Source organism: Camelus bactrianus, chromosome 19, assembly GCF_048773025.1.
Source record: "Camelus bactrianus isolate YW-2024 breed Bactrian camel chromosome 19, ASM4877302v1, whole genome shotgun sequence".
In the NCBI taxonomy this organism is placed as follows: domain Eukaryota; kingdom Metazoa; phylum Chordata; class Mammalia; order Artiodactyla; family Camelidae; genus Camelus; species Camelus bactrianus.
In genome coordinates this window covers 45,949,910-46,021,998 of record NC_133557.1, presented here as the reverse complement: position 1 = coordinate 46,021,998, position 72,089 = coordinate 45,949,910, and positions in this window count along the sequence as shown.

Below are 72,089 nucleotides of genomic sequence, written 5' to 3'. Positions count from 1 at the left end.
TACATATATATGGTGAGGCACTAGCACCAACTCGTTTTTACAGTGAAAACTGCAGGAACTTCAAACCGGCACTACGAAGCAGAGTGAGAAACCAGAGTAACAGTTTCCCCTGCAACCCGTTCCCTTAGTGATAGATGAACGAAAGTCTCTCCACATGCTCAGATCTGAGAGATAAGTGTGTGTGAAATCCGTCATTCACCTAGCTTGTTAGGAACAAAAAGATTCTTTCCAGTTGTAAACTACAATCCATACATATATATGGGAAGGTTCTACCTCCAACTCTGTTTTACATTGAAAACTGCAGGAAATTCAAACAAGCAGTAGCAAAAAGACTGAGAAACCAGAGTAAATTTTCTCCGGCAAACCGTTCCGTTTGTGCTAGATGAACGAAAGTCTCTCCACATGATCTGTTCTGAGAGATAATTGTGTTTGAAAGCCGTCATTCACCTAGCTAGTTGGGAACACATAGATTCTTTTCAGTTGCAAACTACAATCCATAAATATATATGGGTTGGTACTAGCTCCAACTCGGTTTTACTGTGAAAACTGCAGGTACTTGAAACCGGATGTAGGAAGCCGACTGAGAATCCAGAGTAAAAGTTTCTCATGCAACCCGTTCCCTTTGTGCAAGATGAACGAGCGTCTCCTCACATGCTCAGTTCTGAGAGATATGTGTGTGAGAAAGCCGACCTTCAACTAGATTGTTTGGAACCCAAAGTTTCTTTTCAGTTGCAAACTACACTCCATACATATATATGGGGAGGCACTATCACCAACAAGATTTTACAGTGAATACTGCAGAAACTTCAAACCTGCACTACGAAGCAGAGTGAGAAACCAGAGTAACAGTTTCCCCTGCAACCCGTTCCCTTAGTGATAGATGAACGAAAGTCTCTCCACATGCTCAGATCTGAAAGATAATTGTGTGTGAAATCTGTCCTTCGCCTCGCTTGTTGGGAACACAAAGTTTCTTGTAATTTGCAAACTACACTCCATACATATATATCGGAAGGTTCAACCTCCAACTCTGTTTTACAGTGAAAACTGCAGGAAATTCAAACCGGCAGTGTGAAACAGACAGAGAAACCAGAGCAAATTTTCTCCTGCAACCCGTTCTCTTTGTTCTAGATGAACGAACGTCTCTACACATGCTCAGTTCTGAGAGATAATTGTGTGTGAAAGCCTTCATTCACCTGGCTTTTTGGGAACACATAGATACTTTTCAGTTGCAAACTACAATCCATAAATATATATGGGTTGGTACTAGCTTCAACTCGGTTTTACAGTGAAAACTGCAGGAACTTCAAACCGTCACTAGAGAAGCCGAATGAGAAACCAGAGTAAAATTTCTCCTGCAACCCGTTAACTTTGTGCTAGATGAACGAACGTCTGTCCACATGCTCTGATTTGAGGGATAAGTGTGAGTGAAAGCAGTCCTTCACCTTGCTTGTTGGGAACACACAGTTTCTATTACGTGAAAAAATTCACTCCATATATATATTTAGGGAAGTACTAGTTCCAACTCTGTTTTACAGTGAAAACTGCAGGAAATTCGAACCGGCAATAAGAAACAGCCTTCTACCCCAGAGTATAAGTTCAACTTGCCACCGTTCACTTTGTGCTTGTTGAACGAACGTCTCTCTACATGCTCAGTTCTGAGAGATAAGTGTGTGTGAAAGAAGTCCTTCACCTAGCTTGTTGGGAACACAAAGTATCTTTTCAGATGCAAACTACAATCCATACATATATATGGGTTGGTACTAGCTCCAACTCTGTTTTACAGTGATAACTGCAGGAATTTTAAACCGGCCCTAGGAATCAGACTGAGAAACCAGAGTAAAAGTTTCTCCTGCAACCCGTTCCCTTTCTGCTAGATGAATGAACGTCTCTCCACATGCTCAGTTTAGAGACATAAGTGTGTGTGAAATTCGTCCTGAACCTAGTTGTTGGGAACAAAAAGTTTCTTTTCAGTTGCAATCTACACTCCATACATATATATGGGGAGGTACCAGCTCCAATTATGTTTTACAGATAAAAAAACAGGAACATCAAACCAGCACTAGGAAGCCGACTGAAAAACCAGAGTAAAAGTTTCTCCTGTAACTCGTTCCCTTTGTGCTAGATGAAAGAAAGTCTCTCCTCATGCTCATTTCTGAGAGATAAGTGTGTGTGAAAGACGTTCTTCACCTTGCTTGTTGGGAACACACAGTTTCTATTAAGTAACAATCTTCAATACATACATATATATGGGGAGGTTCTAGCTCCAACTGTGCTTTACAGTGAATATTGCTGGAACTTCAAACCGGCACTACGAAGCAGAGTGAGAAACCAGAGTAAAAGTGTCTCCTGCAACCCGCTCCCTTTGTGCTAGATGAATGAACGTCTATCGACATGCTCAGTTCTGAGATATAAGTGTGTGTGAAAGCCGTCCTTCACCTAGCTTGTTGGGAACAAATTGTTTCTTTTAAGTTGCAAACTACACTCCATACATATATATGGGTTGGTACAAGCTCCAACTCTGTTTTAGTGTGGAAACTGCAGGAACTTCAATCCGGCACTGAAAAACATACTGAGAAACCAAAGTAAAAGTTTCTCCTGCAACCCGTTCCCTTTTTGCTAGATGAACGAACCTCTTCCCCCATGCTCAGTAGTGAAAGCCTTCCTTCAGCTAGCTTTTTGGGAGCCCATAATTTCTTTTCAGTTGCAAAATACAATCCATACATATATATGGGTTGGTACTAGCTCTAACTCTGTTTTACTGTGAATACAGCAGGAACATCAATCAGGCAGTAGGAAACAGCCTGAGAAACCAGAGTAAAAGTGACTCCTGCAACCCGTTCCCTTTGTTCTAGATGAACGAACGTCTCTCCACATGCTCATTTCTGAGAGATAATTGTGTGTGATTGCCTTCTGTCATCTAGCTTGTTGGGAACCCAAAGTTTCTTTTCAGTTTCAAACTACAATCTATACATATATATTGGGAGGTGCTAGCTCCAAATCTGTTTTACAGTGAAAACTGCAAGAAATTCCAACCGGCAATAGGAAACAGACTGCTACCCCACAGTATAAGTTCATTCTACAAATTTTCCCTTTGTGCTAGATGAACGAACGTCTCTACAAATGCTCAGTTCTGAGAGATAAGTGTGTGTGAAAGCCGTACTTCACAAAGCTTGTTGGGAACACAAAGTTTCTTTTCAGTTGGAAACTACACTCCACACATATATATGGGGAGGTACTAAATCCAACTGTGTTTTACAGTGAAACCTGCAGGAACTTCAAACCGGCAGTAGGAAACAGACTGAGAAACCAGAGTAAATTTTCTACGGCAACCCATTCCCTTTGTGCTAGATGAACGAACGTCTCTCCACATGCTCAGTTCTGAGAAATAACTGTGTGTGAAAGCCGTCCTTCACCTTACTTGTAGGGAAAACACAGTTTCTATTAAGTTAAAAATTTCACTCCTTACTTATATATAGGGAAGTACTAGTTCCAACTCTGTTTTACAGTGAAAACTGCAGGAAATTTAAACCTGCAATAGGAAACAGACTTCTACCAAAGAGTATAAGTTCATCTTGCCACCGTTCCCTTTGTGCTTGATGAACGAACGTCTCTCCACATGCTCAGTTCAGAGTGATAAGTGTGTGTGAAATTCGTCCTGCACCTAGCTTTTTGGGAACACAAAGTTTCTTTTCAGTTGCTATCTACACTCCATACATATATATGGGGAGTTACCACCTCCAATTAAATTTTACAGATAAAACAACAGGAACATCAAACCGGCACTAGGAATCCGACTGAGAGACCAGAGTAAAAGTTTCTCCTGCAACACTTTCCCTTTGTGCTAGATGAACGAACGTCTCCTCACATGCTCAGTTCTGAGAGATAAGTGTGTGTGAAAGCCGTCCATCACCTACCTTGTTGGGAAACCAAAGTTTCCTTTCAGTTGCAAACTACACTCCATACATATATATGGGGAGGCACTAGCTAAAAACTCGTTTTTACAGTGAACACTGCAGGAACTTCAAACCGGCACTACGAAGCAGAGTGAGAAACCAGAGTAACAGTTTCCCATGCAAAACTTTCCCTTTGTGATAGATGAACGAAAGTCTCTCCAAATGCTCAGAACTGAGAGATAAGTGTGTGCGAAAGCCGTCATCCACCTAGCTTGTTGGGAACACATAGATTCTTTCAGTTGCAAACTACAATCCATAAATATATATGGGTTGTTACTAGCTCCAACTCGGTTTTAGAGTGAAAACTGCAGGAAATTGAAACGTGCACTAGAAAGTAGAATGAGATACCAGAGTAAAAGTTTCTCCTGCAACCCGTTCTATTTGTGCTAGATGAACGAAAGTCTCTCCACATGTTCAGTTCAGAGAGATAATTGTGTGTGAAAGCCTTCCTTCACCTAGCTTGTTGGGAACACATTTTTTCTTTTCAGTTGCAAACTACTCTCCAGAAATATATATGGGGAAGTACTAGCTCCTATTCGTTTTTACAGTGAAAACTGTAGGAATTTCAAACCGGAACTAGGAAACAGTCTGAGAAACCAGAGTAAAACTTTCTCCTGTAACTCGTTCCATTTGTGCTATATGAAAGAAAGTCTCTCCTCATGCTCATTTCTGAGAGATAAGTGTGTGTGAAAGCCGTTCTTCACCTTGCTTGTTGGGAACACACAGTTTCTATTAAGTAACAAACTTCACTCCATACATATATATGGGGAGGTTCTAGCTCCAACTGTGCTTTACAGTGAATATTGCAGGAACTTCAAACCGGCACTACGAAGCAGAGTGCGAAACCAGAGTAAAAGTGCATCCTGCAACACGCTCCCTTTGTGCTAGATGAATGAACGTCTATCGACATGCTCAGTTCTGAGATATAAGTGTGTGTGAAAGCCGTCCTTAAACTAGCTTGTTGGGAACAAATAGTTTCTTTTAAGTTGCAAACTACATTCCATACATATATATGGGTTGGTACAAGCTCCAACTCGGTTTTAGTGTGAAAACTGCAGGAACTTCAATCCGGCACTAATAAACATACTGAGAAACCAAAGTAAAAGTTCCTCCTGCAACCCGTTCCCTTTTTGCTAGATGAACGAACCTCTCCCCCCATGCTCAGTAGTGAAAGCCCTCCTTCAGCTAGCTTTTTGGGAACCCATAATTTCTTTTCAGTTGCAAAATACAATCCATACATATATATGGGTTGGTACTAGCTTTAACTCTGTTTTACTGTGAAAACAGCAGGAACATCAATCAGGCAGTAGGAAACAGCCTGAGAAGCCAGAGTAAAAGTGACTCCTGCAACCCGTTCCCTTTGTTCTAGATGAACGAACGTCTCTCCACATGCTCATTTCTGAGAGATAATTGTGTGTGATTGCCTTCTGTCATCTAGCTTGTTGGGAACCCAAAGTTTCTTTTCAGTTTCAAACTACAATCTATACATATATATTGGGAGGTGCTAGCTCCAAATCTGTTTTACAGTGAAAACTGCAAGAAATTCCAACCGGCAATAGGAAACAGACTGCTACCCCACAGTATAAGTTCATTCTACAAGTTTTCCCTTTGTGCTAGATGAACGAACGTCTCTACACATGCTCAGTTCTGAGAGATAAGTGTGTGTGAAAGCCGTCATTCACAAAGCTTGTTGGGAACACAAAGTTTCTTTTCAGTTGGAAACTACACTCCATACATATATATGGGGAGGTACTAAATCCAACTGTGTTTTACATTGCAAACTGCAGGAACTTCAAAACGGCAGTAGGAAACAGACTGAGAAACCAGGGTAAATTTTCCCCTGCAACCAGATCCCTTTGTGCTAGATGAACGAAAGTCTCTCCACATGCTGAGTTCTGAGAGATAACTGTGTGTGAAAGCCGTACTTCACCTTGCTTGTTGGGTAAAAACAGTTTCTATTAAATTAAAAACTTCACTCCTTACATATATATAGGGAAGTAATAATTCCAACTCAGTTTTACAGTGAAAACTGCAGGAAATTCCAACCGGCAATAAGAAACAGCCTTATACCCCAGAGTATAAGTTCAACTTGCCACCGTTCCCTTTGTGCTTGATGAACGAACGTCTCTCCACATGCTCAGTTCTGAGAGGAGAGTGTGTGTGAAAGCCGTTCTTCACCTAACTTGTTGGGAACACAAAGTTTCTTTTCAGTTGCAAACTACGGTCCATACATATATATGGGTTGGTAATAGCTCCAACTCTGTTTTACAGTGATAACTGCAGGAACTTTAAACCGGCACTAGGAATCAGACTTAGAAACCAGAGTAAAAGTTTCTCCTGCAACCCGTTCCATTTGTGCTAGATGAATGAACGTCTCTCCACCTGCTCATTTCAGAGAGATAAGTGTGAGTGAAATTCTTCCTGCACCTAGTTGTTGGGAACAAAAAGTTTCTTTTCAGTTGCAATCTACACTCCATACATATATATGGGGAGGTACCAGCTCCAATTATGTTTTACAGATAAAAAAACAGGAACATCAAACAGGCACTAGGAAGCCGACTGAGAAACCACAGTAAAAGTTTCACCTACAACCTGTTCCCTTTGTGCTAGATGAAAGAACGTCTCCTCACATGCTCAGTTCTTAGATAAGTGTGTGTGAAAGTCTTCCTTCACCTACCTTTTTGGGAAGCCAAAGGTTCTTTTCAGTTGCAAAGTACACTCCATACATATATATGGGGAGGCACTAGCTCCAACTCGTTTTTACAGTGAATACTGCAGGAACTTCAAACCGGCACTACTAAACAGAGTGAGAAAGCAGAGTAAGAGTTTCCCCTGCAACAAGATCCCTTTGTGATAGATGAACGAAAGTCTCTCCAAATGCTCAGATCTGAGAGATAAGTGTGTATGAAAGCCGTCCTTCACCTAGCTTGTTGGGAACACAAAGTTTCTATTCAGTTGCAAACTACACCCCATACATATGTATGGGAAGGTTCTACCTCCAAATCTGTTTTACAGTGAAAACTGCAGGAACTTCAAACCGGCAGTATGAAACAGACAGAAAAACCAGAGCATATTTTCTCTTGCAACCGGTTCCATTTGTGCTAGATGAACGAATTTCTCTCCACATGATCAGTTCTTAGAGATAATTGTGTGCGAAAGCCGTCATCCACCTAGCTTGTTGGGAACACATAGATTCCTTTAGTTGCAAACTACAATCCATAAATATATATGGGTTGGTACTAGCTCCAACTCGGTTTTAGAGTGAAAACTGCAGGAACTTGAAACCGGCAGTAGGAAGTAGAATGAGAAACCAGAGTAAAAGTTTCTAATGCAACCCGTTCCCTTTGTGCTAGATGAACGAAAGTCTCTCCACATGCTCTGTTCTGGGGGATAAGTGTGTGTGAAAGCCGTTCTTCACCTTGCTTGTTGGGAACACACAGTTTATATTAAGTGACAAACTTCACTCCATAAATATATATGGGGAAATACTAGTTCCAACTCTGTTTTACAGGGAAAACTACAGGAAATTCCAACGGGCATAAGGAAAAATAATGCTACCACAGAGTATAAGTTCATCCTGCCACCGTTCCCTTTGTCCTAGATGAACGAATTTCTCTCCACATGCTCAGTTCAGAGAGATAGGTGTGTGTGAAAGCCGTCCTTCACCTATCTTGTTGGGATCACAAAGTTTTTCTTTTCAGTTACAAAATACACTCCATACATATATATGGGGAGTTACTAGCTCCAACTCGATTTTACAGTGAAAACTGCAGGAACATCATACCGGCAGTAGGAAACAGACTGAGAGACCAGAGTAAAAGTTTCCCCTGCAACTCGTTCCCTTTGTGCTATATGAACGAAAGTCTCTCCACATGCTCAGTTCTGAGAGATAAGTGTGTCTGAAAGCCGTCCTACACCTAGCTTGTTGGGAACACAAGGTTTCTTTTCAGTTGCCATCTACACTCCATACCTATATATGGGGAGGTACCAGTTCCAATTATGTTTTACAGATAAAACAACAGGAACATCAAACTGGAACTAGGAAGCCGACTGAGAAACCAGAGAAAAAGTTTCTCCTGCAACCCGTTCCCTTTGTGCTAGATGAACCAAAGTCTCCTCACATTCTGAGTTCTGAGAGGTAAGTGTCAGTGAAAGCCGTACTTCACAAAGCTTGTTGGGAACACAAAGTTTCTTTTCAGTTGGAAACTACACTCCACACATATATATGGGGAGGTACTAAATCCAACTGTGTTTTACAGTGAAAACTGCAGGAACTTCAAACCGGCAGTAGGAAACAGACTGAGAAACCAGAGTAAATTTTCTACGGCAACCCATTCCCTTTGTGCTAGATGAACGAACGTCTCTCCACATGCTCAGTTCTGAGAGATAACTGTGTGTGAAAGCCGTCCTTCACTTTACATGTAGGGAAAACACAGTTTCTATTAAGTTAAAAATTTCACACCTTACATATATATAGGGAAGTACTAGTTCCAACTCTGTTTTACAGTGAAAACTGCAGGAAATTAAAACCTGCAAAAGGAAACAGACTTCTACCAAAGAGTATAAGTTCATCTTGCCACCGTTCCCTTTGTGCTTGATGAACGAACGTCTCCTCACATGCTCAGTACTGAGAGATAAGTGTGTGTGAAAGCAGTCCTTCACCTAGCTTGTTGGGAACACAAAGATTCTTTTCAGTTGCAAACTACACTCCATAAATATATATGGGGTTGCACTAGCTAAAAACTCGTTTTTACAGTGAACTCTGCAGGAACTTCAAACCGGCACTACGAAGCAGAGTGAGAAACCAGAGTAACAGTTTCCCCTGCAACCCTATCCCTTTGTGATAGATGGACGAAAGTCTCTCCACATGCTCAGATCTGAGAGATATGTGTGTGTAAAAGCCGTCATTCACCTAGCTTGTAGAGAACACAAAGTTTCTTTTCAGTTGCAAACTACAATCCATACATATATATGGGAAGGTTCTACCTCCAACTCTAATTACAGTGAAAACTGCAGGAATTTCAAACAGGCAGTAGGAAAGAGACTGAGAAACCAGAGTAAATTTTCTCCTGCAAACCGTTCCCTTTTTGTTAGATGAATGAAAGTCTCTCCACATGATCTGTTCTGAGAGATAATTGTGATTGAAAGCCGTCATTCAACTAGCTTGTTGGGAACACATAGATTCTTTTCAGTTGCAAACTACAATCCATAAATATACATGGCTTGTTACTAGCTCCAACTCGGTTTTACAGTGAAAACTGCAGGAACTTGAATCTGGCACTAGGAAGCCGAATGAGAAACCAGAGTAAAAGTTGCTCCTGCAACCCGTTCCCTTTTTGCTAGAAGAACGAAAGACTCTCCAAATGCTCTGTTCTGAGGGATAAGTGTGAGTGAATGCCTTCCATCACCTACCTTGTTGGGAACCCAAAGTTTCTTTTTAATTGCAAACTACACTCTATACATATATATTGGTAGGTACTAGATCCATATCTGTTTTACAGTGAAAACTGCAAGAAATTCCAACCGGCAATAGGAAACATACTGCTACCCCAGAGTATAAGTTCATTCTGCCAACTTTCCCTTTGTGATAGATGAATGAATGTCTCTACACATGCTCAGTTCTGAGAGATAAGTGTGTGTGAAAGCCGTCATTCACAAAGCTTGTTGGGAACACAAAGTTTCTTTTAAGTTGGAAACTACACTCCATACATATATATGGGGAGGTACTAACTCCAACATTGTTTTACAGTGAAAACTGCAGGAACTTCAAAACGGCATTAGGAAACAGACTGAGAAACCAGAGTAAATTTTCTCCTGCAACCCGTTCCCTTTGTGCTAGATGAACGAACGTCTCTCCACATGCTGAGTTCTGAGAAATAACTGTGTGTGAAAGCCGTACTTCACCTTGCTTGTTGGGTAAAAACAGTTTCTATTAAGTTAAATACTTCACTCCTTACATATATATAGGGAAGTAATACTTCCAACTCAGTTTTAAAGTGAAAACTGAAGGAAATTCCAACCGGCAATAAGAAACAGCCTTGTACCCCAGAGTATAAGTTCAACTTGCCACCGTTCCCTTTGTGCTTGATGAACGAACGTCTCTCCACATGCTCAGTTCTGAGAGATAAGTGTGTGTGAAATTCGTCCTGCACCAAGTTGAAGGGAACAAAAACTTTCTTTTCAGTTGCAATCTACACTCCATACATATATATGGGGAGGTACCAGCTCCAAATATGTTTTACAGTTAATAAAACAGGAACATCAAACAGGCACTAGGAAGCCTAATGAGAAAACAGAGTAAGTTTCTACTACAACCCGTTCCCTTTGTGCTAGATGAACGAACGTCTCCTCACATGCTGAGATCTGAGAGATAATTGTGTGTGAATGTCTTCCTTCACCTAGCTTTTTGGGAAGCCAAAGATTCTTTTCAGTTGCAAAGTACACTCCATACATATATATGGGGAGGCACTAGCTCCAACTCGGTTTTACAGTGAATACTGCAGGAACTTCAAACCAGCACTACGAAACAGAGTGAGAAAACAGAGTAACAGTTTCCCCCGCAACAAGATCCCTTTGTGATAGTTGAACGAAAGTCTCTCCACATGCTCATATCTGAGAGATAAGTGTGTGTGAAAGCCGTCCTTCACCTAGCTTGTTGGGAACACAAAGTTTCTTTTCAGTTGCAAACTACACTCCATATATATGTATGGGAATGTTCTACCTGAAACTCTGTTTTACAGTGAAAACTGCAGGAACTTCAAACAGGCAGTATGAAACAGACAGAAAAACCAGAGCAAATTTTCTCTTGCAACCCGTTCCTTTCGTGCTAGATGAACGAATTTCTCTCCACATGATCAGTTCTGAGAGATAATTGTGTGCGAAAGCCGTCATCCACCTATCTTGTTGGGAACACATAGATTCTTTCAGTTGCAAACTACAATCCATAAATATATATGGGTTGGTACTAGCTCCAACTCGGTTTTAGAGTGAAAACTGCAGGAACTTGAAACCGGCAGTAGCAAGTAGAAAGAGAAACCAGAGTAAAAGTTTCTCCTGCAACCCGTTCCCTTTGTGCTAGAAGAACGAACGTCTCTCCACATGCTTTTTTCTGGGGGATAAGTGTGTGTGAAAGCCTTTCTTCACCTTGCTTGTAGGGAACACACAGTTTCTATTAAGTGACAAACTTCACTCCATACATATATATGGGGAAGTACTAGTTCCAACTCTGATTCACAGTGAAAACTGCAGGAAATTCCAACCGGCAATAGGAAACAGACTTCTACACCAGAGAATATGTTCAACTTGCCACCGTTCCCTTTGTGCTAGATGAACGAACGTCTCTCCACATGCTTAGTTCTGAGAGATATCTGTGTGTGAAAGACGTCCTTCACCTAGCTTGTTGTGAAAATAATGTTTCTTTGCAGTTGCAATCTACACTCCATACATATATATGGGTTGGTACTAGCCCCAAATCTGCTTTACAGTGGAAACTGCAGGGACTTAAAACCGGCACTAGGAAACAGACTGAGAAATCAGAGTAAAAGTTTCTCCTGCAAACCGTTCCCCTTTTGCTAGATGAACGAACGTCTCTCCACATGCTCTGTTCTGAGAGATAAGAGTGTGTGAATGCCGTCCTTCACCTAGCTTGTTGGGAGCACACAGTTACTATTAAGTGACTAAATTCACTCCATACATATATATGGGTAAGTACTAATTCCAACTCTGTTTTCCAGTGAAAACTGCAGGAAATTCCAACGGACATAAGAAAACATACCGCTACCACTGTGTATATGTTCATCCTGCCACATTTCCTTTTGTGCTAGATGAACGAAATTCTCTCCACATGCTCAGTTCTGAGAGATAATTGTGTGTGAAAGCCGTCCTTCACCTAGCTTTTTATGAACACAAAGTTTCTTTTCAGTTGCAAACTACACTCCATACATATATATGGGGAGGTACTAGCTCCACATCGAATTTACAGTGAATAGTGCAGGAACATCAAACCGGCACTACGAAGCAGAGTGAGAAACCAGATTAAAATATTCTCCTGCATCCTGCTCACTTTGTGCTAAATAAACGAACGTCTCTCCACATGCTCAATTCTGAGAAATAGTTGTTTGTGAAAGCCAACCTTCACCTAGCTTGTTGGGAACAAATAGTTTGTTTTCAGTTGAAAACTACAATCCATACATATATATCGGTTGGTACTAGCTCCAACTCGGTTTTACAGTGAAAACTGCAGGAACATCAATCCGGCACTAGGAAACAGACAGAGAAACCAGAGTAAAATTTTCTCCTGCAAACCGTTCCCTTTGTGATAGATGAACGAACTTCTCTCCAAATGCTCAGTTCTGAGAGATAAGTGTGTGTGAAAGCCGTCCTTCACCTTGCTTGTTGGGAACACATACATTCTTTTCTGTTGCAAACTACAATCCATATATATATATGGGTTGGTACTAGCTCCAACTCGGTTTTACAGTGAAAACTGCAGGAAATTCAAACCGGCACTAGAGAAGACGAATGAGAATCCAGTGTAAAAGTTTCTCCTGCAACCCATTCCCTTTGTGCTAGATGAACGAATGTCTCTCCACATGCTCAGTACAGAGAGATTAGTGTGGGTGAAAGCGGTACTTCACCTATGTTGTTGGGATCACAAAGTTTTTCTTGTCAGTTTGAAACTACACTCCATACATATATATGTGGAGGTACAAGTTCCAAATCGGTTTTACAGTGAATACTGCAGGAAATTCAAACCAGCACTACGATGCAGAGTGAGAAACCAGAGTAAAAGTGTCTCCTGCATCCCACTCACTATGTGCTAAATAAACGAACGTCTCTCCACATGCTCAATTCTGAGAGATAGTTGTGTGTGAAATCCGTCCTTCATCTAGCTTGTTGGGAAGAAATACTTCCTTTTAAGTAGCAAACTACAATCCATAGATATGTATCGGTTGGTACTATCTCCAACTATTTTTACAGTGAAAAATGCAGGAACACCAAACCGGCACTAGGAAACAGACTGAGAAACCAGAGTAAAAGTTTCTCCTGCAACTCGTTCCCTTTGTGCTAGATGAAGGAAAGTCTCTCCACATGCTCAGTTCTGAGAGATAATTGTGTGTGAAAGCCGTCCTTCACCTTGCTTGTTGGGAACACACAGATTCTATTAAGTAAAAAATTTCACTCCATACATATATATAGGGAAGTACTAGTTCCAACTCTGTTTTAAAGTGAAAAGTGCAGGAAATTCCAAACGGCAATAGGAAACAGACTTCTACTCCAGAGTATAAGTTCACCTTGCCACCGTTTCCTTGGTGCTAGATGAACGAACGTCTCTCCAAATGCTCAGTTCTGAGAGATAAGTTTGTGTGAAAGCCGTCCTTCACCTAGCTTGTTGGGAACACAATGTTTCTTTTCAGTTGCAAACTACAATCCATACATATATATGGGTTGGTACTAGCTCCAACTCTGTTTTACAGTGAAAACTGCAGGAAATTAAAACCGGCACTAGGAAACAGACTGAGAAATCAGAGTAAAAGTTTCTTGTGCAAACCGTTCCCCTTGTGCTAGATGAACGAACGTCTCTCCACATGCTCAGTTCAGAGAGATAAGTGTGTGTGAAATTCGTCCTGCACCTAGCTTGTTGGGAACACAAGGTTTCTTTTCAGTTGCAATCTACACTCCATACATATATATGGGGAGGTACCAGCTCCAATTATGTTTTACAGATAAAACAAGAGGAACATCCAACCGGCACTAGGAAGCCTACTGAGAAATCAGAGTAAAAGTTTCTCCTGCAACCCGTTCCCTTTGTGCTAGATGAACGAACGTCTCCTCACATTCTCAGTTCTGAGAGATAAGTGTGTGTGAAAGCCGTCCTTCACCTAGCTTGTTGGGAACCCAAAGTTTCTTTTCAGATGCAAACTACAATCCATACATATATATGGGGTGGCACTAGATCCAAATCGGTTTTACAGTGAATACTGCAGTAACTTCAAACAGGCACTATGAAGCAGAGTGAGAAACAAGAGTTAATTTTCACCTGCAACCCGTTCCCTGTGTTCTAGATAAATGAACGTCTCTCCACATGCTCAGTTCTGAGAGATAATTGTGTGTGAAAGCCGTCATTCACCTAGCTTGTTGGGATCACATAGATTCTTTTAAATTGCAAACTACAATCCATAAATATATATGGGTTGGTACTAGCTCCAAAACTGTTTTACAATGAAAACTGCAGGAACTTCAAACCAGCACTAGAGAAGACGAATGAGAATCCAGTGTAAAAGTTTCTCCTGCAACCCATTCCCTTTGTGCTAGATGAACGAATGTCTCTCCGCATGCTCAGTACAGAGAGATAAGTGTGGGTGAAAGCGGTACTTCACCTATGTTGTTGGGATCACAAAGTTTTTCTTGTCAGTTTGAAACTACACTCCATACATATATATGTGGAGGTACAAGTTCCAAATCGGTTTTACAGTGAATACTGCAGGAAATTCAAACCAGCACTATGATGCAGAGTGAGAAACCAGAGTAAAAGTGTCTCCTGCATCCCACTCACTATGTGCTAAATAAACGAACGTCTCTCCACATGCTCAATTCTGAGAGATAGTTGTGTGTGAAATCCGTCCTTCACCTAGTTTGTTGGGAAGAAATACTTCCTTTTAAGTAGCAAACTACAATCCATAGATATGTATCGGTTGGTACTATCTCCAACTATTTTTACAGTGAAAAATGCAGGAACACCAAACCGGCACTAGGAAACAGACTGAGAAACCAGAGTAAAAGTTTCTCCTGCAACTCGTTCCCTTTGTGCTAGATGAAGGAAAGTCTCTCCACATGCTCAGTTCTGAGAGATAATTGTGTGTGAAAGCCGTCCTTCACCTTGCTTGTTGGGAACACACAGATTCTATTAAGTAAAAAATTTCACTCCATACATATATATAGGGAAGTACTAGTTCCAACTCTGTTTTAAAGTGAAAAGTGCAGGAAATTCCAAACGGCAATAGGAAACAGACTTCTACTCCAGAGTATAAGTTCATCTTGCCACCGTTTCCTTGGTGCTAGATGAACGAACGTCTCTCCAAATGCTCAGTTCTGAGAGATAAGTTTGTGTGAAAGCCGTCCTTCACCTAGCTTGTTGGGAACACAATGTTTCTTTTCAGTTGCAAACTACAATCCATACATATATATGGGTTGGTACTAGCTCCAACTCTGTTTTACAGTGAAAACTGCAGGAAATTAAAACCGGCACTAGGAAACAGACTGAGAAATCAGAGTAAAAGTTTCTCGTGCAAACCGTTCCCCTTGTGCTAGATGAACGAACGTCTCTCCACATGCTCAGTTCAGAGAGATAAGTGTGTGTGAAATTCGTCCTGCACCTAGCTTGTTGGGAACACAAGGTTTCTTTTCAGTTGCAATCTACACTCCATACATATATATGGGGAGGTACCAGCTCCAATTATGTTTTACAGATAAAACAAGAGGAACATCCAACCGGCACTAGGAAGCCTACTGAGAAATCAGAGTAAAAGTTTCTCCTGCAACCCGTTCCCTTTGTGCTAGATGAACGAACGTCTCCTCACATTCTCAGTTCTGAGAGATAAGTGTGTGTGAAAGCCGTCCTTCACCTAGCTTGTTGGGAACCCAAAGTTTCTTTTCAGATGCAAACTACAATCCATACATATATATGGGGTGGCACTAGATCCAAATCGGTTTTACAGTGAATACTGCAGTAACTTCAAACAGGCACTATGAAGCAGAGTGAGAAACAAGAGTTAATTTTCACCTGCAACCCGTTCCCTGTGTTCTAGATAAATGAACGTCTCTCCACATGCTCAGTTCTGAGAGATAATTGTGTGTGAAAGCCGTCATTCACCTAGCTTGTTGGGATCACATAGATTCTTTTAAGTTGCAAACTACAATCCATAAATATATATGGGTTGGTACTAGCTCCAAAACTGTTTTACAATGAAAACTGCAGGAACTTCAAACCAGCACTAGAGAAGATGAATGAGAAACCAGAGTAAAAGTTTCTCCTGCAACCCGTTCTCTTTGTGCTAGATGAATGAACGTCTCTCCACATGCTCTGTTCTGAGAGATAAGAGTGTGTGAATGCCGTCCTTCACCTAGCTTGTTGGGAGCACACAGTTACTATTAAGTGACTAAATTCACTCCATACATATATATGGGTAAGTACTAATTCCAACTCTGTTTTCCAGTGAAAACTGCAGGAAATTCCAACGGACATAAGAAAACATACCGCTACCACTGTGTATATGTTCATCCTGCCACATTTCCTTTTGTGCTAGATGAACGAAATTCTCTCCACATGCTCAGTTCTGAGAGATAATTGTGTGTGAAAGCCGTCCTTCACCTAGCTTTTTATGAACACAAAGTTTCTTTTCAGTTGCAAACTACACTCCATACATATATATGGGGAGGTACTAGCTCCACATCGATTTTACAGTGAATACTGCAGGAACATCAAACCGGCACTAGGAAGCAGAGTGAGAAACCAGATTAAAATATTCTCCTGCATCCTGCTCACTTTGTGCTAAATAAACGAACGTCTCTCCACATGCTCAATTCTGAGAAATAGTTGTTTGTGAAAGCCAACCTTCACCTAGCTTGTTGGGAACAAATAGTTTGTTTTCAGTTGAAAACTACAATCCATACATATATATCGGTTGGTACTAGCTCCAACTCGGTTTTACAGTGAAAACTGCAGGAACATCAATCCGGCACTAGGAAACAGACAGAGAAACCAGAGTAAAATTTTCTCCTGCAAACCGTTCCCTTTGTGATAGATGAACGAACTTCTCTCCAAATGCTCAGTTCTGAGAGATAAGTGTGTGTGAAAGCCGTCCTTCACCTTGCTTGTTGGGAACACATACATTCTTTTCTGTTGCAAACTACAATCCATATATATATATGGGTTGGTACTAGCTCCAACTCGGTTTTACAGTGAAAACTGCAGGAAATTCAAACCGGCACTAAGAAGCCGAATGAGAATCCAGTGTAAAAGTTTCTCCTGCAACCCATTCCCTTTGTGCTAGATGAACGAATGTCTCTCCACATGCTCAGTACAGAGAGATAAGTGTGGGTGAAAGCGGTACTTCACCTAAGTTGTTGGGATCACAAAGTTTTCTTTTCAGTTTGAAACTACACTCCATACATATATATGTGGAGGTACTAGTTCCAAATCGGTTTTACAGTGAATACTGCAGGAAATTCAAACCAGCACTACGATGCAGAGTGAGAAACCAGAGTAAAAGTGTCTCCTGCATCCCACTCACTATGTGCTAAATAAACGAACGTCTCTCCACATGCTCAATTCTGAGAGATAGTTGTGTGTGAAATCCGTCCTTCACCTAGCTTGTTGGGAAGAAATACTTCCTTTTAAGTAGCAAACTACAATCCATAGATATGTATCGGTTGGTACTATCTCCAAATATTTTTTACAGTGAAAACTGCAGGAACACCAAACCGGCACTAGGAAACAGACTGAGAAACCAGAGTAAAAGTTTCTCCTGCAACTCGTTCCCTTTGTGCTAGATGAAGGAAAGTCTCTCCACATGCTCAGTTCTGAGAGATAATTGTGTGTGAAAGCCGTCCTTCACCTTGCTTGTTGGGAACACACAGATTCTATTAAGTAAAAAATTTCACTCCATACATATATATAGGGAAGTACTAGTTCCAACTCTGTTTTAAAGTGAAAAGTGCAGGAAATTCCAAACGGCAATAGGAAACAGACTTCTACTCCAGAGTATAAGTTCATCTTGCCACCGTTTCCTTGGTGCTAGATGAACGAACGTCTCTCCACATGCTCAGTTTTGAGAGATAAGTTTGTGTGAAAGCCGTCCTTCACCTAGCTTGTTGGGAACACAATGTTTCTTTTCAGTTGCAAACTACAATCCATACATATATATGGGTTGGTACTAGCTCCAACTCTGTTTTACAGTGAAAACTGCAGGAAATTAAAACCGGCACTAGGAAACAGACTGAGAAATCAGAGTAAAAGTGTCTCGTGCAAACCGTTCCCCTTGTGCTAGATGAACGAACGTCTCTCCACATGCTCAGTTCAGAGAGATAAGTGTGTGTGAAATTCGTCCTGCACCTAGCTTGTTGGGAACACAAGGTTTCTTTTCAGTTGCAATCTACACTCCATACCTATATATGGGGAGGTACCAGCTCCAATTATGTTTTACAGATAAAACAAGAGGAACATCCAACCGGCACTAGGAAGCCTACTGAGAAATCAGAGTAAAAGTTTCTCCTGCAACCCGTTCCCTTTGTGCTAGATGAACGAACGTCTCCTCACATTCTCAGTTCTGAGAGATAAGTGTGTGTGAAAGCCGTCCTTCACCTAGCTTGTTGGGAACCCAAAGTTTCTTTTCAGATGCAAACTACACTCCATACATGTATATGGGGATGCACTAGCTCCAACTTGGTTACACAGTGAATGCTGCAGTAACTTCAAACCGGCAATACGAAACAGAGTGAGAAACATGAGTTAATTTTCACCTGCAACCCTTTCCCTGTGTTCTGGATGAAAGAACGTCTCCCCACATGCTCAGTTCTGAGAGATAATTGTGTGTGAAAGCCGTCATTCACCTAGCTTGTAGGGATCACATAGATTCTTTTAAGTTGCAAACTACAATCCATAAATATATATGGCTTGGTACTAGCTCCAACTCTGTTTTACAGTGAAAACTGCAGGAACTTCAAACCGGCACTAGAGAATCCGAATGAGAAACCAGATTAAAAGTTTCTCCTGCAACCCGTTCTCTTTGTGCTAGATGAACGAACTTCTCTCCACATGCTCTGTTCTGAGATATTAGTGTGTGTGAAAGCAGTTCTTCACCTTGCTTGTTTGGAACACATAGTTTCTATTAAGTGACAATATTCACTCCATACATCTATATGGGTAAGTACTAATTCCAACTCAGTTTTCCAGTGAGAACTGCAGGAAATTCCAACGGGCATAAGAAAACATACCGCTACCACAGTGTATATGTTCATCCTGCCACATTTCCTTTTGTGCAAGATGAACGAAATTCTCTCCACATGCTCAGTTCTGAGAGATAATTGTGTGTGAAAGCCGTCCTTCACCTAGCTTTTTATGAACACAAAGTTTCTTTTCAGTTGCAAACTACACTCCATACATATTTACGGGGAGGTACTAGCTCCAACTCGATTTTACAGAGAATACTGCTGGAACATCTAACCTGCACTACGAAGCAGAGTGAGAAACCAGAGTAAAAGTTTCTCCTGCATCCCACTCAATTTGTGCTAAATAAACGAATGTCTCTCCACATGATCAATTCTGAGAAATAGTTGTGTGTGAAAGCCGTCCTTTACCAAGCTTGTTGGGAACAAATAATTTGTTTTCAGTTGAAAACTACAATCCATACATATATATCGGTTGGTACTAGCTCCAACTCGGTTTTACAGTAAAAACTGCAAGAAAATCAAACCAGCACTAGGAAACAGACTGAGAAACCAGAGTAAAACTTTCTCCTGCAAATCGTTCCCATTGTGCTAGATGAACGAACGTCTCTCCACATGCTCAGTTCTGAGAGATAAGTTTGTGTGAAAGCCGTCCTTCACCTATCTTGATGGGAACACAAAATTTCTTTTCAATTGCAAACTACACTCCATATATATATTTGGTTTGGTACTAGCTCCAACTCTGTTTTAGAATGAAAACTGCAGGAACATAAAACCGGCACTAGGAAACAGACTGAGATACCAGAGTAAAACTTTCTACAGCAACTCGTTCAATTTGTGCTAGATGAACGAACGTCTATCCACATGCTCAGTTCAGAGAGATAATTGTGGGTGAAATTCGTCCTGCACCTAGCTTGTTGGGAACACATAGTTTCTTTCCAGTTGCAATCAACACTCCATACATATATATGGGGAGGTACCAGCTCCAATTATGTTTTACAGATAAAATAACAGGAACATCAACCAGCACTTGGAAGCCGACTGAGAAACCAGAGTTAAAGTTTCTCCTGTAAACAGTTCATTTTGTGCTAGATGAACGAACGTCTACTCACCTGCCCAGTTCTGAGACATAAGTGTGTGTGGAAGCCGTCCTTCACCTAGCTTGATGGGAACCCAAAGTTTCTTTTCAGTTGCCAACTACACTCCATATATATATATGGGGAGGCACTAGCACCAACACGGTTTTACAGTGAATACTCCAGGAACTTCAAACCGGCACTACCAAGCAGAGTGAGAAACCAGAGTAAAAGTATCCCCTGCCAAACATTCCCTTTGTGATAGCTGAACGAATTTCTCTCCACATGCTCAGTTCTGAGAGATAAGTGTGTGTGAAAGCTGTACTTCACCTAGCTTGTTGGGAACACATAGATTCTTTTCAGTTGCCAACTACAATCCATAAATATATATGGGTTGGTACTAGCACCAACTCGGTTTTACAGTGAAAACTGCAGGAACTTCAAACCGGCACTTGGAAACAGACTGAGAAACCAGAGTAAAAGTTTCCCTAGCAACCCGATCCCTTTGTGCTAAATGAAAGAACGTCTCTCCACATGCTCTGTTCTGAGAGATAAGTGTGTGTGAAAGCCGTTCTTCACATTGTTTGTTGAGAACACATAGTTTCTATTAAGTGACAAACTTCACCCCATACATATATATAGGAAGTACTAGTTCCAACTCTGTTTTACAGTGAAAACTGCAGGAAATTCCAACGGGCATAAGGAAACACACTGCTACTACAGAGTATAAGTTCATCCAGCCACCGTTCCATTTGTGCTAGATGAACGAACGTTTCTCCACATGCTCAGTTCTAAGAGATAATTGTGTGTGAAAGCCGTCCTTCACCTAGCTTGTTGGGAACACAAAGTTTTACTTTTCAGTTGTAAACTACACTATATACATATATATGGGGAGGTACTAGATCCAACTCGGTTTTACAGTGAATACTGCAGGAACTTCAAACCGGCACTACTGAGCAGAGTGAGAAACTAGAGTAAAAGTGTCTCCTGCAACCCGTTCCCTTTTTGCTAGATGAACGAACGTCTCTCCACATGCTCAATTCTGAGAGATTAGTGTGTGTTATAGTCTTCCTTCATCTAGCTTGTTGGGAACAAAAAGTTTCTTTTCAGTTGCAACAACACTCCATAAATATATATGGGATTGAACCAGCTCCAATTCGGTTTTACAGATAAAACAACTGGAACATCAAACCGGCACTAGGAAGCCGACTGAGAAACCAGAGTAATAGTTTCTCCTGCAACCCGTTCCCTTTGTGCTACATGAACGAAATTCTCTCCACATGCTCAGTTCTGAGAGATAAGTGTGTGTGAAAGCCGTCCTTCACCTAGCTTGTTGGGAACACAAAGTTGCTTTTCAGTTGCAAACTACACTCCATACATATATATTGGGAGGTACTAGCCCCAAATCTCTTTTACAGTGAAAACTGCAAGAAATTCCAACAAGCAATACGAAACAGAAAGCTACCCCAGAGTATAAGTTCATCCTGCCACCGATCCATTTGTGGTTGATGAACGAACGTCTTTCCACATGCTCACTTCTGAGAGATATGTTTGTGTGAAAGCAGTACTTCACCTAGCTTTTTGGGAACACAAAGTTTCTTTTAAGTTGCAAACTACACTCCATACATATATATGGTGTGGTACTAGCTCCAACTCGGTTTTACAGTGAATACTGCAGGAACTTCAAACCGGCACTATGAAGCAGAGTGAGAAACCAGAGTAACAGTTTCTCGTGCAACCCTTTCCTTTCGTGATAGATGAAATAAAGTCTCTCCACATGCTCAGTTCTGAGAGATAAATGTGAGTGAAAGCCGTCCTTCACCTAGCTTGTTGGGACATATAGATTCTCTTCAGTTTCAAACTACAATCCATACATATATATGGGTTGTTACAAGCTTCAACACGATTTTAAAGTGAAAACTGCAGGAATTTCAAACCGGCACTAGGAAACAGACAGAGAAACCAGAGTAAAAGTTTCTCCTGCAACTCGTTCCCTTTGTGCTAGATGAACGAACGTCTCTCAACATACTCAGTTGTGAAAGCCGATCTTCAACTAGCTTGTTAGGAACACATAGATTCTTTTCAGTTTCAAACTACAATCCATACATATATATGGGTTTTACTAGCTCCAATTCGGTTTTACAGTGAAAACTACAGGAACATCAAAATGGCAGTAGGAAACAGACTGAGAAACCAGAGAATTAGTTTCTCCTGCAACCCGTTCCCTTTTTGCTAGATGAGCGAAAGTCTCTCCACATGCTCTGTTCAGAGAGATTAGTGTGTGTGAAAACCGTCCTTCACCTATTTTGTTGGGATCACAAAGTTTTTCTATTTAGTTACAAACTACACTCCATACATATATATGGGGAGTTACTAGATCCAACTCGGTTTTACAGTGAAAACTGCAGGAACGTCAAACCGGCACTAGGAAAGTGACTGAGAAAACAGAGTAAAAGTTTCCCTTGCAACTCGTTCCCCTTGTGCTAGATGAACGAACGTTTCTCCAAATGCTCAGTTCTGAGAGATAAGTGTGTGTGAAAGCCGAACTTCACATTGCTTGTTGAGAACACACAGATTCTATTAAGTTACAAACTTCACTCCTTACATATATATGGGGAGATACTACATCCAAATCTGATTTACAGTGAAAACTGCAGGAAATTCAAACAGGCAATAGGAAACAGACTGTTACCCCAGAGTATAATTTCATCCTGCCTCTGTTCCCTTTGTGCTAGACGAACGAGCGTCTCTCCACATGCTCTGTTCTGACAGATAAGTGTGTGTGAAAGCCGACCTTCACCTTGCTTGTTGGGAACACACAGTTTCTACTAAGTGACAAACTTCACTCCATACATAAATATGTGGAAGTAATAGTTCCAACTCTGTTTTACAGTGAAAACTGCAGGAAATTCCAATGGGCATAAGGAAACATACTGCTACCACAGAGTATATGTTCATCCTGCCACCGATCCCTTTGTGGTAGATGAACGAACGTCTCTCCAAATGCTCATTTCTAAGAGATAAGTGTCTGTGAATGCCGTTCTTCACTTTGCTTGTTGGGAACACACAGTTTCTACTAAGTGACAAAATTCACTCCATACATAAATATGGGGAAGTACTAGTTCCAACTCTGTTTTACAGTGAAAACTGCAGGAAATTCCAATGGGCATAAGGAAACATACTGCTACCACAGAGTATAAGTTCATCCTGCCACCGATCCCTTTGTGGTTGATGAACGAACGTCTTTCCACTTGCTCAGTTCTGAGAGATAAGTTTGCGTGAAAGCAGTCCTTCACCTAGCTTTTTGGGAACCCAAAGTTTCTTTTAAGTTGCAAACTACACTCCATACATATATATGGGGTGGTACTAGCTCCAAATCGGTTTTACAGTGAATACTGCAGGAACTTCAAACCGGCACTACGAAGCAAGGTGAGAAACAAGAGTAAAAGTGTCTCCTGCATAACGCTCACTTTGTGCTAGATAAACGAACGTCTCTCCACATGCTCAATTCTGAGAGATAGTTGTGTGTGAAAGCCGTACTTCACCTAGCTTGTTGGGAACAAATAGTTTCTTTTCAGTTACAAACTCCAATCCATATATATATACGGGGAGGTACTATCTCCAAGTCGGTTTTACAGTGAAAACTTCAGGATCTTCAACCCGGCAGTAGGAAACAGACTGAGAAACCAGAGTAAATTTTCTCCTGCAAACATTTCACTTTGTGCTAGATGAACGAACGTCTCTCCACATGCTCAGTTCTGAGATATAAGTGTGTGTGAAAGCTGTCCTTCACCTATCTTGTTGGGATCACAAAGTTATTCTTTTCAGTTACAAACTACACTCCATTAATATATATGTGGAGGTACTAGCTCCAACTCGGTTTTACAGTGAAAACTGCAGGAACTTCAAACCGGCACTAAGACACAGACTGAGAAACCAGAGTAAAAGTTTAACCTGCAACTATTTCCCTTTGTGCTAGATGAACGAACGTCTCTCCATATGCTCAGTTCCGAGAGATAAGTGTGTGTAAATGCCGTCCTACAATTTGATTGTTGGGAACACACAGATTCTATTAAGTTACAAACTTCACTCCATACTTATATATGGGGAAGTACTAGTTCCAACTTTGTTTTACAGTGAAAACTTCAGGAAATTCCAAACGGCAATAGGAAACAGACTCCTACACCAGAGTATAAGTTCATCCTGCAACCGTTCTCTTTGTGCTACATGAACGAAATTCTCTCCACATGCTCTGTTCTGAGAGATAAGTGTGTGTGAAAGCCGTCCTTCAACTAGCTTGTTGGGAACCCAAAGTTTCTTTTCAGTTGCAAACTAAACTCCATACATATTTATGGGGAGGCAATAGCTCCAACTCGGTTTTACAGTGAATACTGCAGGAACTTCAAACCAGCACTACGAAGCAGAGTGAGAAACCAGAGTCACAGTTTCTTCTGCAAACCGTTCCCTTTGTGATAGATGAACGAATGTCTCTCCACATGCTCAGTTCTGAGAGATAAGTGTGTGTGAAAGCCGTCCTTCACCTAGCTTGTTGGGAACACAAATATTCTTTCAGTGACAAACTACACTCCATACATATATATGGGGAGGTACTACCTCCAAATCTGTTTTACAGTGAAAACTGCAGCAACATCAAACCGGCAGTAGGAAACAGACTGAGAAACAAGAGGAAATTTTCTCCTGCAACCAGTTCCATTTGTGCTAGATGAACGAACGTCTCTCCACATGCTCAGTTCAGAGAGATTAGTGTGTGTGAATGTCGTCCTTCACCTAGCTTGTTGGGATCACAAAGTTTTTCTTTTCAGTTACAATCTACACTCCATATATATATATGTGAGGTACAAGCTCCAACTCGGTTTTACAGTGAAAACAGCAGGAACTTCAAAACGGCTCTAGGAAACAGACTGAGAAACCAGAGTAAAAGTTTCCCCTGCAACCAGTTCTCTTTGTGCTAGATGAAAGAAAGTCTCTCCACATGCTCTGTTCTGAGAGGTAAGTGTGTGTGAAAGCCGTTCTTCAAATTGCTTGTTGAGAACACATAGTTTCTATTAAGTGACAAACTTCACTCCATACATATATATAGGAAGTACTAGTTCCAACTCTGTTTTACAGTGAAAACTGCAGGAAATTCCAACTGGCATAAGGAAACACACTGCTACCACAGAGTATATGTTCATCCAGCCACCGTTCCATTTGTGCTAGATGAACGAACGTGTCTCCACATGCTCAGATCTGAGTGATAAGTGTGTGTGAAAGTCGTCCTTCACCTAGCTTGTTGGGAACACAAAGTTTTACTTTTCAGTTGTAAACTACACTATATACAAATATATGGGGAGGTTCTAGCTCCAACTCGGTTTTACAGTGAATACTGCAGGAACGTCAAACCGGCACTACGGAGCCGATTGAGAAACCAGAGTAAAAGTGTCTCCTGCAACCCGTTCCATTTTTCCTAGATGAACGAACGTCTCTCCACATTCTCAATTCTGAGAGATTATTGTGTGTTATAGTCTTCCTTCATCTAGCTTGTTTGGAACAAAAAGTTTCTTTTCAGTTGCAACAACACTCCATAAATATATATGGGATTGTACCAGCTCCAATTCGGTTTTACAGGTAAAACGACTGAAACATCAAACCGGCACTAGGAAGCCGACTGAGAAACCAGAGTAATAGTTTCTCCTGCAACCCGTTCCCTTTGTGCTAGATGAACGAAATTCTCTCCACATGCTCAGTTATGAGAGATAAGTGTGTGTGAAAGCCGTCCTTCACCTAGCTTGTTGGGAACACAAAGTTGCTTTTCAGTTGCAAACTACACTCCATACATATATATTGGGAGGTTCTAGCCCCAAATCTCGTTTACAGTGAAAACTGCAAGAAATTCCAACAAGCAATACGAAACAGACAGCTACCCCAGTGTATAAGTTCATCCTGCCACCTTTCTCTTTTTGCTAGGTGAAGGAACGTCTTTCCACATGCTCAGTTCTGAGAGATAAGTGTGTGTGAAAGCCGTCCTTCAACTAGCTTGTTGGGAACCCAAAGTTTCTTTTCAGTTGCAAACTAAACTCCATACATATTTATGGGGAGGCACTAGCGCCAACTCGGTTTTACAGTGAATACTGCAGGAACTTCAAACCGGCACTACGAAGCAGAGTGAGAAACCAGAGTCACAGTTTCTTCTGCAAACCGTTCCCTTTGTGATAGATGAAAGAAAGTCTCTCCACATGCTCAGTTCTGAGAGATAAGTGTGTGTGAAAGCCGTCCTTCACCTAGCTTGTTGGGAACACAAATATTCTTTTTAGTTGCAAACTACCCTCCATACATATATATGGGGAGGTACTACCTCCAAATCGGTTTTACAGTGAAAACTGCAGCAACATCAAACCGGCAGTAGGAAACAGACTGAGAAACAAGAGGAAATTTTCTCCTGCAACCAGTTCCATTTGTGCTAGATGAACGAACGTCTCTCCACATGCTCAGTTCAGAGAGATTAGTGTGTGTGAATGTCGTCCTTCACCTAGCTTGTTGGGATCACAAAGTTTTTCTTTTCAGTTACAATCTACACTCCATATATATATATGTGAGGTACAAGCTCCAACTCGGTTTTACAGTGAAAACAGCAGGAACTTCAAAACGGCTCTAGGAAACAGACTGAGAAACCAGAGTAAAAGTTTCCCCTGCAACCAGTTCTCTTTGTGCTAGATGAAAGAAAGTCTCTCCACATGCTCTGTTCTGAGAGATAAGTGTGTGTGTAAGCCGTTCTTCAAATTGTTTGTTGAGAACACATAGTTTCTATTAAGTGACAAACTTCACTCCATACATATATATAGGAAGTACTAGTTCCAACTCTGTTTTACAGTGAAAACTGCAGGAAATTCCAACGGGCATAAGGAAACACACTGCTACCACAGAGTATAAGTTCATCCAGCCACCGTTCCATTTGTGCTAGATGAACGAACGTTTCTCCACATGCTCAGTTCTAAGAGATAATTGTGTGTGAAAGCCGTCCTTCACCTAGCTTGTTGGGAACACAAAGTTTTACTTTTCAATTGTGAACTACACTATATACATATATATGGGGAGGTACTAGCTCCAACTCGGTTTTACAGTGAATACTACAGGAAATTCAAACCGGCACTACTGAGCAGAGTGAGAAACTAGAGTAAAAGTGTCCCTGTAACCCGTTCCCTTTTTGCTAGATGAACGAACTTCTCTCCGCATGCTCAATTCTGAGAGATTAGTGTGTGTTATAGTCTTCCTTCATCTAGCTTGTTGGGAACAAAAAGTTTCTTTTCAGTTGCAACAACACTCCATAAATATATATGGGATTGTACCAGCTCCAATTCGGTTTTACAGATAAAACAACTGGAACATCAAACCGGCACTAGGAAGCCGACTGAGAAACCAGAGTAATAGTTTCTCCTGCAACCCGTTCTCTTTGTGCTAGATGAACGAAATTCTATACACATGCTCAGTTCTGAGAGATAAGTGTGTGTGAAAGCCGTCCTTCACCTAGCTTGTTGGGAACACAAAGTTGCTTTTCAGTTGCAAACTACACTCCATACATATATATTGGGAGGTACTAGCCCCAAATCTCTTTTACAGTGAAAACTGCAAGAAATTCCAACAAGAAATACGAAACAGACAGCTACAACAGTGTATAAGTTCATCCTGCCCCCGATCCCTTTTTGGTTGATGAACGAACGTCTTTCCACATGCTCAATTCTGAGAGATATATTTGTGTGAAAGCAGTCCTTCACCTAGCTTTTTGGGAACCCAAAGTTTCTTTTAAGTTGCAAACTACACTCCATACATATATATGGGGTGGTACTAGCTCCAACTCGGTTTTACAGTGAATACTGCAGGAACTTCAAACCGGCACTATGAAGCAGAGTGAGAAACCAGAGTAACAGTTTCTCGTGCAACACGTTCCTTTCGTGATAGATGTACGAAAGTCTCTCCACATGATCATTTCTGAGAGATAAATGTGTGTGAAAGCCGTCCTTCACCTAGCTTGTTGGGAACATATAGATTCTTTTCAGTTTCAATCTACAATCCATAAATTTATATGGGTTGTTACAAGCTTCAACACGGTTTTAAAGTGAAAACTGCAGGAATTTCAGACCGGCACTAGGAAACAGACTGAGAAACCACAGTAAAAGTTTCTCCTGCAACTCGTTCCGTTTTTGCTAGATGAATGAACGTCTCTCCACATGCTAAGTTCTAAGAGATAATTTTGGGTGAAAGCCGTCTTTCAACTTGCTTGTTGGGAACACACAGTTTCTATTAAGATACAAACGTCACTCCATACGTATATATTTAGAGGTACTATTTCCAAATCTGTTTTAGAGTGAAAACTGCAGGAAATTTAAACAGGAAATAGGAAACAGAATGCTACCCCAGAGTATAAATTCATCCTGCCAGCGTTCCCTTTTGGCTAGATGAACGAAATTCTCTACACATGCTCAGTTCTGAGAGATAAGTGTGTGTGAAAGCCGTCCTTCACCTAGCTTGTTGGGAACGCAAAGTTTCTTTTCAGTTGCAAATTACAACCATACATATATATGGGTTTGTACTAGCTCCAACTCAGTTTTAAAGTGAAAAGTGCAGGAACATCAAACCAGCACTAGGAAGCCGACTGAGAATTCAGAGTCCAAGTTTTTCCTGCAACCCGTTCCCTTTGTGCTACATGAACGAACGTCTCTCAACATACTCAGTTGTGAAAGCCGTTCTTCACCTAGCTTGTTGGGAACACATAGATTCTTTTCAGTTGCAAACTACAATCTATACATATATATGGGTTTTACTAGCTCCAATTCGGTTTTTCAGTGAAAACTACAGGAACATCAAAATGGCAGTAGGAAACAGACTGAGAAACCAGAGTATAAGTTTCTCCTGCAACCCGTTCCCTTTTTGCTAGATGAGCGAAAGTCTCTCCACATGCTCTGTTCTGAGAGATAAGTGTGTGTGAAAGCCGACCTTCACCTTGCTTGTTGGGAACACACAGTTTCTACAAAGTGACAAACTTCACTCCATACATAAATGTGGGGAAGTAATAGTTCCAACTCGGTTTTATAGTGAAAACTGCAGGAAATTCCAATGGGCATAAGGAAACATACTGCTACCACACAGTATAAGTTCATCCTGCCACCGATCCCTTTGTGGTTGATGAACGAACGTCTCTCCACATGCTCATCTCTAAGAGATAAGTATCTGTGAAAGCCGTTCTTCAATTTGCTTGTTGGGAACACACAGTTTCTACTAAGTGACAAAATTCACTCCATACAAAAATATGGGGAAGTACTAGTTCCAACTCGGTTTTACAGTGAAAACTGCAGGAAATTCCAATTTGCATAAGGAAACATACTGCTAACACAGAGTATAAGTTCATCCTGCCACCGATCCCTTTGTAGTTGATGAACGAACGTCTTTCCACTTGCTCAGTTCCGAGAGATAAGTTTGTGTGAATGCAGTCCTTCACCTAGCTTTTTGGGAACCCAAAGTTTCTTTTAAGTTGCAAACTACACTCCATACATATATATGGGGTGGTACTAGCTCCAAATCGGTTTTACAGTGAATACTGCAGGAACTTTAAAACGACACTACGAAGCAAGGTGAGAAACAAGAGTAAAAGTGTCTCCTGCATAACGCTCACTTTTTGCTAGATAAACGAACGTCTCTCCACATGCTCAATTCTGAGAGATAGTTGTGTGTGAAAGCCTTACTTCACCTAGCTTGTTGGGATCAAATAGTTTCTTTTCAGTTACAAACTCCAATCCATATATATATATGGGGAGGTACTATCTCCAAGTCGGGTTTACAGTGAAAATTTCAGGATCTTCAACCCGGCAGTAGGAAGCCGACTGAGAAACCAGAGTAGAAGTTTAACGTCAAACCTTTCAATTTGTGCTAGATGAACGAACGTCTCCCCACATGCCCAGTTCTGAGAGATAAGTGTGAGTGAATGCCGCCTTCACCTAGCTTGTTGGGAAGACAAAGATTCCTTTCAGTTGCAAACTACAATCCATAAATATATATGGGTTGGTACTAGCTCCATCTCGGTTTTACAGTGAAATCTGCAGGAACTTCAAACCGGCAGTAGGAAACAGACTGAGAAACCAGAGTAAATTTTCTCCTGCAAAAGTTTCACTTTGTGCTAGATGAACGAACGTCACTCCACATGCTCAGTTCTGAGAGATAAGTGTGTGTGAAAGCCGTCCTTCACCAATCTTGTTGGGATCACAAAGTTATTCTTTTCAGTTACAAACTACACTCCATTAATATATATGTGGAGGTACTTGCTCCAATTCGGTTTTACAGTGAAAACTGCAGGAACTTCAAACCGGCACTAAGACACAGACTGAGAAACCAGAGTGAAAGTTTAACCTGCAACTATTTCCGTTTGTGCTAGATGAACGAACGTCTCTCCACATGCTCAGTTCCGAGAGATAAGTGTGTGTTAAAGCCGTCCATCAATTTGATTGTTGGGAACACACAGATTCTATTAAGTTACAAATTTCACTCCATACTTATATATGGGGAAGTACTAGTTCCAACTCTGTTTTACATTGAAAACTGCAGGAAATTTCAACGGGCATAAGGAAACACACAGCTAACACAGAGTATATGTTCTTCCAGCCTCCGTTCCATTTGTGCTAGATGAACGAACTTATCTCCACATGCTCAGTTCTGAGAGATAAGTGTGTGTGAAAGCCGTCCTTCACCTAGCTTGTTGGGAACACAAAGTTTTACTTTTCAGTTTTAAACTACACTATATACATATATATGGGGAGGTACTAGCTCCAACTCGGTTTTACAGTGAATACTGGAGGAACTTCAAACCGGCACTACGGAGCAGATTGAGAAACCAGAGTAAAAGTGTCTCCTGCAACACGTTCCCTTTTTGCTAGATGAACGAACGTCTCTCCACATGCTCAAATCTGAGAGATTAGTGTGTGTTATAGTCTTCCTTCATCTAGCTTGTTGGGAACAAAAAGTTTCTTTTCAGTTGCAACAACACTCCATAAATATATATGGGATTGTACCAGCTCCAATTCGGTTTTACAGATAAAATGACTGGAACATCAAACCGGCACTAGGAAGCCGACTGAGAAACCAGAGTAATAGTTTCTCCTGCAACCCGTTCCCTTTGTGCTAGATGAACGAAATTCTCTCCACATGCTCAGTTCTGAGAGATAAGTGTGTGTGAAAGCCGTCCTTCACCTAGCTTGTTGGGAACACAAAGTTGCTTTTCAGTTGCAAACTACACTCCATACATATATATTGGGAGGTACTAGCCTCAAATCTCTTTTACAGTGAAAACTGCAAGAAATTCCATCAAGCAATACGAAACAGACAGCTCCCCCAGAGCATAAGTTCATCCTGCAACCTTTCTCTTTTTGCTAGGAAAAGGAACGTCTCCCCACATGCTCAGTTCTGAGAGATAAGTGTGTGTGAAAGCCGTCCTTCACCTAGCGTGTTGGGAACACAAAGTTTCTTTTTAGTTGCAAAGTACACTCCATACATATATATGGGTTGGTACAAGCTCCAACTTTTTTTACAGTGAAAACTGCAGGAACTTCAAACCGGCACTAGGAAACAGACTGAGAAACCAGAGTAAAATTTCTCCTGCAACCCGTTCCCTTTGTGCTAGATGAACGAAAGTCTCTCCACATGCTCAGTTCTGAGAGAGAATTGTGTGTGAATGCCGTCCTTCACCTAGCTTGTTGGGAACACAAAGTTTCTTTTCAGTTGCAAACTACACTCCATAAATATATATGGGTTGGTACTAGCTCCAACTTATTTTACACAGAAAGCTGCAGGAACTTCAAATCAGCACTAGGAAAAAGACTGAGAAACCAGAGTAAAATTTCTCCTGCAACCCGATCCCTTTGTGCTAGATGAACGAACGTCTCTCCACATGCTCAGTTCTGAGAGAGAAGTGTGTGTGAAAGCCGTCCTTCAACTAGCTTGTTGGGAACACAAAGTTTCTTTTTAGTTGCAAAGTACACTCCATACATATATATGGTTGGTACTAGATCCAACTCGTTTTTACAGTGAAAACTGCAGGAACTTCAAACCGGCACTAGGAAACAGACTGAGAAAGCAGAGTTAAAATTTCTCCTGCAACCCGTTCCCTTTGTGCTAGATGAACGAACGTCTCTCCACATGCTCAGTTCTGAGAGAGAAGTGTGTGTGAAAGCCGTCCTTCACCTAGCTTGTTGGGAACACAAAGTTTCTTTTCAGTTGCAATCTACACTCCATACATATATATTGGGAGGTACCAGCCTCAAATCTCTTTTACAGTGAAAACTGCAAGAAATTCCAACAAGCAATACGAAACAGACAGCTCCCCCAGAGCATAAGTTCATCCTGCAACCTTTCTCTTTTTGCTAGGTGAAGGAACGTCTCCCCACATGCTCAGTTCTGAGAGATAAGTGTGTGTGAAAGCCGTCCTTAACCTAGCTTGTTGGGAACCCAAAGTTTCTTTTCAGTTGCAAACTAAACTCCATACATATTTATGGGGAGGCACTAGCTCCAACTCGGTTTTACAGTGAATACTGCAGGAACTTCAAACCGGCACTACGAAGCAGAGTGAGAAACCAGAGTCACAGTTTCTTCTGCAAACCGTTCCCTTTGTGATAGATGAACGAAAGTCTCTCCGCATCCTCAGTTCTGAGAGATAATTTTGTGTGAAAGCCGTCCTTCACCTAGCTTGTTGGGAACACAAATTTTCTTTTCAGTGACAAACTACACTCCATACATATATATTGGGAGGTACTACCTCCAAATCTATTTTACAGTGAAAACTGCAGGAACATCAAACAGGCAGTAGGAAACAGACTGAGAAACAAGAGGAAATTTTCACTTGCAACCAGTTCCATTTGTGCTAGATGAACGAACGTCTCTCCATATGCTCAGTTCAGAGAGATTAGTGGGTGTGAAAGCCGTTCTTCACCTATCTTGTTGGGATCACAAAGTTTTTCTTTTCAGTTACGATCTACACTCCATATATATAAATGTGAGGTACAAGCTCCAACACGGTTTTACAGTGAAAACAGCAGGAACCTCAAACCGTCTCTAGGAAACAGACTGAGAAACCAGAGTAAAAGTTTCACCTGCAAGCCGTTCCCTTTGTTCTAGATGAACGAACGTCTCTCCACATGCTCTGTTCTGAGAGATAAGTGTGTGTGAAAGCCGTTCTTCACATTCCTTGTTGAGAACACATAGTTTCTATTAAGTGACAAACTTCACTACATACATATATATAGGAAGTACTAGTTCCAACTCTGTTTTACAGTGAAAACTGCAGGAAATTCCAACGGGCATAAGGAAACACACTGCTACCACAGAGTATAAGTTCATCCAGCCACCGTTCCATTTTTGTTAGATGAACGAAAGTGTCTCCTCATGCTCAGTTCTGAGAGATAAGTGTGTGTGAAAGCCGTCCTTCACCTAGCTTGTTGGGAACACAAAGTTTTACTTTTCAGTATTTAACCACACTATATACATATATATGGGGTGGTACTAGCTCCAACTCGGTTTTACAGTGAATACTGCAGGAACTTCAAACCGGCACTACGGAGCAGAGTGAGAAACCAGAGTAAAAGTGTCTCCTGCAAACCGTTCCCTTTTTGCTAGATGAACGAACGTCTCTCCACATGCTCAAATCTGAGAGATTAGTGTGTGTTATAGTCTACCTTCATCTAGCTTGTTGGGAACAAAAATTTTCTTTTCAGTTGCAACAACACTCCATAAATATATATGGGATTGTACCAGCTCCAATTCGGTTTTACAGATAAAACAACTGGAACATCAAACCGGCACTAGGAAGCCGACTGAGAAACCAGAGTAATAGTTTCTCCTGCAACCCGTTCCCTTTGTGCTAGATGAACGAAATTCTCTCCACATGCTCAGTTCTGAGAAATAAGTGTGTGTGAAAGCCGTCCTTCACCTAGCTTGTTGGGAACACAAAGTTGCTTTTCAGTTGCAAACTACACTCCATACATATATATTGGGAGGTACTAGCCCCAAATCTCTTTTACAGTGAAAACTGCAAGAAATTCCAACAAGCAATACGAAACAGACAGCTACCCCAGAGTATAAGTTCATCCTGCCACCTTTCTTTTTTTGCTAGGTGAAGGAACGTCTCCCCATATGCTCATTTCTTAGAGATAAGTGTGTGTTAAAGCCGTCCTTCACCTAGCTTGTTGGGAACCCAAAGTTTCTTTTCAGTTGCAAACTAAACTCCATACATATTTATGGGGAGGCACTAGCTCCAACTCGGTTTTACAGTGAATACTGCAGGAACTTCAAACCGGCACTACGAAGCAGAGTGAGAAACCAGAGTAACAGTTTCTCGTGCAACCCGTTCCTTTCGTGATAGATGAACGAAAGTCTCTGCACATGCTCAGTTCTGAGAGATAAATGTGTGTGAAAGCCGTCCTTCACCTAGCTTGTTGGGAACATATAGATTCTTTTCAGTTTCAAACTACAATCCATACATATATATGGGTTGTTACAAGCTTCAACACGGTTTTAAAGGGAAAATTTCAGGAACATCAAACCGGCACTAGGAAACTGACTTAGAAACCAGAGTAAAAGTTTCTCCTGAAACTCGTTCCCTTTGTGCTAGATGAATGAACGTCTCTCCACATGCTAAGTTCTAAGAGATAATTTTGGGTGAAAGCCGTCCTTCAACTTGCTTGTTGGGAACACACAGTTTCTATTAAAATATAAACTTCACTTCATACATATATATGGGGAGGTACTAGTTCCAAATTTTTTTTACAGTGAAAACTGCAGGAAATTCAAACAGGGAATAGGAAACAGACTGCTACCCCAGAGTATAAGTTCATCCTGCCAGCGTTCCCTATGGTCTAGATGAACGAAAGTCTCTACACATGCTCAGTTCTGAGAGATAAGTGTGTGTGAAAGACGTCCTTCACCTAGCATGTTGGGAACCCAAAGTTTCTTTTCAGTTGCAAACTACAACCATACATATATAAGGGTTGCTACTAGCTCCAACTCTGTTTTACAGTGAAAACTGCAGGAACATCAAACCAGCACTAGGAAGCCAAATGAGAAACCAGAGTACAAGTTTTTCCTGCAACCCGTTCCCTTTGTGCTAAATGAACGAACGTCTCTCAACATACTCAGTTGTGAAAGCCGTTCTTCACCTAGCTTGTTGGGAACACATAGACTCTTTTCAGTTGCAAACTACAATCCATACATATATATGGGTTTTACTAGCTCCAATTCGGTTTTACAGTGAAAACTACAAGAACATCAAAATGGCAGTAGGAAACAGACTGAGAAACCAGAGAATAAGTTTCTCCTGAAACCCGTTCCCTTTTTGCTAGATGAGCGAAAGTCTCTCCACATGCTCTGTTCAGAAAGAATATTGTGTGTGAAAACCGTCCTTCACCTATCATGTTGGGATCACAAAGTTTTTCTATTCAGTTACAAACTACACTCCATACATATATATGGGGAGTTACTAGATCCAACTCGGTTTTACAGTGAAAACTGCAGGAACGTCAAACCGGCACTAGGAAACAGACTGAGAAACGAGAGTAAAAGTTTCTCCTGCCACTCGTTCCCTTTGTGCTAGATGAACGAACATTTCTCCACATGCTCAGTTCTGAGAGATAAGTGTGTGTGAAAGCCGACCTTCACCTTGCTTGTTGGGAACACACAGTTTCTACTAAGTGACAAACTTCACTCCATACATAAATATGGGGAAGTAATAGTTCCAACTCTGTTTTACATTGAAAACTGCAGGAAATTCCAATGGGCATAAGGAAACATACTGCTACCACAGGGTATAAGTTCATCCTGCCACCGATCCCTTTGTGGTAGATGAACGAACGTCTCTCCACATGCTCATTTTTAAGAGATAAGTTTCTGTGAAAGCCGTTCTTCACTTTGCTTGTTGGGAACACACAGTTTCTACTAAGTGACAAAATTCACTCCATACATAAATATGGGGAAGTACTAGTTACATCTCTGTTTTACAGTGAAAACTGCAGGATATTCCAATGGGCATAAGGAAACATACTGCTACCACAGAGTATAAGTTCATCCTGCCACCGATCCCTTTGTGGTTGATGAACGAACGTCTTTTCACATGCTCAGTTCTGAGAGATAAGTTTGTGTGAAAGCAGTCCTTCACCTAGCTTTTTGGGTACCCAAAGGTTCTTTTAAGTTGCAAACTACACTCCATACATATATATGGGTTGGTACTAACTCCATCTCGGTTTTACAGTGAAATCTGCAGGAACTTCAAACCGGCAGTAGGAAACAGAGTGAGAAACCAGAGTAAATTTTCTCCTGCAAAAAGTTCCTTTTGTGCTAGGTAAACGAACGTCTCTCCACATGCTCAGTTCTGAGATAAAAGTGTGTGTGAAAGCCGTCCTTCACCTATCTTGTTGGGATCACAAAGTTATTCTTTTCAGATACAAACTACACTCCATTAATATATATGGGGAGGTACTAGCTCCAACTCGGTTTTACAGTGAAAACTCCAGGAACTTCAAACCGGCACTAAGACACAGACTGAGAAACCAGAGTAAAAGTTTAACCTGCAACTATTTCCCTTTTTGCTAGATGAACGAACGTCTCTCCACATGCTCATATCTGAGAGATTAGTGTGTGATAGTCTTCCTTCATCTAGCTTGTTGGGAAAAAAAAGTTTCTTTTCAGTTGCAACAACACTCCATAAATATATATGGGATAGTACCAGCTCCAATTCAGTTTTACAGATAAAACAACTGGAACATCAAACCGGCACTAGGAAGCCGACTGAGAAACCAGAGTAATAGTTTCTCCTGCAACCCGTTCCCTTTGTGCTAGATGAACGAAATTCTCTCCACATGCCCAGTTCTGAGAGATAAGTGTGTGTGAAAGCCGTCCTTCACCTAGCTTGTAGGGAACACAAAGTTGCTTTTCAGTTGCAAACTACACTCCATACATATATATTGGGAGGTACTAGCCCCAAATCTCTTTTACAGTGAAAACTGCAAGAAATTCTAACAAGCAATACGAAACAGACAGCTACCCCAGAGTATAAGTTCATCCTGCCACCTTCCTTTTTTTGCTAGGTGAAGGAACGTCTCCCCATATGCTCATTTCTGAGAGATGTGTGTGTGAAAGCCGTCCTTCACCTAGCTTCTTGGGAACACAAAGTTGCTTTTCAGTTGCAAACTACACTCCATACATATATATTGGGAAGTACTAGCCCCAAATCTCTTTTACAGTGAAAACTGCAAGAAATTCCAACAAGCAATACGAAACAGACAGCTACCCCAGAGCATAAGTTCATCCTGCAACCTTTTTCTTTTGCTAGGTGAAGGAACGTCTCCCCACATGCTCAGTTCTGAGAGATAAGTGTGTGTGAAAGCCGTCCTTCACATAGCTTGTTGGGAACCCAAAGTTTCTTTTCAGATGCAAACTACACTCCATACATATATATGGGTTGGTACTAGCTCCAACTTATTTTACAGTGAAAACTGCAGGAACTTCAAATCGGCACTAGGAAACAGACTGAGAAACCAGAGTAAAATTTCTCCTGCAACCCGTTCCCTTTGTGCTAGATGAACAAACGTCTCTCCACATGCTCAGTTCTGAGAGAGAAGTGTGTGTGAAAGCCGTCCTTCAGCTAGCTTGTTGGGAACACAAAGTTTCTTTTTAGTTGCAAAGTACACTCCATACATATATATGGGTTGGTACTAGATCCAACTCGTTTTTACAGTGAAAACTGCAGGAACTTCAAACCGGCACTAGGAAACAGACTGAGAAACCAGAGTAAAATTTCCCCTGCAACCAGTTCCCTTTGAGCTAGATGAACGAACGTCTCTCCACATGCTCAGTTCTGAGACAGAATTGTGTGTGAAAGCCGTACTTCACCTAGCTTGTTGGGAACACAAAGTTTGTTTTTAGTTGCAAAGTTCACTCCGTACATATATATGGGTTGGTACAAGCTCCAACTCCTTTTACAGTGAAAACTGCAGGAACTTCAAACCGGCACTAGGAAACAGACTGAGAAACCAGAGTAAAATTTCTCCTGAAACCCGTTCCCTTTGTGCTAGATGAACGAACGTCTCTCCACATGCTCAGTTCTGAGAGAGAATTGTGTGTGAATGCCGTCATTAACCTAGCTTGTTGGGAACGCAAAGTTTCTTTTCAGTGGCAAACTACACTCCATACATATATATGGGTTGGTACTAGCTCCAACTTATTTTACAGTGAAAACTGCAGGAACTTCAAATCGGCACTAGGAAACAGACTGAGAAACCAGAGTAAAATTTCTCCTGCAAACCGTTCCATTTGTGCTAGATGAACGAACGTCTCTCCACATGCTCAGTTCCGAGAGAGAAGTGTGTGTGAAAGCCGTCCTTCAGCTAGCTTGTTGGGAACACAAAGTTTCTTTTTAGTTGCAAAGTACACTCCATACATATATATGGGTTGGTACTAGATCCAACTCGTTTTTACAGTGAAAACTGCAGGAATTTCAAACCGGCACTAGGAAACAGACTGAGAAACCAGAGTAAAATTTCCCCTGCAACCAGTTCCCTTTGTGCTAGATGAACGAACGTCTCTACACATGCTCAGTTCTGAGAGAGAAGTGTGTGTTAAAGCCGTCCTTCACCTAGCTTGTTGGGTACACAAAGTATCTTTTTAGTTGCAAAGTACACTCCATACATATATATGGGTTGGTACTAGCTCCAACTCGTCTTTACAGTGAAAACTGCAGGAACTTCAAACCGGCACTTTCAAACAGACTGAGAAACCAGAGTAAAAGTTTCCCTGCAAACCGTTCCCTTTGTGCTAGATGAACGAACGTCTCTCCACATGCTCAGTTCTGAGAGACAAGTGTGGGAGAAAGCCGTCCTTCACCAAGCTTGTTGGGAACACAAAGTTTCTTTTCAGTTGCAAAGTACACTATATACATATATATGTGTTGGTACTAGCTCCAAATCGTTTTTAAAGTGAAAACTGCAGGAACTTCAAATCGGCACTAGGAAACAGACTGAGAAATCAAAGTAAAATTTCTCCTGCAAAACGATCCCTTTGTGCTTGATGAACGAACGTATCTCCACATGCTCAGTTCTGAGAGAGAAGTGTGTGTGAAAGCCGTCCTTCACCTAGCGTGTTGGGAACACAAAGTTTCTTTTTAGTTGCAAAGTACACTCCATACATATATATGGGTTGGAACTAGCTCCAACTCGCTTTTTTCAGTGAAAACTGCAGGAACTTCAAACCGGCACTAGGAAACAGACTGAGAAACCAGAGTAAAATTTCTCCTGCAACCCGTTCCCTTTGTGCTAGATGAACGAACTTTTCTCCACATGCTCAGTTCTGAGAGAGAAGTGTGGGAGAAAGCCGTCCTTCACCTAGCTTGTTGGGAAAACAAAGTTTCTTTTCAGTTGCAAAGTACACTCTATACATATATATGTGTTTGTACTAGCTCCAACTCGTTTTTACAGTGAAAACTGCAGGAACTTCAAATCGGCACTAGGAAACAGACTGAGAAATCAAAGTAAAAGTTCTCCTGCAAACCGTTCCATTTGTGATAGATGAACGAACGTCTCTCCACATGTTCAGGTCTGAGGGATAAGGGTGTGTGAAAGCCGTCCTTCACCTAGCTTGTTGGGAACACAAAGTTTCTTTTTAGTTGCAAAGTACACTCCATACATATATATGGGTTGGTAATAGCTCCAACAAGTTTTACAGAGAAAACTGCAGGAACTTCAAACCGGCACTAGGAAACAGACTGAGAAACGAGAGTAAAATTTCTACTGCAACCCGTTCCCTTTGTGCTAGATGAACGAACGTCTCTCCACATGCTCAGTTCTGAGAGAGAATTGTGTGTGAAAGCCGTCCTTCACCTAGCGTGTAAGGAACACAAAGTTTCTTTTCAGTTGCAAGGTACACTCCATAAATATATATGGGTTGGTTCTAGCTCCAACTTTTTTTACAGTGAAAACTGCAGGAACTTCAAACCGGCACTAGGAAACAGACTGAGAAACCAGAGTAAAATTTCTCCTGCAACCCGTTCCCTTTGTGCTAGATGAACGAACGTCTCTCCACATGCTCACTTCTGAGAGAGAAGTGTGGGAGAAAGCCGTCCTTCACCTAGCTTGTTGGGAACACAAAGTTTCTTTTCAGTTGCAAAGTACACTCCATACATATATATGTGTTAGTAGTAGCTCCAACTAGTTTTACAGTGAAAACTGCAGGAACTTCAAACCGGTACTAGGAAACAGACTGAGAAATCAGAGTTAAAGTTTCTCCTGCAACCCGTTCCATTTGTGCTAGATTAACGAACGTCTCTCCACATGCTCAGTTCTGAGAGAGAAGTGTGTGTTAAACTCGTCCTTCACCTAGCTTGTTGGGAACACAAAGTTTCTTTTCAGTTGCAAACTACATTCCATACATATATATGGGTTGGTAATATCTCCAACTCGCTTTTTTCAGTGAAAACTGCAGGAACTTCAAACAGGCACTAGGAAACAGACTGAGAAACCAGAGAAAAATTTCACCTGCATTAAGTTCCCTTTGTGCTAGATGAACGAACGTTTCACCACCTGCTCAGTTCTGAGAGAGAAGGGTGTGTGAATGCTGTCCTTCACCAAGCTTGTTGGGAACACAAAGTTTCTTTTCAGTTGCAAACTACATTCCATACATATATATGGGTTGGTACTAGATCCAACTCAATTTTACAGTGAAAACTGCAGGAACTTCAAATCGGCACTAGGAGACAGACTGAGAAAACAAAGTAAAATTTCTCCTGCAATCCGTTCCCTTTGTGCTAGATGAACGAACGTCTCTCCACATGCTGAGGTCTGAGGGAAACGTGTGTGTGAAAGCCGTCCTTCACCTAGCTTGTTGGGAATACAAAGTTTCTTTTTAGTTTCAAAGTACACTCCATAAATATATATGGATTGGTACAAGCTCCAACTAGTTTTACAGTGAAAACTGCAGGAAATTCTAACTGGCACTAGGAAACAGACTGAGAAACCAGAGTTAAGATTTCTCCTGCAACCCGTTCCCTTTTTGCTAGATGAACGAACGTCTCTCCACATGCTCAGTTCTGAAAGAGTAGTGTGTGTGAAACTCGTCCTTCACCTAGCTTGTTGGGAACACAAAGTTTCTTTTCATTTGCAAACTACAATCCATACATATATATGGGTTGGTACTATCTCCAACTCGTTTTTTTCAATGAAAACTGCAGGAACTTCAAACCGGCACTTGGAAACAGACTGAGAAACCAGAGTAAAATTTTCTCCTGCAACCCGTTCCCTTTGTGCTAGATGAACGTACGTCTCTCCACATGCCAAGTTCTGAGAGAGAAGTGTGTGTGAAAGCCGTCCTTCACCTAGCTTGTTGGGAACACAAAGTTTCTTTTTAGATGCAAAGTACACTCCATACATATATATGGGTTGGTACTAGATCCAACTCGTTTTTACAGTGAAATTTGCAGGAACTTCTAACCGGCCCTAGGAAACAGACTGAGAAACCAGAGTATAATTTCCACTGCATCCAGTTCCCTTTGTGCTAGATGAACGAACGTCTCTCCACATGCTCAGTTCTGAGAGAGAATTGTGTGTGAAAGCCGACCTTCACCTAGCTTGTTGGGAACACAAATTGTCTTTTCATTTGCAAACTACACTCCATACATATATATGGGGAGGTACAAGTTCCAACTTGTTTTTACAGTGAAAACTGCAGGAACTTCAAACCGGCACTAGGAAACAGACTGAGAAACCAGAGCTAAGATTTCTCCTGCAACCCGTTCCCTTTGTGCTAGATGAACGAACGTCTCTCCACATGCTCAGTTCTGAGAGAGAAGTGTGTGTGAAACTCGTCCTTCACCTAGCTTGTTGGGAACACAAAGTTTCTTTTCAGTTGCAAACTACACTCCATACATATATATGGGTTTTTACTATCTCCAACTCGCTTTTTTCAGTGAAAACGGCAGGAAATACAAACCGGCACTTGGAAACAGACTGAGAAACCAGAGTAAAAGTTTCTCCTGCAACCCGTTCCCTTTGTGCTAGATGAACGAACGTCTCTCCACATGCTCAGGTCTGAGTGATAAGTGTGTGTGAAAACCGGCCTTCACCTAGCTTGTTGGGAACACAAAGTTTCTTTTTAGTTGCAAAGTACACTCCATACATATATATGGTTTGGTACTAGCTCCAACTAGTTTTACAGTGAAAACTGCAGGAACTTCATACCGGCAGTAGGAAACAGACTGAGAAACCAGACTTAAAGTTTCTCCTGCAACCCGTTCCCTTTTTGCTAGATGAATGAACGTCTCTCCACCTGCTCAGTTCTGAGAGAGAAGTGTGTGTTAAACTCGTCCTTCACCTAGCTTGTTGGGAACACAAAGTTTCTTTTCAGTTGCAAACTACACTCCATACATATATATGGGTTGGTACTATCTCCAACTCGCTTTTTTCAGTGAAAACTGCAGGAAATTCAAACCGGCACTTGGAAACAGACTGAGAAACCAGAGTAAAAGTTTCTCCTGCAAACCGTTCCCTTTGTGCTAGATGAACGAATTTCTCTCCACATGCTCAGTTCTGAGAGAGAAGTGTGTGTGAAAGCCGTCCTTCACCTAGCTTGTTGGGAACACAAAGTTTCTTTTTAGTTGCAAAGTACACTCCATACATATATATGGGTTGGTACTAGCTCCAACTAGTTTTACAGTGAAAACTGCAGGAACTTCAAACCGGCACTAGGAAACAGACTGAGAATCCAGAGTTAAAGTTTCTCCTGCAAACCGTTCCATTTGTGCTAGATGAACGAACGTCTCCCCACCTGCTCAGTTCTGAGAGAGAAATGTGTGTTAAAATCGTCCTTCACCTAGCTTGTTGGGAACACAAAGTTTCTTTTCAGTTGCAAACTACACTCCATACATATACATGGGGAGGTACTAGTTCCAACTCGTTTTTACAGTGAAAACTGCAGGAACTTCAAACCGGCACTTGGAAACAGATTTAGAAACCAGAGTAAAAGTTTCTCCTGCAACCCATTCCCTTTGTGCTAGATGAACGAACGTCTCTCCACATGCTCAGTTCTGAGAGAGAAGTGTGTGTGAAAGCCGTCCTTCACCTAGCTCGTTGGGAACACAAAGTTTCTTTTTAGTTGCAAAGAACACTCCATACATATATATGGGTTGGTACTATCTCCAGTTCGCTTTTTTCAGTGAAAACTGCAGGAACTTCAAACCGGCACTTTGAAACAGACTGAGATACGAGAGTAAATTTCTACAGCAACCTGTTCCCTTTGTGCTAGATGAACGAACGTCTCTCCACATGCTCAGATCTGAGAGAGAAGTGTGTGTGAAAGCCGTCCTTCACCTAGCGTTTTGGGAACACAGTTTCTTTTCAGTTGCAAAGTACACTCCATATATATATATGTGTTGGTACTAGCTCCAACTCGTTTTTACAGTGAAAACTGCAGGAACTTCAAACCGGCACTTGGAAACAGACTGAGAAACCAGAGTAAAAGTTTCTCCTGCAACCCGTTCCCTTTGTGCTAGATGAACGAACGTTTCACCACCTGCTCAGTTCTGAGAGAGAAGGGTGTGTGAATGCCGTCCTTCACCAAGCTTGTTGGGAACACAAAGATTCTTTTCAGTTGCAAACTACACTCCATACATATACATGGGTTGTTACTAGCTCCAACTCATTTTTACAGTGAAAACTGCAGGAACTTCAAATCGGCACTAGGAAACAGACTGAGAAAACAAAGTAAAATTTCTCCTGCAAACCGTTCCCTTTGTGCTAGATGAACGAACGTCTCTCCACATGCTGAGGTCTGAGGGAAACGTGTGTGTGAAAGCCGTCCTTCACCTAGCTTGTTGGGAATACAAAGTTTCTTTTTAGTTTCAAAGTACTCTCCATAAATATATATGGATTGGTACTAGCTCCAACTAGTTTTACAGTGAAAACTGCAGGAACTTCTAACCGGCACTAGGAAACAGACTGAGAAACCAGAGTTAAGATTTCTCCTGCAACCCGTTCCCTTTGTGCTAGATGAACGAACGTCTCTCCACATGCTCAGTTCTGAAAGAGAAGTGTGTGTGAAACTCGTCCTTCACCTAGCTTGTTGGGAACACAAAGTTTCTTTTCATTTGCAAACTACACTCCATACATATATATCGGTTGGTACTATCTCCAACTCGTTTTTTTCAATGAAAACTGCAGGAAATTCAAACCGGCACTTGGAAACAGACTGAGAAACCAGAGTAAAAGTTTCTCCTGCAACCCGTTCCCTTTGTGCTAGATGAACGTACGTCTCTCCAAATGCCAAGTTCTGAGAGAGAAGTGTGTGTGAAAGCCGTCCTTCACCTAGCTTGTTGGGAACACAAAGTTTCTTTTCAGTTGCAAAGTACACTCCATACATATATATGTGTTGGTACTAGCTCCAACTCCTTTTTACAGTGAAAACTGCAGGAACTTCAAATCGGCACTAGGAAACAAACTGAGAAATCAAAGTAAAATTTCTCCTGCAAACCGTTCCCTTTGTGCTAGATGAACGAACTTCTCTCCACATGCTCAGTTCTGAGAAAGAAGTGTGTGTTAAACTCGTCCTTCACCCAGCTTGTTGGGAACACAAAGTTTCTTATCAGTTGCAAACTACACTCGATACATATATATGGGTTGGTACTATCTCCAGCTCGCTTTTTTCAGTGAATACTGCAGGAACTTCAAACCGGCACTAGGAAACAGACTGAGAAACGAGAGTAAAATTTCTACTGCAACCCGTTCCCTTTGTGCTAGATGAACGAACGTCTCTCCACATGCTCATTTCTGAGAGAGAAGTGTGTGTGAAAGCCTTTCTTCACCTAGCGTGTTGGGAACACAAAGTTTCTTTTTAGTTGCAAAGTACACTCCATACATATATATGGGTTGGTACTATCTCCAACTCGCTTTTTTCAGTGAAAACTGCAGGAACTTCAAACCGGCACTAGGAAACAGACTGAGAAACCAGAGTAAAATTTCTACTGCAATCCGTTCAGTTTGTGCTAGATGAACGAAGGTTTCTCCACATGCTCAGTTCTGAGAGAGAAGTGTGTGTGAAAGCCATCCTTCACCTAGCGTGTTGGGAACACAAAGTTTTTTTAGTTGCAAAGTACACTCCATACATATATATGGGTTGGTACTAGCTCCAACTTTTTTTTACAGTGAAACCTGCAGGAACTTGAAACCGGCACTAGGAAACATACTGAGAAACCAGAGTAAAATTTCTCCTGCAACCCGTTCCCTTTGTGCTAGATTAACGAACTTCTCTCCACATGCTCAGTTCTGAGAGGTTAGTGTGGGAGAAAGCCGTCCTTCACCTAGCTTGTTGGGAAAACAAAGTTTCTTTTCAGTTGCAAAGTACACTCCATACATATATATGTGTTGGTACCAGCTCCAACTCGTTTTTACAGTGAAAACTGCAGGAACTTCAAATCGGCACTAGGAAACAGACTGAGAAATCAAAGTAAAATTTCTCCTGCAAACCGTTTCCTTTGTGCTAGATGAACGAACGTCTCTACACATGCTCAGGTCTGTGGGATAAGTGTGTGTGAAAGCCGTCCTTCACCTAGCTTGTTGGGAACACAAAGTTTCTTTTTAGTTGCAAAGTACACTCCATACATATATATGGGTTGGTACTAGCTCCAAATAGTTTTACAGTGAAAACTGCAGGAACTTCAAACCGGCACAAGGAAACAGACTGAAAAACCAGAGTTAAAGTTTCTCCTGCAACCCGTTCCCTTTGTGCTAGATGAACGAACGTCTCTCCACCTGCTCATTTCTGAGAGAGAATTGTGGGAGAAAGCCGTCCTTCACCTAGCGTGTAAGGAACACAAAGTTTCTTTTTAGTTGCAAGGTACACTCCATACATATATATGGGTTGGTTCTAGCTCCAACTTTTTTTACAGTGAAAACTGCAAGAACTTCAAACCGGCACTAGGAAACAGACTGAGAAACCAGAGTAAAATTTCTCCTGCAACCCGTTCCCTTTGTGCTAGATGAACGAACGTCACTCCACATGCTCAGTTCTGAGACAGAAGTGTGGGAGAAAGCCGTCCTTCACCTAGCTTGTTGGGAACACAAAGTTTCTTTTCAGTTGAAAAGTACACTCCATATATATATATGGGTTGGTAGTAGCTCCAACTAGTTTTACAGTGAAAACTGCAGGAACTTCAAATCGGCACTAGGAAACAGACTGAGAAATCAAAGTAAAATTTCTCCTGCAAACCGTTCCTTTGTGCTAGATGAACGAACGTCTCTACACATGCTCAGGTCTGAGGGATAAGTGTGTGTGAAAGCCGTCCTTCACCTAGCTTGTTGGGAACACAAAGTTTCTTTATAGTTGCAAAGTACACTCCATACATATATATGGGTTGGTACTAGCTCCAACTAGTTTTACAGTGAAAACTGCAGGAACTTCAAACCGGCACAAGGAAACAGACTGAAAAACCAGAGTTAAAGTTTCTCCTGCAACCCGTTCCCTTTGTGCTAGATGAACGAACGTCTCTCCACCTGCTCAGTTCTGAGAGAGAATTGTGGGAGAAAGCCGTCCTTCACCTAGCGTGTAAGGAACACTAAGTTTCTTTTTAGTTGCAAGGTACACTCCATACATATATATGGGTTGGTTCTAGCTCCAACTTTTTTTACAGTGAAAACTGCAGGAATTTCAAACCGGCACTAGGAAACAGACAGAGAAACCAGAGTAAAATTTCTCCTGCAACCCGTTCCCTTTGTGCTAGATGAACGAACGTCACTCCACATGCTCAGTTCTGAGACAGAAGTGTGGGAGAAAGCCGTCCTTCACCTAGCTTGTTGGGAACACAAAGTTTCTTTTCAGTTGAAAAGTACACTCCATATATATATATGGGTTGGTAGTAGCTCCAACTAGTTTTACAGTGAAAACTGCAGGAACTTCAAACCGGCACTAGGAAACAGACTGAGAAACCAGAGCTAAGATTTCTCCTGCAACCCGTTCCCTTTGTGCTAGATGAACGAACGTCTCTCCACATGCTCAGTTCTGAGAGAGAAGTGTGTGTGAAACTCGTCCTTCACCTAGCTTGTTGGGAACACAAAGTTTCTTTCCAGTTGCAAACTACACTCCATACATATATATGGGTTTTTACAATCTCCAACTCGCTTTTTTCACTGAAAACGGCAGGAAATTCAAACCGGCACTTGGAAACAGACTGAGAAACCAGAGTAAAAGTTTCTCCTGCAACCCGTTCCCTTTGTGCTAGATGAACGAACGTCTCTCCACATGCTCAGGTCTGAGTGATAAGTGTGTGTGAAAACCGGCCTTCACCTAGCTTGTTGGGAACACAAAGTTTCTTTTTAGTTGCAAAGTACACTCCATACATATATATGGGTTGGTACTAGCTCCAAATAGTTTTACAGTGAAAACTGCAGGAACTTCATACCGGCAGTAGGAAACAGACTGAGAAACCAGACTTAAAGTTTCTCCTGCAACCCGTTCCCTTTTTGCTAGATGAACGAACGTCTCTCCACCTGCTCAGTTCTGAGAGAGAAGTGTGTGTTAAACTCGTCCTTCACCTAGCTTGTTGGGAACACAAAGTTTCTATTCAGTTGCAAACTACACTCCATACATATATATGGGTTGGTACTATCTCCAACTCGCTTTTTTCAGTGAAAACTGCAGGAAATTCAAACCGGCACTTGGAAACAGACTGAGAAACCAGAGTAAAAGTTTCTCCTGCAAACCGTTCCCTTTGTGCTAGATGAACGAATTTCTCTCCACATGCTCAGTTCTGAGAGAGAAGTGTGTGTGAAAGCCGTCCTTCACCTAGCTTGTTGGGAACACAAAGTTTCTTTTTAGTTGCAAAGTACACTCCATACATATATATGGGTTGGTACTAGCTCCAACTAGTTTTACAGTGAAAACTGCAGGAACTTCAAACCGGCACTAGGAAACAGACTGAGAATCCAGAGTTAAAGTTTCTCCTGCAAACCGTTCCATTTGTGCTAGATGAACGAACGTCTCCCCACCTGCTCATTTCTGAGAGAGAAATGTGTGTTAAAATCGTCCTTCACCTAGCTTGTTGGGAACACAAAGTTTCTTTTCAGTTGCAAACTACACTCCATACATATATATGGGGAGGTACTAGTTCCAACTCGTTTTTACAGTGAAAACTGCAGGAACTTCAAACCGGCACTTGGAAACAGATTTAGAAACCAGAGTAAAAGTTTCTCCTGCAACCCGTTCCCTTTGTGCTAGATGAACGAACGTCTCTCCACATGCTCAGTTCTGAGAGAGAAGTGTGTGTGAAAGCCGTCCTTCACCTAGCTCGTTGGGAACACAAAGTTTCTTTTTAGTTGCAAAGAACACTCCATACATATATATGGGTTGGTACTATCTCCAGTTCGCTTTTTTCAGTGAAAACTGCAGGAACTTCAAACCGGCACTTTGAAACAGACTGAGATACGAGAGTAAAATTTCTACTGCAACCTGTTCCCTTTGTGCTAGATGAACGAACGTTTCTCCACATGCTCAGATCTGAGAGAGAAGTGTGTGTGAAAGCCGTCCTTCACCTAGCGTGTTGGGAACACAAAGTTTCTTTTCAGTTGCAAAGTACACTCCATATATATATATGTGTTGGTACTAGCTCCAACTCGTTTTTACAGTGAAAAATGCAGGAACTTCAAATCGGCACTAGGAAACAGACTGAAAAATCAAAGTAAAATTTCTCCTGCAAACCGTTCCCTTTGTGCTAGATGAACGAACGTCTCTCCTCATGCTCAGGTCTGAGGGATAAGTGTGTGTGAAAGCCGTCCTTCACCTAGCTTGTTGGGAACACAAAGTTTCTTTTTAGTTGCAAAGAACACTCCATACATATATATGGGTTGGTACTAGCTCCAACTTTTTTTACAGTGAAAACTGCAGGAACTTCAAACCGGCACTAGGAAACAGACTGAGAAACCAGAGTAAAGTTTCTCCTACAACCCGTTCCCTTTGTGCTAGATGAACGAACGTCTCTCCACCTGCTCAGTTCTGAGAGAGAAGTGTCTGTTCAACTCGTTCTTCACCTAGCTTGATGGGAACACAAAGTTTCTTTCCAGTTGCAAAGTACACTCCATACATATATATGGGTTGGTACTATTTCCAGCTCGCTTTTTTCAGTGAAAACTGCAGGAACTTCAAACCGGCACTAGGAAAGAGACTGAGAAAAGAGAGTAAAATTTCTACTGCAACCCGTTCCCTTTGTGCTAGATGAACGAACGTCTCTCCACATGCTCAGTTTTGGGAGAGAAGTGTGTGTGAAAGCCGTCCTTCACCTAACGTGTTGGGAACACAAAGTTTCTTATCAGTTGCAAACTACACTCCTTACATATATATGGGTTGGTACTAGCTCCAACTCGTTTTTACAGTGAAAACTGCAGGAACTTCAAATCGGCACTAGGAAACAGACTGAGAAATCAAAGTAAAATTTCTCCTGCAAACCGTTCCCTTTGTGCTAGATGAACGAACGTCTCTACACATGCTCAGGTCTGAGGGATAAGTGTGTGTGAAAGCCGTCCTTCAACTAGCTTGTTGGGAACACAAAGTTTCTTTATAGTTGCAAAGTACACTCCATGCATATATATGGGTTGGTACTAGCTCCAACTAGTTTTACAGTGAAAACTGCAGGAACTTCAAACCGGCACAAGGAAACAGACTGAAAAACGAGAGTTAAAGTTTCTCCTGCAACCCGTTCCCTTTGTGCTAGATGAACGAACGTCTCTCCACCTGCTCAGTTCTGAGAGAGAATTGTGGGAGAAAGCCGTCCTTCACCTAGCGTGTAAGGAACACAAAGTTTCTTTTTAGTTGCAAGGTACACTCCATACATATATATGGGTTGGTTCTAGCTCCAACTTTTTTTACAGTGAAAACTGCAGGAACTTCAAACCGGCACTAGGAAACAGACTGAGAAACCAGAGTAAAATTTCTCCTGCAACCCGTTCCCTTTGTGCTAGATGAACGAACGTCACTCCACATGCTCAGTTCTGAGACAGAAGTGTGGGAGAAAGCCGTCCTTCACCTAGCTTGTTGGGAACACAAAGTTTGTTTTCAGTTGAAAAGTACACTCCATATATATATATGGGTTGGTAGTAGCTCCAACTAGTTTTACAGTGAAAACTGCAGGAACTTCAAACCGGCACTAGGAAACAGACTGAGAAACCAGAGCTAAGATTTCTCCTGCAACCCGTTCCCTTTGTGCTAGATGAACGAACGTCTCTCCACATGCTCAGGTCTGAGTGATAAGTGTGTGTGAAAACCGGCCTTCACCTAGCTTGTTGGGAACACAAAGTTTCTTTTTAGTTGCAAAGTACACTCCATACATATATATGGGTTGGTACTAGCTCCAACTAGTTTTACAGTGAAAACTGCAGGAACTTCATACCGGCAGTAGGAAACAGACTGAGAAACCAGACTTAAAGTTTCTCCTGCAACCCGTTCCCTTTGTGCTAGATGAACGAACGTCTCTCCACCTGCTCAGTTCTGAGAGAGAAGTGTGTGTTAAACTCGTCCTTCACCTAGCTTGTTGGGAACACAAAGTTTCTTTTCATTTGCAAACTACACTCCATACATATATATGGGTTGGTACTATCTCCAACTCGCTTTTTTCAGTGAAAACTGCAGGAAATTCAAACCGGCACTTGGAAACAGACTGAGAAACCAGAGTAAAAGTTTCTCCTGCAAACCGTTCCCTTTGTGCTAGATGAACGAATTTCTCTCCACATGCTCAGTTCTGAGAGAGAAGTGTGTGTGAAAGCCGTCCTTCACCTAGCTTGTTGGGAACACAAAGTTTCTTTTTAGTTGCAAAGTACACTCCATACATATATATGGGTTGGTACAAGCTCCAACTAGTTTTACAGTGAAAACTGCAGGAACTTCAAACCGGCACTTGGAAACAGATTTAGAAACGAGAGTAAAAGTTTCTCCTGCAACCCGTTCCCTTTGTGCTAGATGAACGAACGTCTCTCCACATGCTCAGTTCTGAGAGAGAAGTGTGTGTGAAAGCCGTCCTTCACCTAGCTCGTTGGGAACACAAAGTTTCTTTTTAGTTGCAAAGTACACTCCATACATATATATGGGTTGGTACTATCTCCAGTTCGCTTTTTTCAGTGAAAACTGCAGGAACTTCAAACCGGCACCTTGAAACAGACTGAGATACGAGAGTAAAATTTCTACTGCAACCTGTTCCCTTTGTGCTAGATGAACGAACGTCTCTCCACATGCTCAGTTCTGAGAGAGAAGTGTGTGTGAAAGCCGTCCTTCACCTAGCGTGTTGGGAACACAAAGTTTCTTTTTAGTTGCAAAGTACACTCCATATATATATATGTGTTGGTACTAGCTCCAACTCGTTTTTACAGTGAAAAATGCAGGAACTTCAAATCGGCACTAGGAAACAGACTGAAAAATCAAAGTAAAATTTCTCCTGCAAACCGTTCCCTTTGTGCTAGATGAACGAAAGTCTCTCCTCATGCTCAGGTCTGAGGGATAAGTGTGTGTGAAAGCCGTCCTTCACCTAGCTTGTTGGGAACACAAAGTTTCTTTTTAGTTGCAAAGTACACTCCATACATATATATGGGTTGGTACTAGATCCAACTCGTTTTACAGTGAAAACTGCAGGAACTTCATACCGGCAGTAGGAAACAGACTGAGAAACCAGACTTAAAGTTTCTCCTGCAACCCGTTCCCTTTGTGCTAGATGAACGAACGTCTCTCCACCTGCTCAGTTCTGAGAGAGAAGTGTGTGTTAAACTCGTCCTTCACCTAGCTTGTTGGGAACACAAAGTGTCTTTTCATTTGCAAACTACACTCCATACATATATATGGGTTGGTACTATCTCCAAATCGCTTTTTTCAGTGAAAACTGCAGGAAATTCAAACCGGCACTTGGAAACAGACTGAGAAACCAGAGTAAAAGTTTCTCCTGCAAACCGTTCCCTTTGTGCTAGATGAACGAATTTCTCTCCACATGCTCAGTTCTGAGAGAGAAGTGTGTGTGAAAGCCGTCCTTCACCTAGCTTGTTGGGAACACAAAGTTTCTTTTTAGTTGCAAAGTACACTCCATACATATATATGGGTTGGTACTAGCTCCAACTAGTTTTACAGTGAAAACTGCAGGAACTTCAAACCGGCACTTGGAAACAGATTTAGAAACCAGAGTAAAAGTTTCTCCTGCAACCCGTTCCCTTTGTGCTAGATGAACGAACGTCTCTCCACATGCTCAGTTCTGAGAGAGAAGTGTGTGTGAAAGCCGTCCTTCACCTAGCTCGTTGGGAACACAAAGTTTCTTTTTATTTGCAAAGTACACTCCATACATATATATGGGTTGGTACTATCTCCAGTTCGCTTTTTTCAGTGAAAACTGCAGGAACTTCAAACCGGCACTTTGAAACAGACTGAGATACGAGAGTAAAATTTCTACTGCAACCTGTTCCCTTTGTGCTAGATGAACGAACGTCTCTCCACATGCTCAGTTCTGAGAGAGAAGTGTGTGTGAAAGCCGTCCTTCACCTAGCGTGTTGGGAACACAAAGTTTCTTTTTAGTTGCAAAGTACACTCCATATATATATATGTGTTGGTACTAGCTCCAACTCGTTTTTACAGTGAAAAATGCAGGAACTTCAAATCGGCACTAGGAAACAGACTGAAAAATCAAAGTAAAATTTCTCCTGCAAACCGTTCCCTTTGTGCTAGATGAACGAACGTCTCTCCTCATGCTCAGGTCTGAGGGATAAGTGTGTGTGAAAGCCGTCCTTCACCTAGCTTGTTGGGAACACAAAGTTTCTTTTTAGTTGCAAAGAACACTCCATACATATATATGGGTTGGTACTAGCTCCAACTTTTTTTACAGTGAAAACTGCAGGAACTTCAAACCGGCACTAGGAAACAGACTGAGAAACCAGAGTAAAGTTTCTCCTGCAACCCGTTCCCTTTGTGCTAGATGAACGAACGTCTCTCCACCTGCTCAGTTCTGAGAGAGAAGTGTCTGTTCAACTCGTTCTTCACCTAGCTTGATGGGAACACAAAGTTTCTTTTCAGTTGCAAAGTACACTCCATACATATATATGGGTTGGTACTATCTCCAGCTCGCTTTTTTCAGTGAAAACTGCAGGAACTTCAAACCGGCACTAGGAAACAGACTGAGAAAAGAGAGTAAAATTTCTACTGCAACCCGTTCCCTTTGTGCTAGATGAACGAACGTCTCTCCACATGCTCAGTTCTGGGAGAGAAGTGTGTGTGAAAGCCGTCCTTCACCTAACGTGTTGGGAACACAAAGTTTCTTTTTAGTTGCAAAGTACACTCCATACATATATATGGGTTGGTACTAGCTCCAACTCGTTTTTACAGTGAAAACTGCAGGAACTTCAAATCGGCACTAAGAAACAGACTGAGAAATCAAAGTAAAATTTCTCCTGCAAACCGTTCCCTTTGTGCTAGATGAACGAACGTCTCTCCACATGCTCAGTTCTGAGAGAGAAGTGTGTGTTAAACTCGTCCTTCACCCAGCTTGTTGGGAACACAAAGTTTCTTATCAGTTGCGAACTACACTCCATACATATATATGGGTTTGTACTATCTCCAGCTCGCTTTTTTCAGTGAAACTGCAGGAAATTCAAACCGGCACTAGGAAACAGACTGAGAAACCAGAGTAAAATTTCTCCTGCAACCCGTTCCCTTTGTGCTAGATGAACGAACTTCTCTCCACATGCTCAGTTCTGAGAGAGAAGTGTGTGAGAAAGCCTTCCTTCACCTAGCTTGTTGGGAAAACAAAGTTTCTTTTCAGTTGCAAAGTACACTCCATACATATATATGTGTTGGTACTAGCTCCAACTCGTTTTTACAGTGAAAACTGCAGGAACTTCAAATCGGCACTAGGAAACAAACTGAGAAATCAAAGTAAAATTTCTACTGCAACCCGTTCCCTTTGTGCTAGATGAACGAACGTCTCACCACATGCTCAGTTCTGGGAGAGATGTGTGTGTGAAAGCCGTCCTTCACCTAGCGTGTTGGGAACACAAAGTTTCTTTTTAGTTGCAAAGTACACTCCATACATATATAAGGGTTGGTACTATCTCCAACTCGCTTTTTTCAGTGAAAACTGCAGGAAATTTAAACCGGCACTAGGAAAAAGACTGAGAAACGAGAGTAAAATTTCTACTGCAACCCGTTCCCTTTGTGCTAGATGAACGAACGTCTCTCCACATGTTCAGTTCTGAGAGAGAATTGTGTGTGAAAGCCGTCCTTCACCTAGCGTGTAAGGAACACAAAGTTTCTTTTTAGTTGCAAGGTACACTCCATACATATATATGGGTTGGTCCTAGCTCCAACTTTTTTTACAGTGAAAACTGCAGGAACTTCAAACCGGCACTAGGAAACAGACTGAGAAACCAGATTAAAATTTCTCCTGCAACCCGTTCCCTTTGTGCTAGATGAACGAACGTCTCTCCACATGCTCAGTTTTGAGAGAGAAGTGTGGGAGAAAGCCGTCCTTCACCTAGCTTGTTGGGAACACAAAGTTTCTTTTCAGTTGCAAAGTACACTCCATACATATATATGGGTTGGTAGTAGCTCCAACTAGTTTTACAGTGAAAACTGCAGGAAATTCAAACAGGCACTAGGAAACAGACTGAGAAACCAGAGTTAAGATTTCTCCTGCAAACCGTTCCCTTTGTGCTAGATGAACGAACGTCTCTACACATGTTCAGTTCTGAGAGAGAAGTGTGTGTGAAATTCGTCCTTCACCTAGCTTGTTGGGAACACAAAGTTTCTTTTAAGTTGCAAACTACACTCCATACATATATATGGGTTGGTACTATCTTCAACTCGCTTTTTTCAGTGAAACTGCAGGAACTTCAAACCGGCACTAGGAAACAGACTGAGAAACCAGAGTAAAATTTCTCCTGCAAACCGTTCCCTTTGTGCTAGATGAACGAACTTCTCTCCACATGCTCAGTTCTGAGAGAGAAGTGTGGGAGAAAGCCGTCCTTAACCTAGCTTGTTGGGAAAACAAAGTTTCTTTTCAGTTGCAAAGTACACTCCATACATATATATGTGTTGGTACTAGCTCCAACTCGTTTTTACAGTGAAAACTGCAGGAACTTCAAATCGGCACTAGGAAACAGATTGAGAAATCAAAGTAAAATTTCTCCTGCAAACCGTTCCCTTTGTGCTAGATGAACGAAAGTCTCTCCTCATGCTCAGGTCTGAGGGATAAGTGTGTGTGAAAGCCGTCCTTCACCTAGCTTGTTGGGAACACAAAGTTTCTTTTTAGTTGCAAAGTACACTCCATACATATATATGGGTTGGTACTAGCTCCAACTTTTTTTACAGTGAAAACTGCAGGAACTTCAAACCGGCACTAGGAAACAGACTGAGAATCCAGAGTAAAGTTTCTCCTGCAACCCGTTCCCTTTGTGCTAGATGAACGAACGTCTCTCCACCTGCTCAGTTCTGAGAGAGAAGTGTGTGTTAAACTCGTCCTTCACCTAGCTTGTTGGGAACACAAAGTTTCTTTTCAGTTGCAATCTACACTCCATACATATATATGGGTTTGTACTATCTCCAACTCGCTTTTTTCAGTGAAAACTGCAGGAAATTTAAACCGGCACTAGGAAACAGACTGAGAAACGAGAGTAAAATTTCTACTGCAACCCGTTCCCTTTGTGCTAGATGAACGAACGTCTCTCCACATGCTCAGTTCTGAGAGAGAATTGTGTGTGAAAGCCGTCCTTCACCTAGCGTGTAAGGAACACAAAGTTTCTTTTTAGTTGCAAGGTACACTCCATACATATATATGGGTTGGTAGTAGCTCCAACTAGTTTTACAGTGAAAACTGCAGGAAATTAAAACCGGCACTAGGAAACAGACTGAGAAACCAGAGTTAAGATTTCTCCTGCAACCCGTTCCCTTTGTCCTACATGAACGAACGTCTCTACACATGCTCAGTTCTGAGAGAGAAGTGTGTGTGAAATTCGTCCTTCACCTAGCTTGTTGGGAACACAAAGTTTCTTTTCAGTTGCAAACTACACTCCATAAATATATATGGGTTGGTACTATCTCCAACTCGCTTTTTTCAGTGAAAACTGCAGGAATTTCCAACCGGCACTTGGAAACAGACTGAGAAACCAGAGTAAAATTTTCTCCTGCAAAACTTTCCCTTTGTGCTAGATGAACGAACGTCTCTCCACATGCTCATCTCTGAGGGATAAGTGTGTGTGAAAGCCGTCCTTCACCTAACTTGTTTGGAACACAAAGTTTCTTTTTAGTTGCAAAGTACACTCCAAACATATATATCGGTTGGTACTATCTCCAACTCGCTTTTTTCAATGAAAACTGCAGGAAATTCAAACCGGCACTTGGAAACAGACTGAGAAACCAGAGTAAAAGTTTCTCCTGCAAACCGTTCCCTTTGTGCTAGATGAACGAACGTCTCTACACATGTTCAGTTCTGAGAGAGAAGTGTGTGTGAAATTCGTCCTTCACCTAGCTTGTTGGGAACACAAAGTTTCTTTTAAGTTGCAAACTACACTCCATACATATATATGGGTTGGTACTATCTTCAGCTCGCTTTTTTCAGTGAAACTGCAGGAACTTCAAACCGGCACTAGGAAACAGACTGAGAAACCAGAGTAAAATTTCTCCTGCAACCCGTTCCCTTTGTGCTAGATGAACGAACTTCTCTCCACATGCTCAGTTCTGAGAGAGAAGTGTGGGAGAAAGCCGTCCTTAACCTAGCTTGTTGGGAAAACAAAGTTTCTTTTCAGTTGCAAAGTACACTCCATACATATATATGTGTTGGTACTAGCTCCAACTCGTTTTTACAGTGAAAACTGCAGGAACTTCAAATCGGCACTAGGAAACAGATTGAGAAATCAAAGTAAAATTTCTCCTGCAAACCGTTCCCTTTGTGCTAGATGAACGAAAGTCTCTCCTCATGCTCAGGTCTGAGGGATAAGTGTGTGTGAAAGCCGTCCTTCACCTAGCTTGTTGGGAACACAAAGTTTCTTTTTAGTTGCAAAGTACACTCCATACATATATATGGGTTGGTACTAGCTCCAACTTTTTTTACAGTGAAAACTGCAGGAACTTCAAACCGGCACTAGGAAACAGACTGAGAATCCAGAGTAAAGTTTCTCCTGCAACCCGTTCCCTTTGTGCTAGATGAACGAACGTCTCTCCACCTGCTCAGTTCTGAGAGAGAAGTGTGTGTTAAACTCGTCCTTCACCTAGCTTGTTGGGAACACAAAGTTTCTTTTCAGTTGCAATCTACACTCCATACATATATATGGGTTTGTACTATCTCCAACTCGCTTTTTTCAGTGAAAACTGCAGGAAATTTAAACCGGCACTAGGAAACAGACTGAGAAACGAGAGTAAAATTTCTACTGCAACCCGTTCCCTTTGTGCTAGATGAACGAACGTCTCTCCACATGCTCAGTTCTGAGAGAGAATTGTGTGTGAAAGCCGTCCTTCACCTAGCGTGTAAGGAACACAAAGTTTTTTTTAGTTGCAAGGTACACTCCATACATATATATGGGTTGGTAGTAGCTCCAACTAGTTTTACAGTGAAAACTGCAGGAAATTAAAACCGGCACTAGGAAACAGACTGAGAAACCAGAGTTAAGATTTCTCCTGCAACCCGTTCCCTTTGTCCTACATGAACGAACGTCTCTACACATGCTCAGTTCTGAGAGAGAAGTGTGTGTGAAATTCGTCCTTCACCTAGCTTGTTGGGAACACAAAGTTTCTTTTCAGTTGCAAACTACACTCCATAAATATATATGGGTTGGTACTATCTCCAACTCGCTTTTTTCAGTGAAAACTGCAGGAATTTCCAACCGGCACTTGGAAACAGACTGAGAAACCAGAGTAAAATTTTCTCCTGCAAAACTTTCCCTTTGTGCTAGATGAACGAACGTCTCTCCACATGCTCATCTCTGAGGGATAAGTGTGTTTGAAAGCCGTCCTTCACCTAACTTGTTGGGAACACAAAGTTTCTTTTTAGTTGCAAAGTACACTCCATACATATATATGGGTTGGTACTATCTCCAACTCGCTTTTTTCAATGAAAACTGCAGGAAATTCAAACCGGCACTTGGAAACAGACTGAGAAACCAGAGTAAAAGTTTCTCCTGCAACCCGTTCCCTTTGTGCTAGATGAATGAACGTCTCCCCACATGCTCAGTTCTGAGAGAGAAATGTGTGTTAAAATCGTCCTTCACCTAGCTTGCTGGGAACACAAAGCTTCTTTTCAGTTGCAAACTACACTCCATACATATATAAGGGGAGGTACTAGTTCCAACTCGTTTTTACACTGAAAATTGCAGGAACTTCTAACCGGCACTTGGAAACAGATTGAGAAACCAGAGTAAAAGTTTCTCCTGCAACCCGTTCCCTTTGTGCTAGATGAATGAACGTCTCCCCACATGCTCAGTTCTGTGAGAGAAGTGTGTGTGAAAGCCGTCCTTCACCTAGCTTGTTGGGAACACAAAGTTTCTTTTTAGTTGCCAACTACACTCCATACATATATATGGGTTGGTACTAGCTCCAACTCGTCTTTACAGTGAAAACTGCAGGAACTTCAAACCGGCACTTTGAAACAGACTGAGAAACCAGAGTATAAGTTTCTCCTTCAAACCGTTCCCTTTGTGCTTGATGAACGAACATCTCTCCACATGCTCAGTTCTGAGAGAGAAGTGTGGGAGAAAGCCGTCCTTCACCTAGCTTGTTGGGAACACAAAGTTTCTTTTTAGTTGCCAACTACACTCCATACATATATATGTGTTGGTACTAGCTCGAAATCGTATTCACAGTGAAAACTGCAGGAATTTCAAATCGGCAATAGGAAACAGACTGAGAAATCAAAGTAAAATTTCTCCTGCAAAACGTTCCCTTTGTCCTAGATGAACGAACGTCTCTCCACATGCTCAGTTCTGAGAGAGAAGTGTGTGTTAAACTCGTCCTTCACCTAGCTTGTTGGGAACACAAAGTTTCCTATCAGTTGCAAACTACACTCCATAAATATATATGGGTTGGTACTAACTCCAGCTCGCTTTTTTCAGTGAAAACTGCAGGAACTTCAAACCGGCACTAGGAAACAGACTGAGAAACGAGAGTAAAATTTCTCCTGCAATCCGTTCCCTTTGTGCTAGATGAACGAACTTCTCTCCACATGCTCAGTTCTGAGAGAGAAGTGTGGGAGAAAGCCGTCCTTCACCTAGCTTGTTGGGAACACAAAGTTTCTTTTTAGTTGCAAAGTACACTCCATAGATATATATGGGTTGGTACTAACTCCAGCTCGCTTTTTTCAGTGAAAACTGCAGGAACTTCAAACCGGCACTAGGAAACAGACTGAGAAACGAGAGTAAAATTTCTCCTGCAATCCGTTCCCTTTGTGCTAGATGAACGAACTTCTCTCCACATGCTGAGTTCTGAGAGAGAAGTGTGTGTGAAAGCCGTCCTTCACCTAGCGTGTTGGGAACACAAAGTTTCTTTTTAGTTGCAAAGTACACTCCATAGATATATATGGGTTGGTACTAGCTCCAACTTTTTTTACAGTGAAAAATGCAGGAACTTCAAACCGGCACTAGGAAACAGACTGAGAAACCAGAGTAAAATTTCTCCTGCAACCCGTTCCCTTTGTGCTAGATGAACGAACTTCTCTCCACATGCTCAGTTCTGAGAGAGAAGTGTGGGAGAAAGCCGTCCTTCACCTAGCTTGTTGGGAACACAAAGTTTCTTTTTAGTTGCCAACTACACTCCATACATATATATGTGTTGGTACTAGCTCGAAATCGTTTTTACAGTGAAAACTGCAGGAACTTCAAATCGGCACTAGGAAACAGACTGAGAAATCAAAGTAAAATTTCTCCTGCAAAACGTTCCCTTTGTGCTAGATGAACGAACGTCTCTCCACATGCTCAGTTCTGAGAGAGAAGTGTGTGTTAAACTCGTCCTTCACCTAGCTTGTTGGGAACACAAAGTTTCTTATCAGTTGCTAACTACACTCCATATATATATATGGGTTGGTACTAACTCCAGCTCGCTTTTTTCAGTGAAAACTGCAGGAACTTCAAACCGGCACTAGGAAACAGACTGAAAAACGAGAGTAAAATTTCTACTGCCAACCGTTCCCTTTGTGCTAGTTGAACGAACGTCTCTCAACATGCTCAGTTCTGAGAGAGAAGTGTGTGTGAAAGCCGTCCTTCACCTAGCGTGTTGGGAACACAAAGTTTCTTTTTAGTTGCAAAGTACACTCCATAAATATATATGGGTTGGTACTAGCTCCAACTCGCTTTTTTCAGTGAAAACTGCAGGAACTTCAAACCGGCACTAGGAAACAGACTGAGAAACGAGAGTAAAATTTCTCCTGCAATCCGTTCCCTTTGTGCTAGATGAACGAACGTCTCTCCACATGCTGAGTTCTGAGAGAGAAGTGTGTGTGAAAGCCGTCCTTCACCTAGCGTGTTGGGAACACAAAGTTTCTTTTTAGTTGCAAAGTACACTCCATAGATATATATGGGTTGGTACTAGCTCCAACTTTTTTTACAGTGAAAAATGCAGGAACTTCAAACCGGCACTAGGAAACAGACTGAGAAACCAGAGTAAAATTTCTCCTGCAACCCGTTCCCTTTGTGCTAGATGAACGAACTTCTCTCCACATGCTAAGTTCTGAGAGAGAAGTGTGGGAGAAAGCCGTCCTTCACCTAGCTTGTTGGGAAAACAAAGTTTCTTTTCAGTTGCAAAGTACACTCCATACATATATATGTGTTGGTACTAGCTCAAACTCGTTTTTACAGTGAAAACTGCAGGAACTTCAAATCGGAACTAGGAAACAGACTGAGAAATCAAAGTAAAATTTCTCCTGCAAACCCTTCCCTTTGTGCTAGATGAAGGAACGTCTCTCCACATGCTCAGTTCTGAGAGAGAAGTGTGTGTTAAACTCGTTCTTCACCCAGCTTGTTGGGAACACAAAGTTTCTTATCAGTTGCAAACTACACTCCATACATATATATGGGTTTGTACTATCTCCAGCTCGCTTTTTTCAGTGAAAACTGCAGGAACTTCAAACCGGCACTAGGAAACAGACTGAGAAACGAGAGTAAAATTTCTACTGCAACCCGTTCCCTTTGTGCTAGATGAACGAACGTCTCTCCACATGATCAGTTCTGAGAGAGAAGTGTCTGTGAAAGCCGTCCTTCACCTAGCGTGTTGGGAACACAAAGTTTCTTCTTAGTTGCAAAGTACACTCCATAGATATATATGGGTTGGTACTATCTCCAACTCGCTTTTTTCAGTGAAAACTGCAGGAACTTCAAACCGGCACTAGGAAACAGACTGAGAAACGAGAGTAAAATTTCAACTGCAATCCGTTCCCTTTGTGCGAGATGAACGAAGGTCTCTCCACATGCTCAGTTCTGAGAGAGAAGTGTGTGTGAAAGCCGTCCTTCACCTAACGTGTTGGGAACACAAAGTTTTTTTTAGTTGCAAAGTACACTCCATACATATATATGGGTTGGTACAAGCTCCAACTTTTTTTACAGTTAAAACTGCAGGAACTTTAAACCGGCACTTTGAAACAGACTGAGAAACCAGAGTAAAATTTTTCCTGCAACCCGTTCCCTTTGTGCTAGATGAACGAACTTCTCTCCACATGCTCAGTTCTGAGAGAGAAGTGTGGGAGAAAGCCGTCCTTCACCTAGCTTGTTGGGAAAACAAAGTTTCTTTTCAGTTGCAAAGTACACTCCATACATATATATGTGTTGGTACTAGCTCCAACTCGTATTTACAGTGAAAACTGCAGGAACTTCAAATCGGCACTAGGAAACAGACTGAGAAATCAAAATAAATTTTCTACTGCAAACCGTTCCCTTTGTGCTAGATGAACGAACGTCTCTCCACATGCTCAGGTCTGAGGGATAAGTGTGTGTGAAAGCCGTCCTTCACCTAGCTTGTTGGGAAAACAAAGTTTCTTTTTAGTTGCAAAGTATACTCCATACATATATATGGGTTGGTACTAGCTCCAACTACTTTTACAGTGAAAACTGCAGGAACTTCAACCCGGCACTTGGAAACAGACTGAGAAACCAGAGTTAAAGTTTCTCCTGCAACACGTTCCCTTTGTGCTAGATGACGAACGTCTCCCCACATGCTCAGTTCTGAGAGAGAAGTGTGTGTTAAACTCGTCCTTCACCTAGCTTGTTGGGAACACAAAGTTTCTTTTCAGTTGCAAACTACAATCCATACATATATATGGGTTGGTACTATCTCCAGCTCGCTTTTTTCAGTGAAAACTGCAGGAACTTCAAACCGGCACTAGGAAACAGACTGAGAAACGAGGGTAAAGTTTCTACTGCAACCCGTTCCCTTTGTGCTAGATGAACGAACGTCTCTCCACATGCTCAGTTCTGAGAGAGAAGTGTGTGTGAAAGCCGTCCTTCACCTAGCTTGTTGGGAACACAAAGTTTCTTTTTAGTTGCAAGGTACCTTCCATACATATATATGGGTTGGTTCTAGCTCCAACTTTTTCTACAGTGAAAACTGCAGGAACTTCAAACCGGCACTAGGAAACAGACTGAGAAATCAAAGTAAAATTTCTCCTGCAATCCGTTCCCTTTGTGCTAGATGAACGAACGTCTCTCCACATGCTCAGTTCTGAGAGAGAAGTGTGTGTGAAAGCCGTCCTTCACCTAGCGTGTTTAGAACACAAAGTTTCTTTTTAGTTGCAAACTACACTCTATACATATATATGGGTTGGTACTAGCTCCAACTTATTTTACAGGGAAAACTGCAGGAACTTCAAACCGACACTAGGAAACAGACTGAGAAACCAGAGTAAAATTTCTCCTACAACCCGTTCCCTTTGTGCAAGATGAACGAACGTCTCTCCACATGCTCAGGTTTGAGAGAGAAGTGTGTGTGAAAGCCGTCCTTCACCTAGCTTGTTGGGAACACAAAGTTTCTTTTTAGTTGCAAAGTACACTCCATACATATATATGGGTTGGTAATAGATCCAACTCGTTTTTACAATGAAAACTGCAGGAACTTCAAACCGGCACTAGGAAACAGACTGAGAAACCAGAGTAAAATTTCCCCTGCCACCAGTTCCCTTTGTGCTAGATGAACGAACGTCTCTCCACATGCTCAGTTCTGAGAGAGAAGTGTGTGTGAAAGCCGTCCTTCAACTAGCGTGTTGGGAACACAAAGTTTCTTTTTAGTTATAAAGTACACTCCATACATATATATGGGTTGGTACAAGCTCCAACTTTTTTTACAGTGAAAACTGCAGGAATTTCAAACCGGCACTAGGAAACAGACTGAGAAACCAGAGTAAAATTTCTCCTGCAAACCGTTCCCTTTGTGGTAGATGAACGAACGTCTCTCCACATGCTCAGTTCTGAGAGAGAACTGTGTGTGAAAGCCGTACTTCACCTAGCTTGTTGGGAACACAAAGTTTCTTTTTAGTTGCAAAGTTCACTCTGTACATATATATGGGTTGGTACTAGCTCCAACTCGTTTTACAGTGAAAACTGCAGGATCTTCAAACCGGCACTAGGAAACAGACTGATAAACCAGAGTAAAATTTCTCCTGAAACCCGTTCCCTTTGTGCTAGATCAACGAACGTCTCTCCACATGCTCAGGTCTGAGGGATAAGTGTGTGTGAAAGCCGTCCTTCACCTAGCTTGTTGGGAACACAAAGTTTCTTTTTAGTTGCAAAGTATACTCCATACATATATATGTGTTGGTACTAGCTCCAACTACTTTAACAGTGAAAACTGCAGGAACTTCAAACCGGCACTAGGAAACAGACTGAGAAACCAGAGTAAAATTTCCCCTGCCACCATTTCCCTTTGTGCTAGATGAACAAACGTCTCTCCACATGCTCAGTTCTGAGAGAGAACTGTGTGTGAAAGCCGTCCTTCACCTAGCTTGTTGGGAACATAAAGTTTCTTTTCAGTTGCAAACTCCATTCCATACATATACATGGGGTGGTACAAGCTCCAACTCGTTTTTACAGTGAAAACTGCAGGAACTTCAAATCGGCACTAGGAAACAGACTGAGAAATCAAAGTAAAATTTCTCCTGCAAAACGTTCCCTTTGTGCTAGATGAACGAACGTCTCTCCACATGCTCAGGTCTGAGGGATAAGTGTGTGTGAAAGCCGTCCTTCACCTAGCTTGTTGGGAACACAAAGTTTCTTTTTAGTTGCAAAGTATACTCCATACATATATATGGGTTGGTACTAGCTCCAAATACTTTTACAGTGAAAACTGCAGGAACTTCAAACCGGCACTAGGAAACAGACTGAGAAACCAGAGTTAATGTTTCTCCTGCAACCCGTTCCCATTGTGCTAGATGAACGAAAGTCTCTCCACATGCTCTGTTCTGAGAGAGAAGTGTGTGTGAAAGCCCTACTTCACCTAGCGTGTTGGGAACACAAAGTTTCTTTTTAGTTGCAAAGTACACTCCATACATATATATGGGTTGGTACTATGCCCAACTCGATTTTTTTCAGTGAAAACTGCAGGAACTTTAAACCGGCACTAGGAAACAGACTGAGAAATCAGAGTGAAATTTCTCCTGAAACCCGTTCCTTTTGTGCTAGATGAACGAACGTCTCCCCACATGCTCAGTTCTGAGAGAGAAGTGTTTGTGAAAGCCGTCCTTCTCCTTGCTTGTTGGGAACACAAAGTTTCTTTTCAGTTGCAAACTACACTCCATTCATATATATGTGTTGGTACTAGCTCCAACTCGTTTTACAGTGAAAACTGCAGGAACTTCAAACCGGCACTAGGAAACAGACTGAGAAACCAGAGTAAAAGTTTCTCCTGCAACCCGTTCCCTTTGTGCTAGATGAACGAACGTCTCCCCACATGCTCAGTTCTGAGAGAGAAGTGTGTGTGAAAGCCGTCCTTCACCTAGCTTGTTGGGAACACAAAGTTTCTTTCAGTTGCAAACTACACTCCATACATATATATGTGTTGGTACTAGCTCCAACTCGTTTTACAGTTAAAACTGCAGGAACTTCAAACCGGCACTAGGAAGCAGACTGAGAAACCAGAGTAAAAGTTTCTCCTTCAACCCGTTCCCTTTTTGCTAGATGAACGAACGTCTCTCCACATGCTCAGGTCTGAGGGATAAGTGTGTGTGAAAGCCGTCCTTCACCTAGCTTGTTGGGAACACAAAGTTTCTTTTTAGTTGCAAAGTATACTCCATACATATATATGTGTTGGTACTAGCTCCAACTACTTTAACAGTGAAAACTGCAGGAACTTCAAACTGGCACTAGGAAACAGACTGAGAAACCAGAGTAAAATTTCCCCTGCCACCATTTCCCTTTGTGCTAGATGAACAAACGTCTCTCCACATGCTCAGTTCTGAGAGAGAACTGTGTGTGAAAGCCGTCCTTCACCTAGCTTGTTGGGAACATAAAGTTTCTTTTCAGTTGCAAACTCCATTCCATACATATACATGGGGTGGTACAAGCTCCAACTCGTTTTTACAGTGAAAACTGCAGGAACTTCAAATCGGCACTAGGAAACAGACTGAGAAATCAAAGTAAAATTTCTCCTGCAAAACGTTCCCTTTGTGCTAGATGAACGAACGTCTCTCCACATGCTCAGGTCTGAGGGATAAGTGTGTGTGAAAGCCGTCCTTCACCTAGCTTGTTGGGAACACAAAGTTTCTTTTTAGTTGCAAAGTATACTCCATACATATATATGGGTTGGTACTAGCTCCAACTACTTTTACAGTGAAAACTGCAGGAAGTTCAAACCGGCACTAGGAAACAGACTGAGAAACCAGAGTTAATGTTTCTCCTGCAACCCGTTCCCTTTGTGCTAGATGAACGAAAGTCTCTCCACATGCTCTGTTCTGAGAGAGAAGTGTGTGTGAAAGCCCTACTTCACCTAGCGTGTTGGGAACACAAAGTTTCTTTTTAGTTGCAAAGTACACTCCATACATATATATGGGTTGGTACTATGCCCAACTCGATTTTTTTCAGTGAAAACTGCAGGAACTTTAAACCGGCACTAGGAAACAGACTGAGAAATCAGAGTGAAATTTCTCCTGAAACCCGTTCCTTTTGTGCTAGATGAACGAACGTCTCCCCACATGCTCAGTTCTGAGAGAGAAGTGTTTGTGAAAGCCGTCCTTCTCCTTGCTTGTTGGGAACACAAAGTTTCTTTTCAGTTGCAAACTACACTCCATTCATATATATGTGTTGGTACTAGCTCCAACTCGTTTTACAGTGAAAACTGCAGGAACTTCAAACCGGCACTAGGAAACAGACTGAGAAACCAGAGTAAAAGTTTCTCCTGCAACCCGTTCCCTTTGTGCTAGATGAACGAACGTCTCCCCACATGCTCAGTTCTGAGAGAGAAGTGTGTGTGAAAGCCGTCCTTCACCTAGCTTGTTGGGAACACAAAGTTTCTTTCAGTTGCAAACTACACTCCATACATATATATGTGTTGGTACTAGCTCCAACTCGTTTTACAGTTAAAACTGCAGGAACTTCAAACCGGCAATAGGAAGCAGACTGAGAAACCAGAGTAAAAGTTTCTCCTTCAACCCGTTCCCTTTTTGCTAGATGAACGAACGTCTCTCCAAATGCTCAGTTCTGAGAGAGAAGTGTGTGTCAAAGCCGTCCTTCACCTAGCTTGTTGGGAACACAAAGTTTCTTTTCAGTTGCAAAGTATACTCCATACATATATATGGGTTGGTACTAGCTCCAACTACTTTTACAGTGAAAACTGCAGGAACTTCAAACCGGCACTAGGAAACAGACTGAGAAACCAGAGTTAATGTTTCTCCTGCAACCCGTTCCCTTTGGGCTAGATGAACGAAAGTCTCTCCACATGCTCTGTTCTGAGAGAGAAGTGTGTGTGAAAGCCCTACTTCACCTAGCGTGTTGGGAACACAAAGTTTCTTTTTAGTTGCAAAGTACACTCCATACATATATATGGGTTGGTACTATGCCCAACTCGATTTTTTTCAGTGAAAACTGCAGGAACTTTAAAACGGCACTAGGAAACAGACTGAGAAATCAGAGTGAAATTTCTCCTGAAACCCGTTCCTTTTGTGCTAGATGAACGAACGTCTCCCCACATGCTCAGTTCTGAGAGAGAAGTGTTTGTGAAAGCCGTCCTTCTCCTTGCTTGTTGGGAACACAAATTTTCTTTTCAGTTGCAAACTACACTCCATTCATATATATGTGTTGGTACTAGCTCCAACTCGTTTTACAGTGAAAACTGCAGGAACTTCAAACCGGCACTAGGAAACAGACTGAGAAACCAGAGTAAAAGTTTCTCCTGCAACCCGTTCCCTTTGTGCTAGATGAACGAACGTCTCCCCACATGCTCAGTTCTGAGAGAGAAGTGTGTGTGAAAGCCGTCCTTCACCTAGCTTGTTGGGAACACAAAGTTTCTTTCAGTTGCAAACTACACTCCATACATATATATGTGTTGGTACTAGCTCCAACTCGTTTTACAGTTAAAACTGCAGGAACTTCAAACCGGCACTAGGAAGCAGACTGAGAAACAAGAGTAAAAGTTTCTCCTTCAACCCGTTCCCTTTTTGCTAGATGAACGAACGTCTCTCCACATGCTCAGTTCTGAGAGAGAAGTGTGTGTCAAAGCCGTCCTTCACCTAGCTTGTTGGGAACACAAAGTTTCTTTTCAGTTGCAAACTACACTCCATACATATATATGGGTTGGTACTATCTCCAGCTCGCTTTTTTCAGTGAAAACTGCAGGAACTTCAAACCGGCACTAGGAAACAGACTGAGAAACGAGAGTAAAATTTCTACTGCAACCCGTTCCCTTTGTGCTAGATGAACGAAAGTCTCTCCACATGCTCTGTTCTGAGAGAGAAGTGTGTGTGAAAGCCCTACTTCACCTAGCGTGTTGGGAACACAAAGTTTCTTTTTAGTTGCAAAGTACACTCCATACATATATATGGGTTGGTACTATGACCAACTCGATTTTTTTCAGAGAAAACTGCAGGAACTTTAAACCGGCACTAGGAAACAGACTGAGAAATCAGAGTGAAATTTCTCCTGCAACCCGTTCCTTTTGTGCTAGATGAACGAACGTCTCCCCACATGCTCAGTTCTGAGAGAGAAGTGTTTGTGAAAGCCGTCCTTCTCCTTGCTTGTTGGGAACACAAAGTTTCTTTTCAGTTGCAAACTACACTCCATTCATATATATGTGTTGGTACTAGCTCCAACTCGTTTTACAGTGAAAACTGCAGGAAATTCAAACCGGCACTAGGAAACAGACTAAGAAACCAGAGTAAAAGTTTCTCCTGCAACCCGTTCCCTTTGTTCTAGATGAACGAACGTCTCCCCACATGCTCAGTTCTGAGAGAGAAGTGTGTGTGAAAGCCGTCCTTCACCTAGCTTGTTGGGAACACAAAGTTTCTTTCAGTTGCAAACTACACTCCATACATATATATGTGTTGGTACTAGCTCCAACTCGTTTTACAGTTAAAACTGCAGGAACTTCAAACCGGCACTAGGAAGCAGACTGAGAAACCAGAGTAAAAGTTTCTCCTTCAACCCGTTCCCTTTTTGCTAGATGAACGAACGTCTCTCCACATGCTCAGTTCTGAGAGAGGAGTGTGTGTCAAAGCCGTCCTTCACCTAGCTTGTTGGGAACACAAAGTTTCTTTTCAGTTGCCAACTACACTCCATACATATATATGGGTTGGTATTAGCTCCAACTCGTTTTACAGTGAAAACTGCAGGAACATCAAATCGGCACTGGGAAACAGACTGAGAACCCAGAGTAAAAGTTTCTCCTGCAACCCGTTCCCTTTGTGCTAAATGAACGAACGTCTCTCCACATGCTCAGTTCTGAGAGAGAAGTGTGTGTGAAAGCCGTCCTTCACCTAGCTTGTTGGGAACTCAAAGTTTCTTTTTCGTTGCAAAGTATACTCCATACATATATATGGGGAGGTACTAATTCCAACTCGTTTTTACAGTGAAAACTGCAGGAACTTCAAACCGGCACTTGGAAACAGACTGAGAAACCATGAGGTAAAGTTTCTCCTTCAACCCGTTCCCTTTGTGTTAGATGAACGAACGTCTCTCCACATGCTCAGTTCTGAGAGATAAGTGTGTGTGAAAGCCGTCTTTCACCTAGCTAGTTGGGAACACAAAGTTTCTTTTCAGTTGCAAAATAAACTCCATACATATATATGGATAAGTACTAGTTCCAACTCCTTTTTACAGTGAAAACTGCAGGAACTTCAAACCGGCAATTGGAAATAGACTGAGAATCCAGAGCAAAAGTTTCTCCTGCAAACCGTTCCCTTTGTGCTTGATGAACGAAAGTCTCTCCACATGCTCAGTTCTGAGAGAGAACTGTGTGTGAAAGCCGTACTTCACCTAGCTTGTTGGGAAGACAAATTGTGTTTTTAGTTTCAAAGTACACTCCATACATATATATGGGTAGGTACTAGTTCCAAATCCTTTTTACAGTGAAAACTGCAGGAACTTCAAACCGGCACTTGGAAACAGACTGAGAAACCAGAGTAAAATTTGCTCCTGCAACCCTTTCCCTTTGTGCTAGATGAACGAACGTCTCTCCACATGCTCAGTTCTGAGAGAGAAGTGTGTGTGAAAGCCGTCCTTCACCTAGCTTGTTGGGAACACAAAGTTTCTTTTCAGTTGCAAACTACACTCCATTCATATATATGGGTTGGTACTATCTCCATCTCGCTTTTTTCAGTGAAACCTGCAGGAAATTCAAACCGGCACTAGGAAACAGACTGAGAAACGAGAGTAAAATTTCTACTGCAATCCGTTCCCTTTGTGCTAGATGAACGAACGTCTCTCCACATGCTCAGTTCTGAGAGAGAAGTGTGTGTGAAAGCCGTCCTTCACCTAGCGTGTTGGGAACACAAAGTTTCTTTTTAGTTATAAAGTACACTCCATACATATATATGGGTTGGTACAAGCTCCAACTTTTTTTACAGTGAAAACTGCAGGAATTTCAAACCGGCACTAGGAAACAGACTGAGAAACCAGAGTAAAATTTCCCCTGCCACCATTTCCCTTTGTGCTAGATTAACAAACGTCTCTCCACATGCTCAGTTCTGAGAGAGAACTGTGTGTGAAAGCCGTCCTTCACCTAGCTTGTTGGGAACATAAAGTTTCTTTTCAGTTGCAAACTCCATTCCATACATATACATGGGGAGGTACAAGCTCCAACTCGTTTTTACAGTGAAAACTGCAGGAACTTCAAATCGGCACTAGGAAACAGACTGAGAAATCAAAGTAAAATTTCTCCTGCAAACCGTTCCCTTTGTGCTAGATGAACGAACGTCTCTCCACATGCTCAGGTCTGAGGGATAAGTGTGTGTGAAAGCCGACCTTCACCTAGCTTGTTGGGAACACAAAGTTGCTTTTTAGTTGCAAAGTATACTCCATACATATATATGGGTTGGTACTAGCTCCAACTACTTTTACAGTGAAAACTGCAGGAAGTTCAAACCGGCACTAGGAAACAGACTGAGAAACCAGAGTTAAAGTTTCTCCTGCAACCCGTTCCCTTTGTGCTAGATGAACGAACGTCTCTCCACCTGCTCAGTTCTGAGAGAGAAGTGTGTGTTAAACTCGTCCTTCACCTAGCTTGTTGGGAACACAAAGTTTCTTTTTAGTTGCAAAGTACACTCCATACATATATATGGGTTGGTACTATGCCCAACTCGATTTTTTTCAGTGAAAACTGCAGGAACTTTAAACCGGCACTAGGAAACAGACTGAGAAAAGAGAGTAAAATTTCTACTGCAACCCGTTCCCTTTGTGCTAGATGAACGAACGTCTCTCCACATGCTCAGTTCTGAGAGAGAAGTGTGTGTGAAAGCCGTCCTTCACCTAGCGTGTTGGGAACACAAAGTTTCTTTTTAGTTGCAAAGTACACTCCATACATATATATGGGTTGGTATAAGCTCCAACTTTTTTTACAGTGAAAACTGCAGGAACTTCAAACCGGCACTAGGAAACAGACTGAGAAACCAGAGTAAAATTTCTCCTGCAACCCGTTCCCTTTGTGCTAGATGAACGAAAGTCTCTCCACATGCTCAGTTCTGAGAGAGAATTGTGTGTGAATGCCGTCCTTCACCTAGCTTGTTGGGAACACAAAGTTTTTTTTCAGTTGCAAGCTACACTCCATACATATATATGGGTTGGTACTAGCTCCAACTTACTTTACACTGAAAACTGCAGGAACTTCAAATCAGCACTAGGAAAAAGACTGAGAAACCAGAGTAAAATTTCTCCTGCAACCCGATCCCTTTGTGCTAGATGAACGAAAGTCTCTCCACATGCTCAGTTCTGAGAGAGAATTGTGTGTGAAAGCCGTCCTTCACCTAGCTTGTTGGGAACACAAAGTTTCTTTTTAGTTGCAAAGTACACTCCATACATATATATGGTTGTTACTAGATCCAACTCGTTTTTACAGTGAAAACTGCAGGAACTTCAAACCGGCACTAGGAAACAGAATGAGAAAGCAGAGTTAAAATTTCTCCTGCAACCCGTTCCCTTTGTGCTAGATGAACGAACGTCTCTCCACATGCTCAGTTCTGAGAGAGAAGTGTGTGTGAAAGCCGTCCTTCACCTAGCTTGTTGGGAACACAAAGTTTCTTTTCAGTTGCAAACTACACTCCATTCATATATATGGGTTGGTACTATCTTCATCTCGCTTTTTTCAGTGAAACCTGCAGGAAATTCAAACCGGCACTAGGAAACAGACTGAGAAACGAGAGTAAAATTTCTACTGCAATCCGTTCCCTTTGTGCTAGATGAACGAACGTCTCTCCACATGCTCAGTTCTGATAGAGAAGTGTGTGTGAAAGCCGTCCTTCACCTAGCGTGTTGGGAACACAAAGTTTCTTTTTAGTTATTAAGTACACTCCATACATATATATGGGTTGGTACAAGCTCCAACTTTTTTTACAGTGAAAACTGCAGGAATTTCAAACCGGCACTAGGAAACAGACTGAGAAACCAGAGTAAAATTTCTCCTGCAAACCGTTCCCTTTGTGCTAGATGAACGA